This window comes from Olea europaea, chromosome 8, assembly GCF_002742605.1.
Source record: "Olea europaea var. sylvestris chromosome 8, O_europaea_v1, whole genome shotgun sequence".
Taxonomy (NCBI): domain Eukaryota; kingdom Viridiplantae; phylum Streptophyta; class Magnoliopsida; order Lamiales; family Oleaceae; genus Olea; species Olea europaea.
Window position 1 is genome coordinate 13,485,207 of NC_036244.1, and position 66,305 is coordinate 13,551,511.

Below are 66,305 nucleotides of genomic sequence, written 5' to 3' on the forward strand. Positions count from 1 at the left end.
ATAGAAATCACTAACGTAAATAAGCCCAGCACTCCAGAGAAGTTAAATGGATTTAGTACACAGATAATATTCAATGGACATTAAATGAATGTGCACAGTGTATTGATAGGAGGCTAGTATAATTTTCCTTTCATACGATGTCAAATCTTTTAGCATTTGGAGCATTATTTCTCCTTAGTAACTCTTGTCATCGCTCCAATTGTATACTATATAGTAGTATTCCTAAATTTAACTACTCTGCTATGGAAAGTGGAACTATTCTACTATTAAAGTTAACTTCTATTAATTTTCTAATCACCAAGCTCTACCGCGCTTTCCACTGGAAATTCACATTTCTAACCTTTTAACCAATAAATAATTCGCTACTAGAAGTCAATAAACAAAAATTTCATATATTCACAACATATAAGCCAAATTTCATAATCACGGACACATATATCTGTATCAGTTTATTTTGAAGGAGATCAGATGTATAAATCCCATAATTAATTTCTTTAGAAAGATTAATGAAAGGATACGGTAATAATAAGCTGTTGCAGAAAGCTGTCTGAATTCCACCCTCCGGCCAGCAACTTGGTCGCGGCCCATGTCCAGGCGACCAGGCGACTCTGACCAGAGCCTCAATTCAGTCCAAACAACACTTAATCTATCTGAATTGATTCCAGAAAAATCACCATTCGCGATCCCCAATTGACCCGGTTTGATTTCTTCAAATTCTGATGCTGTCACGTCAACCCATGGTGGCGGACTACGTGGGTCGACATCGTCGGTCTCTGCTGCACCTTGCCCAGCAACGGATCCAACCCAATTTCGTCCAGAACAAGTGGTGGTAATGGGTGTGAGAGAGAGGATACGCGAGAGAGTTAGAGAGATGGGAGAAACAGGAATGGGTGTGTTTCCTGTGTTTTGTAGAAATACCGGGTTTTGAATTCAAAACAATCATTTTTGACATTTTGAGTTTTTAGTACAATTTTTTTTTTTTTCAAAAATTTATTTTTGAAAATGGAAAAAAGAATGCGTTTTCTTTTGAAAAAAAAAAAAAAAAAAAAGCCCCTTAGCCACTAAAAAAAAAAAAAAAAAAAAAAAAAGCCCCTTAGCCACCGGGAATGACATATATTCCCAAATAAAAGTACCAAACAAACAAGGCCTAAGGCTTCTTTGTAAACATCGCTCACACTCACACTGCACTTCGGAGATTCCTATGTTTTTCGACAAAACTTATAAAACCATACCTTTGTGTGTAATTTTCTCGGTGACAATTTTAATCTTTTCTCATTTTTCTTCACCTGGGCACTCATTATGTCTGCCTCAGCTGCCGGATCGGCCATTGTTTCGTTAAACTCAGCCGGAATCTCCTCCAAGCCCCACCGGAAAATAGCCCATTTCCGGCAGTTATCTTCGCCAATAAAAGTCCCGCATTCTCTTAACTTGCAATGCAGATCCCCTAGCTTCTCTTCATCAGGTATCAGAAATATATGATTTCCGAACATTTTCTCTTCTATTAGTTATATCTATACGTTTCTGTATACTTTTTGTCTGTATTATGCTTTTGTAAGTAGTGTGCATGCACTTCTTTGATTTAATTATAAATATGAATTGGGGATTAGGAGATTTTTGATTAAAATAATGCAATCTTCAGCTTTTGTAGATTAATCAGCATTTTTGTTGAATACACGGCACCTAATAAATTTATTTTTAAATGCTTAAAATTTTAAATGAAATTGAATCAATGGCATGTTTGGAACGGTGGAAGAAAACAAAATTTAAATTTAAAATCTTGTCCACTGTAGTGGCCAATTCTGTATAGTTCTGTGCAGGAAATGTACCCTGACTGCTGATATTTTTAATTGAATGGTTTATATAAAGGCATAAAAGCCCACGTTGCGTCCATTGAGCAAGCAAATACTGAAGCAATGCCTAAAGTCGAAGCTCCGGTTGTTATTGTCACTGGAGCTTCCAGAGGAATTGGCAAAGCAATTGCTCTGTCTTTGGGAAAAGCTGGTTGTAAGGTTGGATTCTTTGCCTTGCTACTGATCTGGACATTTATTTAAGATAGTCGTTTATGCAAGTTCTGGTTAATTATGCATTCTAAATTGCAGGTTCTTGTTAATTATGCAAGGTCATCAAAGGAGGCGGAAGAAGTTTGCAAAGAGGTGAATGATTCCACTGACAATTATTAAAAGTATCGAAATTATCGGCAACATAAACATACTTTTTTCTGGATTGTTTTAAGTATCTATATTCATAGTTCTTTACTTCAAATAAATGTGTTAACCCATTCAGCTATATGCGACTTTGAAAGTTTCCATGGAAGGTCCATACTTTCTAATCAGTACAGTTGTTTGATTTCACAGTTGAAAGTTGCTAATCCTATGAGGATTCAACATTCCTTTGACACCCCTTCCCCCCCGAAACACGCACGCACGCACGCACAGAGAAGAATATGGGTTAAAGACAAAAATCAGCTGCCACCTGCAGCTACGTCAATCTATAGAATAACTTGTGTATAATTTTTGGCTAAGCTTAAAGTAAAATTTAAGTTACTTCTCCCTAACATATATCAAAGTTACTTCTTTTTTGACACTAGAGTTTGCTTTCATGGAATATAGGTCTTTAAAAACTTAGAAATTACTATGTTTGTTCAAGTCTTAGCCAATCATGCTCTGCGTCTTGGTTAGTTAAAATAGAAAGTGATTAGTGTCTACTATACCATTTCTTGCAGATCGAGACATATGGCGGACAGGCTCTTACTTTTGGTGGAGATGTTTCAAAAGAAGCAGATGTGGAAGCAATGATCAAAACTGTGAGCAAATTTTCCGGTTCTCTCAATCATCAGTTTATCTAGTATACATCAGTATGGTAATATTATGTTACGGGACATTTGCAGGCTGTCAATGCATGGGGAACATTGGATGTTTTGATTAACAATGCAGGTAATTGAAAGTTCAACCCCGATTCAGTGGTATTTTTATTTCGCACTCCATCATAATTTTTAGACGATTTGATATGGTTTCAGGTATTACTAGGGACGGTTTGTTGATGAGAATGAAGACATCTCAATGGAAGGAGGTTATTGATCTTAATCTTACCGGGGTGTTTCTATGCACACAGGTAGATTTCTTGAAGCTCCTATATGCATATTGGATTCTTAAATTCGTGTATAATGATCTGACATTATTATTCTACACAGGCAGCCGCCAAAATAATGATGAAGAAGAAAAAGGTATTCCCAAATCATATTTCTATATTTTTACAAAATAATTACATTAACTCGAGCATGTTTGGTAAAGTAGATTAGATGTACTCATACTAGAGGAAAAGGAGAAGTTTGAAAGTGTCCAGTGCAGTTTATCAAAGTGATCATAAAAAGAAGGTTGCTAAAGATTGATCAAAGTGAATCTGTGACCGAAGTTAATATAAAAGGCATTGAAAGTAGATGATTTCGGTTTTTTACCAATTTCAGGAATCGAATATAATTTTGGCGACTGATTGTGCAGGGAAGGATTATTAATATAGCATCAGTTGTTGGTTTAACTGGCAATATTGGGCAAGCCAATTATAGTGCTGCAAAAGCAGGAGTAATTGGATTTACGAAGACAGTTGCCAAAGAATATTCAAGTAGGAACATTAATGTAAGTTTCATGGAGTTGTTTATTTATCTTAGCAATATAAATATGCTAATCACAACTTACAATATCACGTGGAAGTTTTAAATTTAGTCGAGGTTCCGATTTATAGGTTAATGCTGTCGCTCCTGGATTCATTGCATCTGATATGACTGCTAAGCTCGGTGCAGACATTGAGAAAAAGATTTTGGAGATTGTTCCTTTGGGTGAGTTATTTATCTTGTGCAAATTTATTTATCTCCCACCCATCTTTGTGCCAAAAAGGGGGTTCTTCTAAACATAGTTTTGTTTTTATTTGCCCTTCCTCAAATATATTTCTAAAATGGTTCTCTAAAAATTCTCATAGAATCGAGAATGACTTTTTCATGTTTTACATGCCAGATCCATTTATGATCCTCCACTAGTTGGATTGATGGATAGTTTGATTGGAAACGAATGCATAATCCATTATTGTTAAGGATTAAACGAATAATATGTGCTATAAAGAGGAGTTGATAATGTGAAACAGAAAAAAAAAAAAAAAAGCAAGAAAAACACATGATTTTAGGTGGTTCACTCTCAATATGGGAGGTACATCCATCTGGTACTACTGCAGAATAAAGAGAATTACAATTTGTTTTGGACTCATGCCTTCTCTGTTTTTTCTCTACTGCCCTTTATATGGGAGGAAATTATTTGGGTAACCTAGTACATGTGTGAATTTCTCTAACTACCACTATATCACTTAAAAGATTTTGCGAAAAAGTGTACGGTATACTATTTCGAACATATTGGACGTGTTTGATTGTGATAATAACTAGATTGCTATTCTTAATCCAGGAAGGTATGGTCAACCAGAAGAAGTAGCTGGACTGGTTGAATTCTTAGCCCTCAATCCGGCAGCTGGTTACATCACTGGACAGGTTTCAAAAGCATCCTTTCTCCTTTTGATTTCATTTGTATCATAATGCACTTTGTCCAAAAGAACACTGGTTTTAAGGACGAGTGATTGTCCTTTTCCGACTCTTACTATCCAACCTAAGAACAAATAGCTAATGCGTTCCACTTAAAGAAGCTCTACAACTCCTCGAAAAAGTTTTTTGTGCAATCATTAGCCTCCTTATTACCTTATCTACTTTATTTGCTTGTGCAGGTACTCACCATTGATGGAGGCATGGTAATGTAAGAGGCTTGCATCGAACTGTTCTATACGCGAAACTACATTTCTCTCTCCAGACGACATGCACGTTCATCCTGACTCGCTTGCATGCCTTTTTACTGAATAATTATAAAGGATTAGTTGTGAACTTTGATGGTTTCTATTTGTTGAACTTCACTATATTAAGTTATAATTCTTCTTTTTCCAAATGCAAATCCATTTTGCAACGAGTTGTATACTTAAATGGATGTCAGCATTAGATGCAAGAATAATGATGTGTGATGAAGACAATACAATGTTCAATATTTTAAAACTTCTTGATTTTTTATTTTTTCCTTTTTAAGACATGTTTCTTGGGAGGATTGGATATACTTCTGGAATTTTTACTACATTGTAAATTAACTTTTGGATTTTAGTTATTAAAGTTTTATTTCTACAAAAGCCGAAAAACGACTCAGGTCGAGAATTCATTTAAAATTAATACATACAAGTTTGAGAAAACAAATTAAAGAATATGGACAAAGGTTAGATATGATTTCAAATTTAAAAAAAAAAAAGAAAAAAAAAAAGGGAGGTTTGCTCTTAAGATTTACGAGCCCAGTCAAGATATGAATGAAAAATAAATATAACAATTTGAAATAAATATAGGGCTAGACTTTACCTCAATTGCCAAAAGTAAAATATATATTGAAAAAATGCTGAAAGTTAACAAACAAAATTATTTGTGAGCCTGGTTGAGAGTTGTCAAGAAAAATGAAATTAATTTTTTTATCTGTTTTTTTCTTTTAAATAAAGATGTTCTTTGACAAACAGCTTCCATTTTCATATTCATCATACTAGGTACGTAAAATTGCGCAATATTTTAATTTCTTTTCATTTTCTCTAACCAGACAATTGACTTCGATGATTTTTATTTTATTTTTCTTGGTTTCTTGAGCAAGATGTGTTTTATACACACAAGATAACTGTTCTCATTTGATTGGGTTGATGGGTATCAGAATATTCTACTAGTACAAAACTATTTCTAATGCAGGAAAACAAGAAATTTTTTTTATCTTGCAGTTGCTGCTAATCCTCGCATTTTCTTATCCAAAATTGAAATCCGAAGACAGCCGCCAAATCCCAAAATTGGAAGACTTCTGGGTAATTATTCTTAGCAACTGTCTGAAAGTTAAATACGATTTCTTTCTGCTTTACTTATATTTTGTTCCTTCTTAGTTACAGATTTTCAATCATAGGGAAACCCTTTTGTTTCTTTGAAATCCAAGTTGCTGAGGTCAACCAAGAAGACATCTAGAGGGATCAGATTGGATCTCCTGTTTTCGAAGTGTGGATCGATCAATGAATCCAATTGTTCTGTGAAAAAGGATTCACGTAGTTGACTCTTGACTCCAAATTTATTCGAATCAAGGCTCGTTTGCATCTTGGGCTCCCATGGAAATCCCAAAACTCTATGATTCACATCTTCTTGTATTCACCTTTTTCTTCATCTTCATTTATTGCTTGGCATATTTCGTCATTTTGAAACATTGGAGTAAAAAGTATAGGGCTGAAGCTTCAAGTTGTGTCATGTCATTAGCCCATGGCACCCCTGCAGTTTTCTTAGCCCTTTTCTCTATACTAAAATCTCAAAAGAGTATAAGCTTAAACCAACTTAATTTTGCTTCCCCAAACACTGCCTTACAAAGCATGGTACTAGAATTTAGCACTGCTTATTTCTTGATGGACCTCTTCCACTATATTGTCCTAATTCCAGTTGATGTGCTTTTCATTGCACACCACCTAGCCACACTATATGTACTTTTGACTTGCAGATATGTTTTAGGACATGGGGCAGTGGCCATTCTTGGATTTCTTTTTCTTGCTGAGATTACAACATTATGCCAAAACACGTGGAGCCTAGCTAGATACAGAAAAGTCGACTCGAAAAAGGCTGCTAAAGTGTATGAATTCTTGTCACCCATTTTCTTTGCATACTATACTATGGTTAGAGGGATTCTTGGACCACTGTTCGCGTACAAGATTGGTGTGTTTTTTGCAAGTGGAATGGACGGTGATCTAATTCCTTTGTGGGCACGGATTTCTTGGATGGTTGTGACTGTTTGTACAATTGGGGCTAGCTTATTGTGGATAATGAATAAATGGTTAGCTTTGTATAGAGATAGAATCAAGAAAGAGGTGAAGAAAATCAGTTAACTTGTAGGAACTCAATGGAAATGAAAATATATTGTGAAGTAATAAATTTGGAAAATGTACTTGTTTATAGATTAGTAATGGAATTTTATCTTCGGTTGGCAATGTTATTTTGGGCAACCCTTAATCCCATTTCTTGATTAGTGCATGTCATCCTTGTGCTGGACATGCTAATCTTCTTTGTTTCATTTCAATGTTATTGGATATACTCGAAGGAATGGCAATTGGCAACCCTTAACCTTCTTAAAGAGAGACTTCGTTTTCCTGATATTATCGAGTGCTACTTACTCGACGCAGTGAAACGACTCTCGCGTTGTTTAGGGTGATGATTAGGATCTAAAGAAACTCAACTGATGTAATCCTTAGTCTCCATCTAATGACAAGAAAAATTGTGCATTTGCTTCTTGCTGCCTTCCTATTTGACAAAGCAGCACAATTCATTGTCAGCAAGTGGTATATCCCACAGAATTAGTTTTATTTTGTTTCGTAAATTGGCTGTTGTTGGAGGGATCTTATAATGGACCCTTAGCATATTCTCTACCAGACAAGATTAATAAACAAGACGTACAAGAATAGACAAGATTAAAAACACAAGTCGTCCAGTGTGTTTGACAGTTGAGTACGATTAAAAATCCAATCTATCAAACATGTCGTATGTGATGACATGGTATGGGAGCTCAAATTGAGAGAGTTGTAACAAATGTGCTCTAGAACTATGAATACCGTAATGCGTTCATATAAAGAAGACGGATATCATTTGTGGGATGATCTGTCCAAATCACATTAGCCTTAGTACTACATACCAAACATGTGCAATAGCAAATATTAATCCTTTATCTTGCAAGAAAAGTTCATCGATAGAATTTGGAGTTCTTGGCTAACTAAAAGATATTCATTAGTCCACCAATGGATGGCAGAATCATCAATAAAACACAAAGAATGAATCAGTGAAAATGATAATAGCAAATTGACCACATTATGCAAAAGAACATCTAATATCTTCGTCGAATTTGACAGTAGCCTTGACGAAGTAAACATTGATGTGTACAGTTCTCTATAGCAAGGCCTCGAGGGACTGAAACAGTTGAGATTTATCAAACTTAGGAGGACTGTGTTCACTCTATTTCCAATAATTCTCCATCAGGGGATCGATTCACAAGTGGGACTGCACCAATTGTATCATAATCCACATCTTTTTCTTTATTGGCAGATAATAGGAGATGACCAACACTATTCAGAAGAGGGACTCGAATCCAGCAGCAAATTTCACTTCGGTGGATATACTTGGAAGATTACTCTTCAAACCCTGTTCTTTCATTGTTTGGGAGGACGGATACACTTAAAAATTTCTGCCAAATTGATGTTTGGGCTGTTTTTGAACCCTGAACAGATTATGAATAATTCTGCAGGATAATTATTTCAAGTCTGTAGCATCTAATTTTCTATCATGCTTCCTTCGCCCACAAAGAAGAAACTTGAGAAACCTGGCAGCACATTTAGTAGAATCCAACTTCTTGTCACTGATTGAGCTAGACTTGGCATATGAATCGAAGCAATATAGTTCAACAGAGCATAAACCTACTCTGCTAGCTAAATCACAACTAGCATCCCATTCATCCTAAATTCCAGAACCTGCAGCAAGTGGAAAATTGAGTGATGCTCGTATGCAAGATGTAGAGCATGATTGGCTAAGCTTAAAAATTTTACGTATAAGAAGTAGCATGTTAGGCTAAGCTTAAAAGGGACGTAACAGTTACTCTCAAAAGTATGTATTTTGAACTTAACCAAACATGCTCCAGGTTAAATAAATATTTGGTCAAAATTGGATATGAGTTACTTATTTTGATAGTAAAGTAAGAGTTATTTTCTACATAAATTACATTTTTCAAGTAACATTAAGAAAAAAAGTAATTTATCCAAACAATTCAGCATTAGCATAATGGAGATTACCTTCATCTCTCCATCTTCAAGAGGATTTCATTTTCTTCATGAAGTCTCGGATCATCTCAGCTTCATCATACATATTCTTCTGTCTGATTTCATCCAAAAGCAAAGAACATGTTAGATATCTTGGTTTGATGTTTTGACGTGTCATATCTTTGAAAAGTTGATAGGCATGCTCGCATTTTTTGGTTTTGCATAGCCCATGGATCAAAAGGGTGTAAGTCGACAAGTCAAGACATAGATGATGCTTCTTCACAATATCGTCCAACAATTTTGTTATGTAATCACCCGTCTTCCCAGCTCCAAAATACAGCTTTAACAGTGGATAATACGATTGAACATCAGGTTTACAACACGACGCATTTTCTAAATTCTTGAGATACTGCAGTGCTTTTTGTTCTTGTCTATGATGACAAAACATAGCAATCATTGAATTATAAGTTGATGTATTTGGGCTCGTTTTATTCTTGGGCATTTCCTCCAACAAAACACGAGTAGCCTCCTTCACGCGACCAGCCCGGCCTAAAGAATGAATCAAGGCATTGTAAAACAGTGTATCGGGTTTACAACCAACCGATTTCATTCTTTCAGATATTTGCAAAGCTTCCTCAAACTCTCCTGACTTGGTCAAGGAATGCATAATAGTTGTGAAAGTAACAACATTAGGAGAACATCCTTGAGTTTTCATTTCATCAAGAAGTTCATAGACCTTATGGAAGTTGTATTGATTGCAATAGAATTGAATGATGGTCGAGTAGCTTATGACACATGGGCGACAACCATGTCCTTTCATCTCTTGAATTGTCCAATGTGCCTCCTCCACCCTCTTTATTTTGCACCAGCCATGTATAAAAATATTGAAAGTGTTTGCATTTGGTTGAATATGTGACTTCAGCTCCAAGAATATCGTGCGTGCTTGCTCCACTTTATGCTCTTTACAAAGGGTGTCAAGTAACAAGTTCATAGATTCTGTATTCTTTCCCAATCCAAATTTTCCCAACTCGTCGAATATCCTTACAGCATCTTTCCAATCTCCCGCACCAGCAAATCTCCTCATGATCTTTGCTATGGTATTAAGTGAGACGAGATTGCTCTCACGCATTTCCTCCACTAGTGCATTCACCTTTTCCATTTGCTTCATTTTTCCCAATATGTCCACCAATCTATCATACAATTCTGGTGAGGGTTTATAGTGAGGACATGCTTCTGCCCATCTAAAAACACCCAACGCAGACTTCCAATCATCTTTGAATCGATGAAGTAACCTATCAACAAAGCCATGAGTGATCTTTATGGTCTTACATGCAGAATCATGCACCAGAGACTTGAAAACTTCGTCCTCTGTATTTGCCTCACAAACTTTAGAAATGACAACATCAACATCGGACTTCCCATGAAGGTCCACGCATTCTTCTGCTTTAGCGGAAGATCTATTGCTCATGAAGTGGTCAGACTCGACACATACATGAAAAGGTGAAGTTGAAAAGGAATGAAAATAACTTGTGGAGACAACATGGGAAGTGTCATATGTCTTCGGTCGGAAAACGAAAAAGTTGATTTTTGCAAGATTTCTGACAGGCAAGAACATAAGGGTAGTGGAATCGCTTCAAGATTTTGTCCTGCAAATGAAATTTAATCACCGAACAATCCACTTTACTTGCATCCATTAAAAAAATAAACATAAACACCAGTTAACCTTCCCAAAAAAATAAAAATGAAATAAAATAAAATAAAATTGCTCAATACAAATAAATATAACAAAACTAATCAGATTCCAATCTCTTAAAGTAACTATTTCTAATTATTCCCAATTCGAAACAATAAACAGAAATTTAGCTAAAACTGAACTGAAATTGCAGTTTATTAATTGCCCCAATTGGATTTTGGTCCGGTGTATTTCATCAATTACAGTTGAGGGAACCACAACAAAAACTCAAGAGAGGTATCGTCAAGAAAAACAATTGATAATGGTAACTCATGATATCCAGGTTGTGTTGAAATTAAATCATTCACAACAATCAGATCAAATACCTTCCAAGTTTGGTGCTTGTAGAAATTACTGCAACAGAACACGTCTCTTGGCTTAATCGAGATTCACAGTAAATTGTTCCCCATTTTTAGTGCAGGGAAAAACCTATAAATGGGCTTGTGCAGATTGATCTAATGGGCCGACCAAGTATAAAGTAGGATATATTAGGCCCAATACTCTGTTAAATTTAAATTGACTTTTAAAGATGAATTAATTTACATGTACAAAGTTTGTTTACAAAGTTAGTTTCGATGGTAAATGTAGGCAAAATCTAGGCCATTAATTTGAAAATGAATATACACAAATATTAGATGAAAATACAATATTTTAATTTTAAATAATATTATTATGAAATTCAATTAATTATATATCAAAATCCTAGTATTTATTTCTTTCCTCCTCAATCCATTCTCTCTCTACTCTACCCTATCTCTTCTTCTCTCTACCTCATCATCGTTGCCCAATGCCTAGACATCAAAGCAGCACTACATGAGGCTGTGCACCATTGTCAACGAGACTTCTCTATGCAGTGTCGCGTGAACAAGCAATTCGCAAGGTCAAGGAGGCTTCTTTGCTGCAATGCAGCCCAAAGCTGCATTATAGAGAAGTCGGGCATCGAGGTGTCTCATGCAGTAAGAAATTTTAACTAGAAATATATGTTAAATTAGCACTAGACGGTAGGTATTTTTAATCTACATTTTTTGTTTGACCAAGTATTATATAATAGTCCCCAATTCATTTCTATTTATTTATAATTTAATCACATTATAGTCACCAATCAGACCTGTAGCACATTTAAAACCTTATAGATCTTAAATTCTCATTCCATGACAAACTGATAGTATTCTAGTATTTTTATTTTTATTTTATTATTATTTTTTTAATAACGGCCAAAATTATTTTGCACCGCAGCAAAGGCTATACGATTTGAAATATATGCTTTCTATGTAGGTTAAATTTTTAATCATTGCTAGAGCATCTTCAAAAAATACTTTAAACATGAAATATTCTCTATTTTAAAGAAAATCATGCTCTTAAATTGACATTTTAATTTAGAGAGTGAGTGTGACTCTCTATAATCAAATGCATTCCAACTCATTCAACATTTTAACTTGAGGAGCAAAACTCCATAATTAAATGCATTCAAAATATTTTAATTTTTAATGTAGAAAAATAATAAAATAATCTAGAGATCAGCTAGATAAAATAAAATATAGAGAAAATAATAAATATTTTTTGGGAGTAGTAAAATTAATTGTTAAATATAAAGAGCTTGTTAAAGTATTTCAAAATTTCAACTCTCTAAACTTATACATACTCTCCAAATGATAAAATATGTTCTTTAAAAATAGAAAATTTCTTGAAGATGTACTTGTCATGTTTGGTCTTGCTAGAATACCTTATTTTGGTTACTCCACAAATCTTCTTTGGTTTGCTACCATCAACTTTCTATTGATTTAATGCCCAAAAAATTCAGTTCATCTCTACTTGATCTAATCTTAGATTTAGTATTTCAAATCTTATATGTATAGAGAAGTATATATTTATCCAAAATACATGCAATAAAATTTTTGTATACGGCGCAATCATTTTAATTAAAAAAATTGGACCAAATTATCAGTTAAGAGAATAATATATTTAAAATCACATCGATTCTATTCTAAAACTGTTCTAGAAATGAGAGTTGAAGGTGGATTTCCTCGTCCAGATTAAGATTGCTACAATGTTTGTTAGTATAACATTACAAGATAATTTTAACAATTTATTTTGTTAATTTTATCACATTTTTATTGAACACAAAAAGGAAATTGTTCACAAAGAAAGAAAGTTTATTCTCTTAATTTTCATATAAACCCCGAAGGGAAAATCTGTTAACAATGATCCAAACATAAAATGAGCAAAATTTGAACAGTGGCTGTAGCCATGCTACTTATTCTAGAATTCAACTGAACAAAGCGCAACGGAGAACAAAGGGATTGTAACACGACGGGAAGCCTCAAGCTTGAACAGAAGCCATGTGAACAATCAAATCAATCACACGAGAACTGCAATAACAACAAATATTCATTGTGTCAAGCTCATGAATCCACCATTTTTGGTCCGAAAATGATAAGAACATGAGAGGGAATATAAAAGGAAAAGAGAGATTGAGTTTACCTGTAACCCCATTCATTGTCATACCACGAAACGAGCTTCACAAATTTCTTGTTAAGAGCAATCCCAGCCTTGGCATCGAAAATGCTTGACCTGCCCAAGGAAAAGAATGCATCGAATGATAATCATCTTATAAACTGATTCGATACACCAAAAAGGTCCTTAAAATTAAGGGTTACTCACCGGCTATCACCCACAAAGTCGGTGGAGACAACGTCGTCTTCGGTGTAACCTAAGATACCCTTGAGGTTTGTCTCCGACTCCTCCCTGAGAAAAACCAAGAATGAAATTTAGGGGTAACTCAAAAAGTATGTAAATATAACTGGGAAAAGATTAGAATGTTCGCTAACTTGATGGCAGCTTTGATCTCCTCGTAAGTGGCCTCTTTATCTAGCCTGACAGTGAGGTCCACCACAGAAACATCGACTGTCGGAACTCGGATGGACATCCCGGTCAACTTTCCATTTAGGGCAGGAAGCACTTTACCAACAGCCTAAAAATTTGCATAGCAAATCAGACAAGCAAAGGTAACAAAATCTATCAAACCGGCACTGTTTCCTTGGAATTACTAGCAATGGGTAGATTGTCCATATTAGACTTCAATATTTAAGTACCTTGGCAGCACCAGTGCTGCTGGGAATGATGTTGAATGAGGCAGCTCTTCCACCTCTCCAGTCCTTGTTTGATGGACCATCGACTGTCTTTTGAGTAGCTAAGTTATCACAATAACAAAAAAATTGTCAACATCTGTACTCACGACTTACATTTTCTATCACACATAATCGAGCACGAGCAACCACTCACCAGTAATGGAGTGAACGGTCGTCATGAGGCCCTCAACGATACCAAACCTATCATTAATGACCTGCCAGAATTTAAATTTTCAACCAACACGATAACCTTAGCAGGGATGATAAATCAGATTAAGATAGTTAATAGAGACTAAAATAAAGAGTAAAGCTGAAAAACCTTGGCCAGTGTAGCAAGGCAATTGGTGGTGCAACTTGCATTAGAGACAATATTCAGATCAGGCTTGTATTCCTTCTCATTCACACCAACGACAAACATGGGAGCGTCTTTGCTCGGAGCAGAAATGACGACTTTCTTAGCACCACCCTGGTATTGTTCGATCAACACAAAGCACAATCAGTTAATTAAAAGCACGAACTTCAAAATTCTAAAAGCTCGAGCTTGTAGATCCACAGCGGAATGACACAAGTACAGCAACTAAAAGAAGAAAAAGTCATTAGGCTAAGCTAAAACATTTGTTTCAGTACAAAAATTGAATAGATAAAACACATCTGCACCCCAACAATTGTTAGTATTTCAGGAATTTATACAAAAAAATGGCTTCTCAATGTAACCAGATAATCAGCACAACAGGTACAAAGACAAAATTAACAAGACGTAGAAATGTCTAAATAGCTAAAACAAACTCTGATGGTAATGCAATTGAAACATAAACTTAATTACGAATATTTCATTAGTGCAAGTTTGTTACACATTCGATAAGACTAATGAATAAAACTGGACTGTATATTCACAAGATTTAGCTTCTTTTTTTCAGTTAATACTAACTAATACTATCCAATCATCTCTACCAGACATATCATAGAAGATAGATCAGTAAAAGACCTTCAAGTGGGCAGCAGCCTTATCCTTGTCTGTGAAAACTCCAGTAGACTCAACCACAAACTCGGCACCAGTTTCGGCCCACGGAATTTCCTCAGGGTTCCTAAATTTACCAATCATTAGAAAATGAATTCTAATAATTTTTCTTAGTTTTCAAGAATTTACACAGAAAAAATTAAAATCCAACCTAAACCCAAAAACTTTAACTGGACTATCACCAAAAAGAAGCGTCTTTTCATCCTTGACCTTCACCTCACTGTGCTTCCAGTGCCCGTGCACACTGTCATACTTAAACATATATCTCTGCACAATTTTTTAGTCAGATTAATCAGAAAAGTAGAGAACATTCATGTACATTAAGGTAGGTAGAAACAATACCATATAATCAGTGGTGATGAATGGATCATTAACAGCAACAAGTTCTACATCATCCCTCTGCAGAGCAACTCTTGCAACCAAACGACCAATCCTTCCAAATCCTGATTATAATTTCATTTTTTTCATAAAAAATTCAACTTTAACAACAATTTTCAAAACCCATTTCAAGAAAGATCCAAAAATGATAATTAAAAAAAAACAAAAATTATTTACCGAAACAATGCACAATCAAGAAAATAGGAAGTTTAGCCGTGCTTAGAAGCTGATGTTGTTGAAAACAATCAGTTTTTTAAGCAAAAAAAAGAACATTGCTGATGAACTGAACAAAATCAAGAAAAAAAAAAATTTACCATTGATTCCAATCTTGATCTTCCCCATTTGTCTTAGAAAGAGAGTGCAACTGTGTTGAACTTTTGAGAGAGTTGGTGTGGAGAAAAGTAGGTGATTTTGAGGATTGTTTATAGGCAGGTGATTATGAAACCAGCAGGATTAATACGCGGCTTTTATACTTTTTCTTGACTTGGAGAAAAAGAAAAGAGAATTTCAGACAATAAAATTATTCTTAATGCAGTTGTTTTTTTCAAGAATTCTGGATGAGTACACTGATTTTGTCTTTCTGGGGAATCATGAAAACTATTTATCATTGGAAATATCTTTAGTACGTAAAATACTTTCTAGATATTTTAAGACTGTCGAGAACGTTCAATTTCGTTGAAAAGTACTTTTTCATATATTCATTGCGATACATCTACGTAAGTCAAAAAAAATTAAAATTAAAATTAAAATTAAAATAGACTTTTAACTTTTGAAGTAAGCCGAAAATGCAAAACGATCAATTTTGTTAATTCTCATGTTTCTGTTTTATTTAATTCTCATGTTTTATTTAATTCAACGTAATAAAGAAGCAAACCATAATTAATTATTCTTACCCTTTCAACAATCATAGTTTTATTCTAGTAAAATATTTGATTAGTGGGTGGGTGCAAATTGTGTTTGGAATATTCGAGGAACAATTCAAAGGATCCTATGTTGATAGATCGAATTATGGAAAAATGAAAATGCTGACCTTTAAGTCAATCTTTTACAGATTGATTGAGGTACCAATGGGAAGTTTCTCTCTCTCTCTCTCTCTATATCTCTCTTTTTTATTGATGAGATTTTAATTCAATCAAATCTCATCATATAATCTGTTGATAATTAAATTTATAAATTATAAGTTGGAAATTTTCTTTTATTAATTATTATTACTCTTTCAACAACAAAAATTATGAACATTCTGAAGTTTTATTTGCATTAAAATTACGGTAAGCTACACAAAAATTTTTTAGCATTGCGTTTGATTCTAAAATATTTTATATAAAGAAGTGGTATTTTCATTGATAGACGAATAAGTACTTCTAGTAATATTTCACAATTGATATATTCAGGCCTCGTTTGGGAGGAATTTTGAGAATTGATTTTTTGACCGTTAGAAGAAAAGTGGGTTGACCAGTAAGAGAAGAAGTCAAAAATTACGGCTAGAATAGTAAAATAACGGTCAAAAAATTAATTTTTTGGGTAAAAATCCCTCCCAAACAAGTTGTCAATTGTATAATAGAATGTTAATGAAGTAGAAAAAGAAGATAAAATTCAACTTAATTTATTGAGTTAATATGGTAATTAGATAATTAAAAAATTAAATTGTTGATTTATCTTTCTCTTCTATAACGTGTTGTACTGGAATTGTGAACATAGAAGTTTCTTTAAACTGTCATAATTATTTAATTGTCCTTTTAAATTAAAATGAAAATAGGAAAAAAGAGAAGAAAGAAGAAGAAGAAGAAGAACAAGAAGAAAAGGGAATAATATTTATGGAAGGTGAAGTTTTGAATGTTGATTGATGAGTAATTGAATTCTGACCCGGAACTTCATTTTACGCAGGACCCGCGACCTCTTTGAAAGTAATGCCCAACTTTTCCTTCTTCTAGATATATTTTTGGCCTTTTCTAACCGATTGTATGGTAACTCTTCTGGCTTTTTCATGCAATCTTAGACCAAGCCTTGTAATCTTCTTTCAAAATTCTTCTTTTCTCGTACTTATTTTTAATCGCACATTCTCACAATAAAATATTATTTTCATAAATTCAATTTTTTTCTATTTGTAACCACACATTCTCTAAAAAATTTATTAAATCATTCAAAAACTCATTCTTTCCAAGAAATGATTGCCAACCATGGATTCACCATTTAGAGGTGTAACAGAGGATTGGGTCATTTAAAAATAAGACGAGTCAATTCTTCGTTAATTTAGAGTTTGTTCAGTAAGATTTTTTTTTTCCTCTTTTATTTAACTTATAGTGAAAGAGTTCTTTGAAAACCGTTATCTTATGGCAGCTTTCTCTAAAATCTCTTGTAGGTATATAAAGAATTTTTATAAAATTATCTTAAACCATAGTTATCGGACCTGACCCGATCATTGACCAGGAAAAATCATCAGGTCATTGGGTCAATGGTTCAACCGGAGGTTAGTGGTTAAACTAGTGGGTCGATATTAATTCTTAATTATGATTAAAAATATTTTTTAAAATAAAAAGACAGTATATATGTTATTTTATATCATTACAGTTAAACTAAATAAATATATTTGGCTCACATTACTTCTTGCAATTCTCCATCTACCATGGTGGTCAAGACTTCAATCTTTTAACAAGGTAATGCGGGTTCAATTCTTACTTCATGCAACTTTGATATAAATTTTGTCAGGTACCAATTTCACAAAAATCGGTTCACATGTGAACCGATTTTTGGTTCACCTAAACTTGCTCGATTTATGACATATATGAACCAATTTGGATGGTTCTTGTCTGATTTGATTGTAAATGGACCAAATTGTGATAATCGGATCGGATCAGTGTCTGATTCACCGGTTTTCAGGCTGAACCGATCGGTCCGATCCGATTTTAATAACTATGTCTTAAACAATTTCTTAATATTAGATGTAATTTTTATCTTGAGGGAATTACACCTAAACCCATTTTTGAAGTTTACATTTCATTAATCAAATTTTATATTTGTTCTTTCATAAATCATGTATAGCCTATTCACCCCACCAATCTCACTCCTTAACCCTAATTCATTTTCTATCCAAACAAAAAGTTACAGAAACTTACCCAGCACCTTTCACATTCTCCGACGTTTTTCTCACTTCTCCAACATTGCAATGCAATGCAATGCTGCAAGTAAAGTAAAGCTATTGCTACCGCGTAAGGGCCTCTTCGCACTATTATAAGAATCGACGAGCCATCCTGCTCCTCTAATTTGCTTTCGAATTGCCTTGTGCAGCGGCGATGGGCACCTTTGTGCATCATAACGATGCCTCGTTGCCATTGCTACAGTAGAGTGCGTTGTTGCTTAGCCGTGCTATCCTCCGATTTGCCCAATTGCTGCATCGTTGTTTAGATATAGTTTCTAGGGTGGATTTTGTTGGTGGTTTGTAAATGGTGGTGGTTGTTTATAGTTTGCAAAATGGTGGTGAGGCGTGACATTTAGGAAGTGCTGATGGTGATAGAGTGAAGTGGGGTGGGATAGGATGAAAATCATTAATAATAAATTATTTGGGTGATTGTAACTAATAAAATAGATAATTTGTAATTAATAATTAAGACCTGATCGATAAAATGGGTGATTTGAGACCAATAAATAATGTGATATAAAAAATGTATCATTACGATTAAATTTGTAATTGTGATTTACAATTTGTGTTCTTGTGATTTTGATCTTATGCGATTTGTGATTTTAATTATAATTGTGTGTTATTGTGATATTGACCTGTTATCAGATAGTTATAAATGTAATCACCTGATTTTTTGAAACTTTTTTACAGGTTTCTTATTTTTCAGAAATTTTGCCAAATGAGCCCTTAGTTTAACCCAACATAGAATGAGACTTGGTCTCTATTTGATTCATCTAAACAACTTGATAAAAATTTAAATTAAACTCAAATAATTAATTTTAGTTACGCATTTCATGAAGTTTTAACCCAATTTTTATCAACTTCTCTTGACTTTTTTGTTTATTTTTTCAAAACTATACACAAAAAATATGGGCAAATTACAAAAATATTCTTAAAATTAGAGGTCCTTTGAAAAATTATATGAACAATATTTTGGAACTAAAATACTGCGTAAAATTAAGTGACATTCACTTTTTTATTTGTCACTTTTTAAAGTTAAATGATACTTTTTATTAAAAAGTGATAAACAACTTTTATTAAAAAGTGATGTTTGTCACTCAAAAAGTGACAGAAAAATGACTAACATTAAAAAAAGTGACAAAATTTAAAAGAAAAGTGATAAAGATTCAAAAAATGACAGTAAGTCAAAAAAGAAAAAAAAAAAGAAAGTGACACATCACGTCCCTCCTTTTTTTGGTTCATCGCAAAGCATTTTTAAATCAATTCATCAACAAAACACAATCAAAACGTCGAGCATCTATAAATCAATTCATCACCACTGTCATCTACCGAAAATTGGTTAAGTGTTAAAACCAAAATATGGAAAAAGTGACGTTCGTGTCAATTTTGGTCAAATATTCGGATTTGATCCAATTGTCAAAACCCAAATGTAAATAGACGTTTGTTCTACTCGTTGAGTAGATCACGTGGTATATTTGAAATCTCAAAATGAATTCTAGGTAAATGAGAAATTGCTATCCAAAGTTGGAAGAAAAATAGAGGAAAAACTGACATGATTTTTTGATTAACTTTTGTCACCTACCTACTGCTCAAGCACGAACATATTAAAAAAGGGCTATGCTTAGTGTACATAATTTTGTGTACACTCCCCATACTCATGTGAGTGTAAGGACACCATTATGTACATAAAATTATGCACAAGTAGCTTTATCCATTAACAAAAGTGACAAATACTATTTAAAAAATTGACAAACATAAAAAATGTAGCAAAAATAAAATAAAAAATAAAAAAATTGACAAACACGAGTCTCCCCCTCTCGACCATATCCGAGAAGAAGTGTTATCTAGACCTTCTCCTCCAAATCTCCATAAAGGATTGCATTATTGACATCAAGCTGATGGAGATGTCAATTACGGCCTGCAGCAATTGCCAAAACACAACGGACAGTCACAAGTTTGGCTACAAGGATAAAAGTGTCATGATAATCAAGGCCTTTAACTTGGGTGTAACCCTTAGCCACCAATCAAGCTTTATACCTTTTAATGGAACCATATGTATGAAGTTTGGTTTTTAATACCCACTTACAACCAATAAATGTCTTGCAAGGAGGAAGAGTAGTGAGACACCAAGTGTGAGTTTTAAGTGCTTGAATCTTAGATTGCATATAATCACACTATTCGCTAAAATACTACATGTCGCAAGCGCATGGGTCGCGTTCAAGTAATAAAGTGGACTTTTAAGTCCAGATTTTCGATCCCTCGAGGAATGTATACTTTCGATTATATAACTTTAATTAATTTAATTCTAACAATAGAAATAAACACAAACAATTAAAAATATGGTTTTTAAATATGGAAATTAACTAAAATTTACAAATTAAGAAAATATGAAAATCTTGGGAATTTTCGAAAGCAAACGTGATTGGAATTCTTGGTTTCATTTAACCGTCGCTTAATTAATTTCTTCATGAGCCAATTACCAAATTACTCATTTCCTACGTTAGACCTGACCTTCCAATTTTAGTTAATTATCTCTCTCGAGCGAAATTAATCATAATTGATTGGTTTAACCTATTATATCTATATGTCGATTAAAATCAAACAACTGCATTAAATATTTGTGAAAATAGCTCAATTGGTCACCTGGGGTTAGCAGTATATCTTTATCTTCTACACAAACCTAGGATTTCTACTATTTGCTCTAAAATGCACAATATTCTCTCGAATGATGTACAATTCACTAAACATAATCATTTATTGGTCACATAAATGAAAATGCAATAAAAATCATAGTAGAAACACATAGAAATAAATAATTTAACATTAAAGAGCAAATATCAAAATTAATTAAAAGCTAGGTTAAACTAATATTATAAATCCCAACACAAATATTTAGCCCATGTTAAATATATGATAAAAAGGAGAATGTTTTATACAATACATTGCAAGTTTGACAAAATAATAGAGAAAATACAAGGTATAGATAAAACCCCTTTTTGAGCTTGCTCTTGATTTCTCCAAAACCTTGCCAAATCCTTAATAATATCTCATTGTGCTCTAAATTGTGCCTCTAAAATACCAAGGAAAAGAAAAGAAAAGGAAGAGAAAAGAAAGAAGAATAGAAAGAAAGAAAATGGAGGAGGAAGAAGACCTAACCCCCAAAACCAAGAATTCCCTAGAAAATGACCAAAAATCCGTATTTAAATAGCCAAAATCGCGTCAAGTGAAATTGTGAAAGAAGTCCCAAAATTTATGCGAAATAGGCAAAATTCGCCCAGCTGGAAAGCAGCGCGCAAGCGCGGACATTCATCCCGCGTACGCATCGTGAAACCTTTTGGTCTCAGTAAATCAAAAAGGGTCTTCCGCGAGCGCACCATTTCTTCATTTCTTTTTCTCCATTTAATTGCACACAAGGCTCCTCAACTTTGATTATACACAATCTAGTTCTCAAAATTTGAATTTCATATCACTTTTGCCCTCCAAAATTGCAACTTTAGGTCCCCAACTTTTGGTACTTGTGCACTTTGGTCCCCAACTTCACATTTTTGTGCGCTTTTGGACATTTTCACTTCCTTTTGCCTTGTTCTCTTCCCTTGGGTGATTTTTGGCCTACAAAAGCAAATATTACATAATTGTGAGTAGAATTCCATTCATTTAATCAATAAATAACATATTTAGATATTAAATAAGTGCATAAAAACACACTTATCACACACTAATGGGAATGCTTTGCAACCTGAGAATATCAAGTAAGATCAGGGGATTGGGATATAGAGCATATAAAAAGGCAAAATGATCAACATAAAATTTATGATAAGAAACAAAGTGAGAGAGAGGGTGAGCGGTACCTGAAACTGTAACCGGAGTGGTGGAGTGTGCAACAGAAGAAGACGATGGAAAAGTAGGACAAACGTAGTCAGCAAGGCGACCAGGACGATGAATAGTGCGATAGGGACGAGTAGAAGGTGGAGGTAGAATGGGCTCTGCAGGAGATGGAGTTGATGGTAAGGAAATGGGATGGGGAGAGGTAAGACAAGGGACGATGAAGGTGAACGGGGTATTAATTTGAAGGAAAAAATGCTCGATAAAGGTATCGTCCCAAGAGATTATAATCTTCGTGCTCTCCAACTCATAAACTCTGTATGCACATGAGTTAGGAAATATCCTAAAAAAACACAAGGACGAGTGCGAGGTCGAAACTTATCACGATGGGCAGAGATGGTATGAGCATAACAAAGATGACCAAAGACACACAGGTAGTCATAACGGGGTGCATGTTGATAAAGGCGCTCAAAAAAGGAAATATTATGTAAGAAGGAGGATGGGTGTGGTTGATGAGATATGTAGCAATGAGAACACAATCTCCCCAAAAGGTGAAGGGAAGGTGAGCTTGAAAACGTAAATATCGAGCCACATTTAGGATAAGTTGATGCTTATGTTCAACAACCCCATTCTGTTGAGGTGTCTCCAAGCAAGTGCGTTCACGGTGAGTATCTCGTTCAGAAAAAAATCTCGAGTAGCAGTAGCAAAGAATTCTTGACCATTATCAGTGTGGATGTGTCGTATGTTGGAATTGAATTGAGTATGAATAGGGATGTCAAAAAAGTTCGGTGGCTCGGGCGGCCCGTTGTTGCCCAAGCCGGCCCGACTCGTGGCTCGGACCAACCGAGCCAAAGCTCGGGCCGAGCCCCAAAAAGGGGCAATGGCCCGAGCCCGGGCCGGTCCGTGGATTGATGGGCCGGTCCGTTTAATTTAAAACAAAAAATAAAAAATAATAAAAAATAGGCTGCCGGCAGCTTTAAGCTGCCTGTTGGCAGCAGATTTGCTGCCAGTTCGACAGTAGTCTAGCTGCCAACAGGCATCTTTATAATTAAAGCTGCCTGTTGGGCAGCAATTAGGAGAAAAAAAATTAAAAAAAAAAAGACATCAAAACACGAGCTGGCTCGGCTCGGCTCGGTAATGCCAGAGCCAAAAGCTCGGCTCGAGCTTTATTTTTTTTTGAGTCGAGTCGGCTCGGCTCGGGCCCAAAAAAGCCCGTATTGAAAAAGCTCGAGCCGAGCACAAGCCGGAAGTTTCGGCTCGGCTCGTTTACACCCCTAAGTATGAACCATAGTAAAAAAATTTCGGAGGCATGTTGAAGTTTCGAATTTGAAACGCATTAGATACAACCATGTGATTCGAGTGTATTCATCAGCAATTGTCAAAAAATAATGTGCACCCAAAAAAAAAAGTAGCGTGATAGTCATCCCAAATGTCATAAACAATACGTTCAAAAGGCATCGAACTCTTATTCCTAATTAATTGAAAAGGCAATTAAGTATGTTTTCCATGAGTACATGTGTCACAATGATTATTGATTTGAGAATGAGAAATAAAATGAGGAACAATATGGGGAAGAGATGACCTAAACGTTGATACCATGTGTCAAAAGAGATTTTATTTGACGATCGGAGAGTAGTCACTAGAATATGCTTGAAGTAGTACAGTCCATTGCCCTCATCACCCACTGTCCTACTCCAGTCAGCTTCCTCGTGTTTAGGTCTTGAAAGGTACAAAAAGTGGGAAAAAACGAGAACCTAATTTAGAGACTTTTTACTTGACTGACAGATAACAAATTAAATTGAAAATCTGAAATAGATAAAACGTTTAAAAGTGTGAGATTGGGTGATAAATTAATATCACCCGAATTGGACACGTTGGCGTAAGAACCTGTGAGAAGACAAACAAAAAGAGGCCAAGTGGTATTATCGAAAATATTTAAATGGAAGGTGGTGATATGGTGTGTTGCACCACTATCAATTACCCAGGACTTTGAATTTAAAGAGGAACCAGAGAGAGAATTGTTGGGGGTTTGAGAAGCTCCATTAACTGGGTATACTGCTCAGTGGTGAGACCAGGAACGGGGCAGCTCATGGTGGAAGACGCAGAGCCGATTGAAATTTGGTGCGCTGCCAGTGTTGAGATTTCCAGTCCTCTACGTTTTTCCTTTGATGGCCACCATTCTGGGTAACTAATAATCTCAAAACACTTCGCTCGAGGGTGTCCTGGTCTGCCACAAGTTTCGCATAGTGGTGTCCCAGCTAGCCAGACACAACGTGAGCATGAGGCTTGCTGTGATGTCGATGAGCGGGCCAGTAGGGCTGAAATTTTTGATCGAGAGGCAGGCAATTGAACTAGGCTTTGGTGAAGAATGGCATAGCAACGCCCAATTGAAGGAAAAGGATCTGTGGCCAACATTTGGAACCAAAATTGTTGGTAGCTATCGTTCAAGCCCATGAGGAACTAGTAGACTTAGTTTGAATCATGAACTTCGGAGAGGGCTTTGACCGCACTGCAAATATATGGCGTCGTGAGCTGGAGTGAAGATAGTCATCCTAGATTTCCTTTAATTTTATGTAATAGGTTGGATGGATTGTTGTATACTAGATTGACGTTGGCCAATTCGTGTTTCAATCGAAAGATTTTGGTTAGGTTACTCTGCTGAAATTGGGTTTCCAGTTCGACACATAAATCGTTAGGTGTTGCACAATAGAGGAGACTTCTAGTGAGAGATCGATCAATGAAATGCAGGAGCAACGACATTACGATATTACAACATCGATCCCAAAGAAGTGCAGTCGCTGTATCTATGGCTGGACATTTAATGGTGCTAAGATAGAAACCCAACATGTTTTTGGCATTCAAGGCACATGTTATGGATTGTCGCCAGCAGGGTAATTGTTCCCCATTGAGGACTGCATCAACAAGGAATTGGTTGGGCTATTCATATAAGTGTAGAAAATAAGATGAAGAGGCATCTGGAAGGGACTTGGTGGCATCCGGTACAGGAGTAACGGCAAAGTCATCCATAGCATAGGTATGAAATTTTGTTTAACTTAGGAGCTCTGATACCATGTTATGATTGATATGTGAATGAAATAATTTCATTAATCGAGCATTCAGTACATTGGTGTATATATACATGTAGAATCCACCGTGTAAGGATGTAAACTAATTTAGGACAAAATAATTTCTAAAAGAAATAATTTCTATAATTATGGAAAGAACTTTATGATCATGGTTAATATTATTTCCCTTTTTTCTCTCTCTTAAACTCTCCCTTAAACTAAACAACAAGGACACTAAGTCCAACACATACGTGTCGACTCACTTCCCTATGCCCACAACTAAGAATCTTGGCCTCCTTTTAACTTCGTTGGTTTTGTTAGACTAGGAAGGATTGTAGTGAATGAGATTAGTGATGTGATATGAAGTAATGAAGATTGTAAGAAGAAACAAGATTTAAAAGTGAAGAAATAAAAAAAGAGAGTTAATTGTAGAAGCACGACGTTTTATTAATCGACAATATGGAGGAAAATACAAGAACTCAGCAATTCTTGCTTGAACAAAACTGAAAGAGAAGACTTCTATTTATAAATACATGACATAGCATAAAGATGTAAATAATGTGGAATAAGGAAATAATATATTTCCATAAAAATCACATGAAATATAAGGAACAAATTTTCCCACATGAAAATAAGGAAACAATTTATTTCAAAAAACAAAAATCCACCCTAATTTGGGTCACAAATCCAACAATCTTCACATTGACCCAAATACTAGTGCAACATACGAAATTCTAAAATTTCAAATCTGTCTACAACGAAATAGCCAATCTCCTCAACACAGTAACCAAAACTTTTCGAACCAAACCCTCGTCCTCTACAAGGCGTCCATAAGCGATACATGAACCCAAATCCTGGGTTTCCAAAATTCCACTAAGGAATTACTGTTAACCAAATAAAGTTGAAGCACACTCTGTACCAAAAACCATACCACATGCTGGATCAGAAGGCATCTTGCTAGAACTTTTATCTTCAACGTCTCCAAAAGCATCACAGACATTATTAACATCATGGTACCTACGTTCCATGGGTCCAACCCTAGCAAATGAACACAGTGTATCCGCTAAAATTGTTTGCAAAGCGAAATCACCAATGCTCTCCTCAGCAGTGTTCTTAACCAACTCAGAGCTCGCCATAAGAGGTACTGTACCAAATTGTATATCCACCACGATACTGAACTTGTCCAAATATCTCTTAATTGGTTTTGCGCTCCCCTACAAGATGTACAACTGAGACATTCTCCGTCCTTCGAGTACAATCCAGACACCCTTTCAGACCTTTAAGACTCCACTTTCACCAGAGAATTTATACCCTTTTGCATCTAGAGCATTAAACGAGATGAGATTCCTTTTCAGGTTTGGAACATGTTGAACCTGATCAATTGTTCTGACTGTCCCATCCCGCAACCTAAATCTGATTCGATCGTTCCCAACAATACGACAAGACTAGTTGTTTTCCATTACAACTCCACCTTATTGAATAGCATCATATGTCTGAATAAAATTTCTAGAACACATATAATACGAACATGCTGAATCGAGAATCCACTCCTCGTCAGACCTAGATTCCACGTTAGATACCACGGTCAACATCACATCTTCGCCGTCTAAAAAATCCTCAACTGCATTTGTTTTGTCTGAAGTCAAAGGTTGTGCTCCACAATTTGTGGCTAAATCACCTTTAGCCTACAACTTATCACAATCCCTCTGAATATGTCCCTTACGTCTGCAGTAGAAGCAAAACAAATTGCTGTTATTCTTCGATCTACCCATCCGTCGACCACCATGAGATACAAGAGCTTTCCCATCTCTCGATATAACTCCAACCAAATGCTTCAATTCTCCTTCAAGTACAAAGCATTATAGACGTCGTCTATAGTCAAAATATTTCGACTATACAAAATGGTGTCTCGAAACAATGCATAAGAGCCAGGTAGTGAACATAATGGGATCAAGAGTATATCATCTTCATCGTACTTAACTTCCAACGTCTCCAAATCTGTGACAATTTCCTTGAACACGGCAATATGGTCTTCCAACGACCCTCATTCCGCCATGCGATGGGAGTACAACTTCTACTTTAGAGCCAGTTTATCGGTAAGACTCTTGATCATACATCAGTTTCAACCACAAAGCAGCGATATTTTCTCCTTCAAGACATCCTATAGAATATTGTTGGATAGATGAAAATGAATCAACGACAAAGCCTTCTGATCCCTTTGTTGTCCAATTAGTTGACATCTTCTCAAAGCCGAGTAACCCATCGTCTAAATCCAACTGTGCCACAATAGCCCTCATCTTTACTTACCACAAAGAAAACCTTGTATTGCAATCCAACAGCGGAATGTCATACTTCATGGTAGTCGTCTCTGAAAAAACCTCAACCAATCCTCAGAAGAAAAACCAAATTCTGATACCACTTATTGGACCCTGAAGGATTGTAGCAAATGAGATTAATTACGTGATATAAAGTAATGAAGATCGCAAGAAGAAATAAGATTTAAAAGTAAAGAAATTAACAAAGAGAGTTAATCGCAGAAGCACACCGTTTTATAAATCAACAATATGGAGAGAAATACAAACACTCAGCGATTCTTGCTTGAACAAAACTGAAAGAGAATACAACTATTTATAGGTACATGTCATAGTATAAAGATAGAAATAATGTGAAATAAGGAAATAATATATTTCTATAAAAATCACGTGAAATATAAGAAAATAAATTTTTCCACATGAAAATAAGAAAACAATTTATTTTTTTTTAAAAAAATCCATCTTAATTTGGGTCAACAACCCAACAGGTTTTATCCTCAAGAAAACTGTTCATTTGCGTCTGAGGTTTGATAATGAAAATTTCATATTCATGATTCAATTCTATCCATTTCCGAAAATCCCATCATTGGAAGATTCTATAGGTTGTTATACAATCTGGTTTAAGGTTTGTGTCTATCTTAAAAATTTGTGGGATTGATAATTTTTCAGCTTGATGAAACTCTACATTTGGTAGTTTTAATTGTCTGTCATTTTAATATGCTTAGTGGGTTCTTAAATTTCTGTTCTTTTTGTTAATTACTTTACTAGGAAGAAGATGAATTCAAGTAGCCTTTTTTTCTTGCTTTTCCTTTAGTTGCTCATCTCACTGAAATTTTTAAACTCAAGTCTGTAGATGATAACTGGCAACCGAGAAATGACCAATGCTTGTGTTTCGAAATTTGGTGGCATATCCATAAAGCAGTACGTCCATTTCCCACTCGAAGGAAGTATGCAATTGTGTGCGTAAAAACGTTTTCAACGTATACTTCGCCTTTTGTGCATTCATCCGTACCTCTCAACTATCCTGTATCGTTTTTGGTGTTGAGCGGCCGACTCACAGCATCAGATGCTACCCAACGCTCTGATGAATGGTTTGCTCTTTGCAAGGATAAACTGACGGCGAGCACTTTCAGAACCGTGTTGTGATTTTGGAAAGGCAATCGTGGATATGAACTCTGTTACGAGAAAGTATTTGCAGAAGACGTAAAATTTGAAGCCTCTGCAAAGAGTGCCATCGAATGGAGAGGTACAAAAGCATCACGGGTGGGGTCGTGATGTGAGTTCGTTAGGTTTTGTCGTCCGTTCAGTGGAAAGGTTAGATTGGCTCGGCGGTTCTCCAGACGGGCTACTTGGATCCTTTCCCGGAGGCGAAATTCTTGAAGTGGACTTTCAAAAAGGGAAGCCTGAGACGGGGGTGCCATTGTACTATGTCATTCTATTACATGCCTCAAGTTCAGGGCCAGATGGAGATAATGAACAGAGACCAGATGGAAGCACCATATTTCTCTTGATCAATTGGCTCCTGTTTCAAGCATTCATTTGTGTTATTCTATATTAATTCTGGATCCTCATAAATTATGATAAGCAAATGTTAAATCATTTTACAAAGAATCATGCTTGTACAATTTCTTTTACAATCCATGAGTCAGCAAACATCACATCCATTTATTTGAAAAAGTATTTTTAAAATCAATTGTCAAGATTTTTTCAACACATGTTGTGAATCAAGTTGTGCATTGCGGCTTTATTCTTTTACAAACAATGATTTGAAAAAGTATTTTTAAAATCAATTGTCAAGATTTTTTCAACACTTGTTGTCAATCAAGTTGTACATTGCGGCTTTATTCTTTTACAAACAATGATTTGGTAATCTACTAGGATATGTTATGACATATCTGATTTCTTGTCTCCAGTGGGCACGATAAAAAAATTTCTGAAACAATCTACATTTAGAGAACCTTACTTGTAGTTCTCTGAAACAGTTTCACATTTAGAGAACCATATTTACGATTCTCCTTGTCATATCAACAGTATTAAGTTATTATCCAAACCAAGTGATCAATTATGTACATATACAATAGACTAGGACACTAATGTGCAGCTCATAAAATGTTGCAAAGATGCGGACATAGTTATCAACGAGAGTACTAAAAAACTTTAAAAGGCTTTTTGCAGCTACTGGGCTAAACGTAAAGAGGCCTACCTGCTTCATATGAAACCAGACACAAAGAACTACATCTACAAGCATCTCAACGGCCAGAACTATATCACACAAAAACAAACGCTTTTATTCAACAATATTTGTCTGGTACGATAAGAGGTTAATAGCAGCAGACGATGAATATGAGAATTAGGGCGTACATCACTATATCATCGATTTACATTCAGAATAGAATAGAAGATTATTGAACCGCAAAATCCACACAGACTGCAAAGAAACTACCATCTGCATTAGCAAATAAGGAGTCCTATAGTCCAGATCAAACCACAAGTGCAGATTACATCTCAGATCCTGCAGCTTAGTCGGGAGCCTCCCTAGCAATCAGACCACAAGTGCAGATTACATCTCGGATTCTTTGAGCTGTTGGCTCCACTTGTACCAACTCAACGAGTGATCTGCAATTGGAAGATCAAGTGGCTGCCCTCCAGAATTATACTCGTCACACGTTCCGCCTCCCGAGTTCCAAGAATCAGATCATTTGGCTTTCAGGGGCACAATCAGCTGGAGGAAGAAACACCATATATATACTTCACGCAAGCAGAGATTTTTTCCTACTTCATCCTTTTCTTTTCTTTTTTTTCTCTTTTCTAGATTTTTTTTTTTTTTTGGATGGTTTCTTTTTTTAAGCATTTTTCTTTCTTTTAACGCCACCCGCCACCCGCCACCCCCCTCTCCTCGGCAGCTCTTTCTGTGAACTCCTACACACTCGTGGGCTCAGAACAACACCAAAAGCAGTTCACCTGAAAGCTTAATCAACCAGGACAACTATCCCAGTAAGTGCACTCTATAGTGGAGGCAAATATTCATTAAAATAAGCATTATTAACCCATAAAATCCCCTACCCATGAAGACAGAAGTTAGGCTCGTGTAGAGCTCCATCCTTGGGGGTATCAACCTTCTCGTCCAGCCCATCTTGGTACTTATTCAGCTGCTTGAAACAATCCGAGCAAAGCAATTCCAGACAGAATGTTTCTTCATATTCCATGTCATTAATACACCTGCCACACTGAGCACACCTCACTATACAGAGTGTGCATGCCCTGCAGGCTTTGGTAGCTTGATCTTTAACCTGACAACCTGCGGCTGGACAATCATAAACCAACCTCAGTTTCTCACATCTTGGGCATGTTTCAATATCAATTGCACGGTCATCATCACATGGAAGATAAAAGCTTCCTCTACTATAGAAATGTGGCCTGTGATTATTTTCGAGCTTGTGGCTATCATAACCAAGTAACAACCTCAGCTCTTCAAAATGTTCATATGTCACGCCATATATCCCACCAATTCTCAGGCTCTTTATACCTGGGACAGCTATATTAGAGTTATATGCCTTCAGATTATTCAGTATGCCTTCAATGGTGAGCCTTGTACAACCAGGAACAGACAGCTGCATTAAAAAATAATAATAATAATTAAACTTGAAACCTTAAAGATTAGCAAATAAAAAATCACTGCAAATTGAATCTTCACTTCAAAGTAGAGATGTCATTACAGATTTTAGCTACTGCTAAAGAATAGTGAATCCCACACCAGGTTGCTTCAGGAGAATGACTAAGTGCCTGTTTGAGACCATTTTTGGCTAAGAATGCATTTTGGAATAGTAAATTGATAAAAATTTTGCGTTTACATGTAATATTATTTTATTGAAGAATGTGTGATTAAAAAGACAGAAATAGAAAAATGTATCTTGGAAATAATGGGGATCAATCAAGGACTAAATGTCCCACATTCAAAATCCAACCAAGAGCTTTGAACATGGCAAAATCATCACCATAAAGTTATCATATCTATCATCAGTGAAAATGAGAATTCAAATCCAATTATGAAATACCTACCTAACATTCATGTAGTTTACAAGTTGCCACTATCAATATGAAGGTATGCATATTGGTTTCAAATGGAACGCTAAAATTTGGCTATTGAAAATAGTTTATTTTTTTTACCTATTTCTATAAGACTATACCCTCCATAGCTTTAAACTCTGAAAGGTGAGCCTAGTAAAATGTAATGATAAATCTTTTTCCCTTAAATGACCTAGATTTTTCGAAGTATTTACATCTACCTTCTCTTTTTCTCACTTTTTAAAAATATAACCTAGATTTTAATGAGAGCGACACAAGTCCTGGAGGGCTAAGAGTTGAAAAGGAGGACATAGTAACGACAAATATACTTTTAAAATGATATGCTCTTATAATAATATTCTAGAAACGGACATCAGTGTCAGACACAATTCTATGCCCTAGTCCCAGATAAACAAAAACTCAAGTATTAACTATAGGGTCTAACAGAGACTCAATAGAAGGGTCCACGTAGCATGGTAACGGGAAAAAAACCATCACTTTATCAGCATTCCTTACGATATATGGTTCACAATCTTAAGAAGCATACTCTAGCCTGACACATTCTCCTCTGAACAACCTTTACATTCCAAGTTAACAAGTTGTCCCCGCAGTAGTTATTAACATGGACAATTATGCCAAAGTGACGAATATGACTCTACTCTAGCAAATGGTTAAATATGCATGTGCATGCCAGATGTATCAAGAGAAATGACATTAGCTCGAGACATTTAAAGAAGAAAGTGATGATATTAACTCGGATTCATAAATTCCCTTCACATCTAATCATGTGCAATTGTAGCCATTATATCAACCAACGCTTATTAAAAATTGCAGAAAAAACTATTTGATATTCTGTATACTGCTTTAAGTGATGGGTTTCCCTGTCCAAAGAGTTCAACACGTGTTATAACTTTTAATGTTAGTTTGCTGTCCCCATTTAATATAATAAATTAATGATCACCAAATGGTGACGACAATGGCATACCAGGCCCGAAAACCAAAATACTCACCAACAGATACTATACACATGTTTTCAAGAACAAATATCCGTGCACTTACAAACAAAAACACATCAATACAGAATTTTACCAAAAGAAGGCTTTGGTATTAGTAAGGCATGTTACACGTGTTGCCAACATAAAAGAACTTAATATGCATGCTCATTAACCAAGTTCCAACTTATTACAAGGCCAAAATCTAACTAAAACGAATTACTAAATATAAGATCAATAAAATCAGCAGGTTGAGTTACTGACCTTAGTCAATCGTGGATTGGCTGCAAGTATCCGCCTCAAACCATCATCAGTGATCCTTGGACACTCCACCAGGCTCAGGCATTGCAGGTTTCCTTGAGCCCTGCTAACCAATTGCACGAGCACATCATCCGTGACCCTCTCATTAAGTGGTCGATCAATGTGGATACTCATCCACAATAAGGGATCACCTTTAACTGTGGAACAGAAGGACTTGCATACCCTTTGAACAGATAGAAGGTCTTTCACTCCCAGATAACTAAAAGCAAAGGTCAAAGCTTCATGGGGTGTTCCTTCATCCTTGACACAGTTCACAGCACAATCAACTACCCCACCAAACTGAAGTTCAGAACTGCTACGAGCACCCTCACTGCTGAGGCCAACAATGTCCCTCATATTGTGGGCCAGTAGAAACCCAAGTTCATATTGGGCTAAGGCACCTCCCATTTCTCTCCCATCTCTACACAGATTCGCCACTGCGCCCTCAACTTCCCCTCCAAACTGAAGTTCAGAACTGCTACTAGCCCCCTCATTGCTGTGGCCCTCGATGTCCCTCATATTGTGGGCCAGCAGAAACTCAAGCTCATATTGGGATAAAGCACCACCCATTTCTCTCTCCTCCCTATATACACGAGCCTGATTGCCAGCATTCAATTTCTCATCAAATTGAATGCTGTCAGTAAAAGTATGGATACTCTCATCTGGTTTCTCATAAACCTGAAGATTGCTAGGAAAATATTGGGTACCCACATTCAGTTTCTCATCAAATTGAGCATTGTTTGAAAAAGCATTATTCCAAATCAAATTCCATCCTGCGAACAAACCATAATCTTCATTATTGTTGTTCCTCATGTATCCTTGATAATCAAACTCCAAGTCCTCGAGCCATCCCGTGATCGCAGTGAAGGTAGTTTCTATATCCATCCCAAACGGGTCAGACGGCAAAAGGTCAACAATGTCCTTGGCCGTTGACTCCGTTGAGCTGCATAGATCAACTCTATCCCCGCCACAGTTAAAATTCCACTCCTCAGCTTCTCCTTGGCACGTACAGCAAGCCTTTGAGTAACCTTCCCCATTCTTATCAGGAACATCCTCGGCAAGATACCCATTCAAAATCCTCATGGGCGATACCAAATTGTCTTCTGAAATATGTGCCGGAATAATTGGCCGTTGTGAATAGTTCAATGCCATCTCAATATCTCTATAGAAAACCCTAGGTTTCAGATCATTCTCCTTTCGTTATATACCCGAGGAAATTAAATGGAAAAAGAAGAAACGGGCTCTAACTAAAAACGATTATTTTTTTTCCTTCAATTCTTTAGACTTCATCCGTGGGTTATGCCGTTAACATAGAAGTTCGGAACAAGAAAACCCTCAATTTTCAATGTCAAACTAAAAAAAGCACCAAAAATTTCACAGAGATTTTCTCATAAGATCCCTGATTATATTTTTGTCCCAGCTAGGGTATCAAATCAATGAATGAAATGGAACTATTCTTATGTACAATTAGAATAAAAGAATTCTAGGGTGATAACCAAAAAGAGAAATACGTAAAAAGGGTTATCTAACCTAGGGTTTGAAAGATAATAGAATTTTCCAATCACTTAGCAGAAAAGCTTATACATATTGAAAAATTATATCTTTTCACAAATAATAAACAGGAAAAGAGAGAAACGACCTAGATTTCGCTGTAAACACCAAACCCAGAGATTTTTGCCGGTGAACAACACACAACCCAATCGACAGATGAGACAATTAAGCGTTCAAAGTCGGCATTTAAATTGAAAAATAAACATGATGAAAGTTTCTGCCGATCAAGTACAAAGCTTCGAGGAAAGGAAAAACAGGGGAAAATAGATTTCTTTTCAGAGGGGAAAAGAAAGAGAAAATGGGGGAGGGAATTGGTGAAGGGAAATTCCGTCCAATTTAGAGTATAATTGCTGTGGCGAGGGGAAGGAAATCTTACACGTGTGAGGAGGTAAAATGATTTTCCCCTGCGTTTGAGGTGAAAATTTGTGGTTAAAAAGAAAAAGGAATAAGGAGAGGAAAACCTCTACTCTAGGGTTACCTTCTTTCTAGCGTTTGGGGTAAAATTAGAGGTGGCTCGTGTTTTGCGTGTTATTAGATAGGATTAGATGGCACAACGATGTATTAAGACCTCGTTTGATTTTCATTTTTTTGGTCATAAAAATAAAAAATATGATTGTTATTCATCACATTAAATCATCATATTTGACTTTCTATCTCTTGTGTGGGTTTCATAACGATTATATTTTTCATTCTCATTCTTATAAAAATGGGAACCAAACGGGCTCTAATTTGATCCTTCTCAAAAAGGCAATTTGAATTCGGTCCCATTATTATTTGTCATTGACACATGATCAATCTTTCATTGAAATGACTAATTATATGTGATGCATAACGTTGATAGTTGATTCAATTAAGAAAAAAACTTGACAAATGTGACCCTTTTTGTTTCTAAGAAAGGTTCTATGAGTAATGGACATTGACCCGACTCTTGTATGGATGTGCAAGAAGAGGTGTTTTTAAATGTGTACGGAGATGGTTTTATTTGCAGTAATGAATTCTTTTTCGTAATAACCATTTGGCACATGGGACAAATAGCTATAGTATGAAATCCACCTTTATTACCATTGCTGAAGGGAAAAACGCAATCTTTATGTACTTTTATGAAGCTAGATTTTAAGTGATTGACTAATTTATGTAGCATAACTAATTTGCAAATCAAGAAGACAAAAGTAGAGTCTTCTAACTTGGCTTGGGTTTAGAAATTTGAATCAGATATGTTTTCCATAAGAGATAAGCTACCATTTTTATACAGATTTAGCCCCCATTTGTTTTCCATTCTTTCCCCATTTAAATGAAAAATATTACCGTTATTTATCACATCACACTACCAAATTTGAATTTCTATTTCTTGTGTGGGGCCCGTAACAATTATATTTTTTGTTATCATTTTTACAAAAATTGGAAACAAACGAAGCCTTAGTCATGGTATTGTTGGGGATTGATTGCATTGGATGGTGAAAACACAATTTTACATAGGGTAAATAATAAATTTTTAGAGGGATTTAATTATTTCTACTAATAAGTTAACTTTTTGAACCCTGAAACTCAACTAAGTATTATCATAGTTAGGTCCCAAATTTAGTTGTGCAGATGCATAAGATGAACCCCAAATATAGTCGAAAGAACTTATGAAGATTTGAACCCCACTTATATGCAATGGCTGAAGAATTTGCAATTGGCTCTCAAAGTCAGTTGTACTTACATGAAGTGGGGGCCATTGACGAAATCAAAGAGTTGAATCTTGACGGAGTCCAGGCTTGAAGGAGAGAAGTATAAATAATCACTTGACGGGGTTGAAATGCTATGATACTTCATTAAAAATGTGAATAAAATTTAGAGTAGGTTTGGGCCCCATTTTTTGGAATGTAGTTTGGAATAGTAAATTGATAAAGAATGTGTCGTTAAAAAATAAGAAAAAAATTTAAATTTTCGTGTAATATTATTTTATTGAAAAATATGTAATTTAAAAGAAGAGAGAAAAAATATATTTAAAAAAAAAAATGGGGATCAAATAGGGGCATTAAACGAGGTAGACTTGTGGTGAATGGTAGATTTATAAAGAATCATATTATTCCTAATAAATTAACTTTTTGAATGGAATTTTAAATTTTCAACTTATTGAATTGTTACAATAATTACTTTTTAAAATTTGACGATCTACTTACTGCATGAACTATTGGCTGGGAAACTGGCGAACAATGTTTCCATGGGATTGAAAATTTTGGTAAAAGCAACAAAATTGCACATTAGTCCCCCCAAAAAAAAATCTTGCCCCATAAAAAACAAAAAAGTTGTCTTTTACTTATAATTTTTTATTTGGTACCTCGATTTAAGGCATTTGATTTTTTCAATCAAAAAATTGTTCTCAATTTCTATTATAACAAAATAGATAAGTCTATGTAAACCTCGTAACTTTTCAAACTTTATGGACATGCAGAAGAGAAATGTTATTCCCACTTGGACCAAGACAACTTTTATGAGTAAGAAAAAGTAGGTAAATTTTATCGACAGTGATTAAACTAGAGTAGGTTATTAAACTTTAATCTGTCTTAAGTGACTGAGTGAGTTACTGAACTTCTATTTCACTCTGCTAGGTGTAGATTAAAATCAAAATTTTAATAAATTTGGACAAAAGTTGATCAAATGTATTGTTGAAAAGTTGTTAATCCCATTAAATATATTATTTATGTGAATTATTAACTTCTGAATTGAATTTTTTAATAGATTTTATAATTCCTTATTTTGTCACGTATTGTCCCCAAACTTGACATAAATAACTTAGTTGACAATCATAAATCTACCACACAATCGCGTTAGAAATAAATATGGTAAAATGAGAGTTATAGTAATGGCGGTAGATTAAAGGATTAACATGCAAATTTTGTACTTTAGCACTTATATGATGTAATGTTATGATCACTTGACATATATAATTTAGCAATTATAATGAAAGATCAATTATGATATGACTACCAATTAAACAATTTTGCAACTTGATATTAAAGTAAGGTCTAGTGACCAAATTTGTAACAAATTTGAAATTCCCAATTATAATATATTAAATTTTAGTGATTCAGTTGGAATTTTGCTAAAATTTTAAGGACCGCATATGAAATTTGTCCAAGAAAATTTTTCCCAAGTTAACCAAACTAAAACAAAAATACTAATAAAAAAATTCAAAAAAAAAAAATTTAGAAAAAAATGAGTTCAGAACAGCCGCTTTGATTGTTGCCTTTGTATATTTTTGTCTTCACATCTCCTTTCTCAACTCAATTCTTCTACAGCAAGTAATTTCCAACGCCCCTTACTTATGTTCTGCTGGCTTTCTATTTTTGCGGAAAGCTTTCTTTTTCATTCCCCTTTATTATTATTATTATTATTATAGTTGAATAATCGATCATTTTCTTTTTGTGGGTTTCACAGGTGGCTTTACAATAATGGGGTTTTGAGTTTCAAGTCAAAAGATTCAAACTTTATGCTTTGATTTTGGTGAAAAGTGGGGTATTTCGACATGGGCACGATGAAGCACACGGATTTTGATTGAATTATTAGTGGGATTCTTGGGTTTCTGTATACGGGGTGTTCCTTTGTAGAAATCTTCTTGATTGCCACTGTTTTCTTTTATGGATAAATGAGCCTTTGACCTCTTCTTTGAGAAGGATAAAGCTAGTGGAAGTTTATTGTTTTCCTCCAAGAGGATTGACAGAGATTCAAATTCTTGGTGAGTTCAAAGCATTCATCTTTTGCAACTTTAATTATCTCATTTTGATGATTTTTACATATTGGTCTGTAGGCTGATGTTGTAAGAAATAGAGGTTGTCTTGGCAGACTTTGATAAGATTTGCATATTCTTTGAATTTGATATCATCTTCTGAGAGATTTTGAGGGGTGAATTTGGTGATTTAAATAAAATATGATCAAACAGATACTTAGTAAGATTCCTAAGAAGAATATGAAATCGGCTAGTGACTCGAGCTCCTCTTCAAATTCTTCTAATTCAAAGAGAAGTGAAGGAGGAAGTAAAAGATTGAGTAGTGAGGTTGATGGGGTTATTTCAGCCCCTTTTTCTGCTATGAGCATTGGGAATAATTCAGAAGGTAACTTTCTTCGAGATAAGAATTTTATGGTAAATGGAAATTTAGTTTCTGCTTCATTCGAAGCATTGCCAAGTTTTAGGGATGTTCCCAGTTCTGAGAAGCAGAATTTGTTTATAAAAAAACTGAAGATTTGTTGCATTCAATTCGACTTCACTGATCCCACAAGGAACCTTAAAGAAAAAGAGATCAAACGACAGACATTGTTAGAGATTGTGGAATATTTAACTTCTGCAAATGTGAAAATCTCGGAAACCATAATGCAAGAAGTTATCAAGATGGTGTCAGCTAATATATTTAGGGAAATTACTCAGCCACAGGAGAACAAGTTTGTAGATGGTGTCGATTTGGAAGAGGAAGGTCCTACAATGGATCCGGCATGGACTCATTTGCAAATTGTGTATGAATTTTTGCTAAGGTTCATTGCATTACCAGAAACTGATGCAAAGATAGCTAAAAAATACCTTGATCATTTCTTTGTCCTCAAACTGCTCGATCTTTTTGACTCTGAAGATCCCCGAGAGAGGGAATACTTGAAAACCATATTACATCGCATCTATGGGAAGTTTATGGTACATCGACCCTTTATCCGAAATGCTATCAACAACATATTTTATTGTTTTATTTTTGAGAACGAAAAGCATTATGGCATTGCTGAATTTCTTGAGGTGCTTGGGAGTATAATTAATGGATTTGCTTTGCCACTGAAAGAAGAACATAAACTCTTTTTAGTACGGACATTAATTCCCCTGCACAAACCCAAAAATTTGTCAGTGTACCACCAGCAGCTATCTTATTGTGTTACACAATTTTTAGAGAAAGACTGCAAGATTGCTGATACTGTTGTACGGGGACTTTTAAAGTACTGGCCAGTTACTAATAGCTTGAAGGAAGTCTTGTTTCTTAATGAGCTGGAGGAAGTTTTAGAAGTGACCCAGCCACCAGAATTCCAACTATGCATTGTTCCGTTGTTTCGTCAAATTTCTCATTGCTTGAACAGTTTGCACTTTCAGGTATTACTTATTTCTGTCTTTGCTCTTGTTTATTTTCTCTATCTGTCTTTGAATAATCATTAATCTCTTGTAATAAATATTAGCATACCAAGACACTAAGCATATGATCATCCATTATTTCTATCATATGCTTGTTATAATTATTCTATAATTCAACCATTGAAATTCCTCTTGGATGGAACTCAATCCCAGAACGATCCTCATTCAATTAAAGAAATACATAATGTTCTTAATAAGGGGCCTTGACTAACCTCTACTCAACTTCACTAGTCTGTTTGGCATTGATCTTTTTGTTGTAGGCATATCCTCGAGCTTCATGTTGTATTCCACCTTGTTGTTCTGAAGTATAGGTTTATTCGATTTTTCTCCTAATTCTCACATTAGGTGATTGGACTTCTTGCAGTATTGTTGTGTTCTGATTATTCTTTTTGTTTTGAGGGATATAACAAGAGGCCCTGATCACTTCAAAAAAATGAATTTTTATTTTTATTTTTATTTTATTTTTTATATTTTTGGGTATCTGAAGACACGAGAGTTGTAAACATTTGGGTTCTTCCACAATTTAATGGCTATTTAGGAATAGATGAATATGGTGATGCATTGTGTTCAATCACATGCTTTTAGGATGATGGGTGCAGTGGAAGATTCTGTATGGTCCATTTCTATTGGTTATGGTTGATGGTGCCTATTGCCATGGTTTCCATCATTTTAAGTTGAGGGTCAAATGAGGGGTGTATCTGAGCACTAAGCTATTATAGGCATGGTTAAAGGTAAGTGCATGTGAGGTTTGTATGTTGGTTCTAGTATAACATTGAAAATAAAAATTGTATTGGTGATAGCGGCAATGCCTCAGATGCAGACGCGATAATGTACAATTATCATATTCATATTTTGCTACAGATAATTACATCCCAAGTACCTATTTGTGCATTATATCCTTATCTTAATGTTTCCTAATCTCTGTGTCCATAATTCCTGCTCTGTAGAAAATATCTTTTTCATGGTAGGAGTACAAGTGACTTGTTAGTTCAAAACTACTTATCTCTGTATGTAATTTCACTCCTTTTTTATTTCTCTGAATACCTGAGTAGTAATCCATATAATGCTCTTTATGCATTGTGGGGTGAAAGGACGCAAACTGGAGTGAACTTAGTTAGCAGAGGTGCATTTGGCATTTTGGTGCAAAAGACTGACATTCGCATACTTGAAACGTCAGTTCTCAGTTTAAGTATTTCACTGCATCAATATGCAAATGTTTCCAAAATGAGCATCCCTTAAAAAAAATGGAAAAATAGGAAAGAGAAAAGAACTATTCATTCCCTTGCGAAAAGGAGTGTGATCTTTGATTTATTAGTGCTGTGACACATATGTCAAAAACCTTGTGTGCAATTCGAATGAAATCTACTTTTCAACTTCGAATTATTGATTGATCACACCTCTTGAGCTTTAAAACGATTTTACCAAGGTTAGCTGGGGAGAATGACATAATACCTAGGATGTGGGAGGCGTTGGTAGAGAGGCCATCTGGAGATTGTGTGAATTGTATTGGCTTGCATGTTGCTGGCAATGTTAAGCACTGAACCACGCTGTATGCAGAGAATAGATGGTTCCGTGCATCATATTTCATTACCTTGGGAGTAGATTTCCTAGCATAATTATGAGTATTGACGGAGAGATGTTTGGCATAGATACTTCAATTAGGGTGACATATTCGTGTCCGACATGTGTCGGATACCGACACTCCTCAGTCATTTTCCTCTTTATGAGAAATATTATATATTTTTAATTCAAAGTTATTATTAAATAATAACTAAGTACTTATATTTAAAATGTTTAAACAAGAAAAATTAATATCAAGCATAAAATAAATTTATACTATACAAATGAAGACTTTTAAAAGAATTTAATCAAGGTGTCGATGTTGTGTCGTGTCAATATTTTTTTGAAAAATTACGTGTTGACGTGTCCCACACAACAAATTTTAAAGAATTTAATCAACACATCTATGACATGTCAAGTTAGCAGAGGCGAATCCAGGAGCTCGATGAGCACGGGCAGTCGTTGACCGTCCACCGACAATGGCCGCTATAAAAATCAAATATATCTATTATTATATTACCGTTAAATTTAATTATAACATTCATCAAATGCCAAAGTGGTAAGGCATTTCAAAATTTTACAGAGGAGCGCGGTTGGAATCTTTCCCATTGCACCAGTTGTTCAAATCTTTTCAAAACATATATATTTATGTTATGCTGATTGTTAATACCCACCAAATGCCATAGTAATTAAACTTTTGTCAATTCCAAAGGAGACCATAGTTCAAATATTTTCCCCATTGCATTGGTTTTAATAACAATATTTCAAAATGATAAAAAAATATTAAACTAAAATAATTAAATTAATGATTGTTCTTGTAAAGAGTGGAATACTTTACCTCTGGCTTACAAAACGAATCCCTTACCAACTGAGCTACAAGAGTTAATTTGAAACCAATGAAATTACCAGATATATATCCAAAAAAATATACATTGACACCAACAAAAAATAATGCTAGTGGATCTAGCACGGGCAGTTGCAGGTTTTTGCCGGGTGCTGGATTCGCCACTGCATGTTAGTGCTTATTTGAAAAATTACGTGTTGGTGTGTGTTTGTTTCGATGTATCATAGATGAATAGTGCCTTTGAACTGTAAAATGAAACGCAATTTTTTTACACGCTGCTTAATAGGAGCTTCCTATTTGTAATTGTTCTGTCCCAATTTATAAGATAGGTTTTATTCTATGTTTGGTGAGAAAATTTGGAATCTTTAAAGTCTTACCCCCTTTTTTTGGTTAAAGACATTCAGGTCGAGATAAGGGCTCTGGGACCTGACTCAAAAATGAATGTGGGGTATGGCATCGTCCCCAAGTATTTAATATTGAAAGAGTTCACGTAGAGGGATATGGGCTTACCTCTACAGAATTACAAAGAAACAATGAGTAATTTATTTGCAATCTAATCGTTCATCCTGCTATGCCCTGGGCCTTTTGTTCTTCTAACGTAAAAGGTGGCTGCCATTCGTCATGGCCCCGGAAAACAGGAATCCGCTGGACATCTCAGCGGCAGGATTTGATACCCGCATCTGATCGAAGTTCAATTTTAGTGCCCCCTAACATAAAGGAGGGCTTTTTCTAGGGGGGCGCTTAGTGCAAGACATTGCTTAGGACGAACGGGTCACACGACTGACGTTACAAAAGCTTACAGGAAATAGACCGGAAATTTTGTATTCTCACTTGGTATTACATATTATGTGGAAAATTTGGGTTTGAGAACGTTGTAGTTTGTACTCTTCTCTAATCCCTTCAGTTTGAATTTTATTGGGGTTTGTGTTCGAATTCTTTGCACTCTTAATGTTTCCTCTTTTAGTAATTAGTGAAGTTCTGATATCTATGTCATTGGGTTTAATCATGTTGGTGAAGCGCCCAACAACATAAATTCTTTGTGTTCTTTCATATTTATTTGGAAATGTCTGTGTGTATAGGACTGTACACTTACAGCCCCCTCATGTGAGGGGGCTGCTGCTGTACACCAAGCACTGCTCTATTTATTTTGCCTAAATCTCAATTTTGGTCTGCCGCGTAACAAGTAGTATCAAAGTCAAGGTGGAGTCCAGGGGTACTTTCTGTTATGGCAGCAAAAATGCCAAATTGAGAAATTTGATGCGAAGCCGTGGGGGAGATGTTTGAAAATTTGCTTCTGAGGAAACGCTCGAAGAAAATTCCTGTTTTGAAGGCTTCGAACTATTTAAAGTCTGGAGATTTGTTGATTATTGCCTCTGAATTGGAATCCCACAGTGAAAGTGAAATGAAAGGTCCCCATTTGTGCTCCTGCAAATATGAGTTTTTTCTTTGTATTTGATATTTTTCCGCCATTCATCAAACCTTTAAATCTCTCACTTGATGCTGCTTTTTGTGAGTTTTGGCTTACCAGAGCTTAAGTTAATTTGAGAGACTGATGCTTGTTTTAATCTCAGGTTGCAGAGAGAGCTTTGTTCCTGTGGAACAACGATCATATAGAGAACCTAATCAAACAAAATCGTGAAGTTATACTGCCTATTATTTTCGCTGCTCTGGAGCAAAATGCTAGACACCACTGGAATCAGTCCGTCCACAGTTTGACACTTAATGTGCGCAAGATCTTTTACGATCTCGACCCTGATCTATTTGAGGAGTCCTTGCTCAAGTTTCAGGAAGATGAATCAAAGGAAGGCGAACTCAAAGAGAGACATGAAGCCACATGGAAATGCCTTGAAGAACTTGCTGCTGAAAGAGCTGCAAGTAATGAAGCTGTGCTTGTTTCTTAGAGACAAGCGAGACTTCATTTTTTTCTCTATTTATTTACGTTCGAAAGGATGATTATTTTGTTTCTCGTTTTCATTTCCCTTCTCCCTCTTTTTTCCATCTCGAACAGGAGCTATGGCTGCTGGCATCACATTTTATTCTTTAGACAGGTCTTATAATTTCAGTTCCATGGATTAGCAAATGAGCTTTTCAAAGATTGTTGTTGATTCATATATAATAGGTGTAACTTTATAAAGGAGCAAGTCGGTCCCCAGTCTCTCTTTATAGTTGCACATTCAGTCTCTACCGACGCAAACCATTCAATTTTCGATAAATTGTCAAATATATATATATACGCGTGTGGATGTGTGTGAAATCATGCGAGGGTTGAACTTGAGTAGGCTACATATTGTTTAGAATTTCTTCAAGTTGAATAAAGAATATGTTGATATGATCGAACAATTTTAATGGTTGTGAAAGCTTTATATATATTCAAGTTCGTGTAGTTAAAGCTAATAAATACTATATTGGAACGTTTATTATCGTACATAATAACATTAATAAACAAAAACAAGTAAAAATTTGATCTCTTTTGCAAAATTGTAAACAACAATTGTTTCCTTGTATAAAACAATAGATACATGTATATATTCTTCAAATTTTCCATATTATTCTTCTTCAAGTTAATATAAGCCTTCACTCCATCGAATGAAAATGAAACAAACAAATATATTTTATTAATTTTCTGAAAATAAAATACAAAAATGTATGGTTTTATGAGCATATTTCAATCTAGGTTGCATCGAAATGGGGGAAACAAAACCGGGTTGGAACCCTATTAGCAGAACGGAATAAGTTAGAAGCTTAGGGTGCAATTGGTTTAGTTTTCCATTTTCTATATTCGGTTTCAAAACGATTTTTAATTTTCCTTGAAAACAACGCGTTTTGGGAATTTATAATTGAAAACTTTCAAAACGATAAAAAGTCGTTTTCCGCATTTTCGAAAACGGAAAATGATTCGAAAACGTCAAATCAACCGCAGCCTTAGAGCCCGTATTAATTTTATTTTATTATTTTTTTGGGTAAAATTTCTAATTTTTTTCACGCAAAGTTTCCCAAAAGTTTTCATATAGTTTTCAAAACATTTTCGAAGAGTTTTGGTTACCGAAAGAAACACGTGCATCCTAGATTCTGAGTTCTAACAATATAAGCCTGAATTCTTCACCTGACGGCACATCCATAAACATCGTTGAACGTAAAGCTGGATGATGCCATCCATACAGGCTTTCCCCATCCAAAATCAGCTTCATATAATGGAAACCTGAAAAAACTTGTGAAATTAAGAGTGAAAACCTCACCTCTGGTGGACTGGGCAGCTCTTTCTTTGATGAAAAATTCTTGCAAATAATCCGAATTTATACTTTTAATTGCTTCCCTTAACTTTTTCCACATTCCACCACCCCATAACCCTCTCTTGCACGTTCATCTTCCGCGGATGGAAAAGTTATTGCAAGCCTCGAATAATTTTCAGACAATGCTCATAGGTTTACTGCGTGTAGTGTAGATTTTGTTGTAACCATATTTGCCCTCGTTTGAGCCCAATTATTCGGTAAAAATAAATTTTGGAATAGTTTTTTTTTTCTTTTTTTTTTTTTGAGAATGTATGATTGAAAAGTTAGAAAAAAATTTAGTAAAATTTTAGATTTGCGTGTAAAATTATATTATGAATAGAATATGGTATTGAAAATAAGTTTGGAGAAAAATAAACAAGGACTTATTTACTTGATCAGCTGAAGCAATAGATGACATCGAAATGAAAGTTGAGGTTTCGAGAGTGCCTTGACCATCTTGGGGTAATTTTGAGAATGGCAGGAAAATTCTTCCTATTTTTCACAAATACCTCTTTTGTTAAAAGTACTATATTGTCCTTACTATGGTTATTTACAAGATATATCATTTATCTTTAAGGACTTGTCAATCAGGACTTATATCTATATTTTTCAATCCTTTGAACACCTTTAAATATTCTCTATATCTTGATAGTTCTTCAAAGATTATAGGTTGTCATTTCTTAGTTATATATCCTCGAACTAAATCTTCTGAAATTTCTTCTTATATATTTTTATGTTTAGTTATAATATCTTCTACTTTTCTTATTTCTTTATAAGTTTTTACAGAATCAAATCCTATATTATTTTTACAACTATAATCTATATATCTATATATTTCTTCAATTTTTTCTTTACCAACAGGAAATATATCATCCGATTTTTCATCTAATTTAAATAAAAACGAAACATCTTTTTCATCTAAAAATAAAATAAAATAATTATCACCATTAACAGTGGAAGTGGATGCTTGTGAATTGTACATCAAAATAATTAAAACATGAGCATGTAAAAACAAGTAAATAACTTACAGTAATCAAGTGAAAATAAACAGGTTTTCCCTCCAGCATGCTCTTATAGATGCTTTGCATGTACTTAATCAATCTTCTGAATCAAGTAAAGATTTAAAATATTTTTGAAATCATTTGGGTCCACAATTGCTTCCGCAAAAGGCTTTTCAATTAAGGTTGCACTTCTCATTCTAGAGAACTAGCCGTGTTTCCACAGACGTTATCTCACAGTATCCAGAGTCTCTGTTTTCACCTCTATCCAAACTCTTTTCAGAATCAAGTTCCTACTTGGAACGAAATTTTAAAAGATAACTCACATACAAGGTGCTACAAATTTTTGTTAGAAAATTGCCTTTTTTCCCCAAACCATTCTTCAAATACGGGTACTTTGGCATGGCTAACATCCATTCAAAATCAAAATTTTGAAAATCTTTTAAAATCTCTATCTGTACTGCCGAGAAATCATGAGAAACTTAACGAAATCCTTTTATGTAAGCTTTGTTGAACATAACAAACTTTACTTTAATATTCATAAATTGAAATTGTACATGCTTACAAACTATATTTACACACCTTTGGTATTCACCTTATGAAGTTTAGAACTCCATAAGTGATTACCTTATTACACGCTTTCCTATCTTCAAGCTATCTAATATTTTTCTGAATACAAGTGGTGTATACAGATTACAAAAAATTTCTCTCAGATGTGTTTAAGAGATAAGTTATTTCGAGATATATTCCTCCTTCCTTCATGCCCCCTTTTATAGGAGATTTTGGAATCTTATCTTGGACATGTGTTTTCCACCTTTCTTTGTTGGGTAGCTAGGCCATCTTATCTCCACCGAATTCTTCATTGTCTTCTTGTTGGGTGGACCACTTCTTTTGAAATTAGATGCCTTATCTTTTGAGTTTGTCTGCCACTTGTAACTATTGGTGAGGAGTAGTCACAATTATAGAGACTTTTCTTGTATTATCTTCTGTCTTCTAGTGGCCACAGTTTTTCTTTAATAAATTTCTTTATTAAAGTAGTGATAAAGAGCTACTTTAGTCACCATCACTTTTCCATTTTTGAATCAAAAAATTCTGCAGGGAATTCTTCATCATTAAGGGATGTCTGACTCATATCTTCAACTACACAGTATTCACAATGGTGATCACTGCAATTCCAAAGTAATTTGCATAATTCTTTAGCCATATCCTCTGATCCGTGCACTTGATTGGATATAATTGCAGATAATAAATGATCGAGATAACAAATATCTTCTTCTTTTGTATCCATTCTTGTATTGGAATAAATAATATGATCTTCAGATGGATAAACCCATATTTTTTCTTTCTCAGTAATTATCTGAGTTACATGTTCAAATATCTCTTTATACCCTTTTGCTCGTCTGTAGGGCATCATATTTAGAATATCTTGATATCCATTTTTAACAACCTTTTGATTGGTTGGTAAAAAATGTTGATTTGTGATTCCCATTTTGATCACATGGAAAGATGGATGCATATATTCAAGAATAGGATCCCACTCCATGGTTGCTGAATGGAATCTGATATATATATTTGTTGTTTTAACAACTTCAGTATATCTTTTAACAGCTTTCCTAATGTTGGCTGGAAGTTGAGCTATCTCTTTGAGATCTTTGTTAGGATATATACAAAGTATATTTCCTATCTCAAAGCAATTTCGAACTCAGTTGGCTGGTACTCCTGGATAAAAATTTATCTTGTTATATTTTAAATAGTGGAGAGTCTTCATCCACTTTCCAATCTCCAGATACCAATCTGATAAAATATTGAAAATAACAATAAAGAGTGTTACTTCTTCATGGTTATTTTTTCTGGAAATTTTTGCTTCATGGCATATCTTGACAATATCTTTTGGATCTATCCTTTCAATAGAAAGTTTAGATTGAGTTTGGCTCTGTGAAGAACTACCTTTTCTTTTGATATCTTGGATATTTTTATTACCAGTAATAGGTTTGAGTATTCCCTGTGAAGGGGTTCCTATTACCTTCTTTTCTTTCCCTTTATCCTCGGGGAGAGCGCTAGTATTCACAAGTCCCTGCGAAGGGATACTAGTCTTGGTACAAGTAACTTCTGCCTCAAGGGCTATATTTTTGCCTCGAAGGCTATCTTGGATATTTTGAATTTGGGTTTCCAAATAGGAAACTTTTATCTCAAGTATTTGGACTTTTGTCCTTAGATGTTCTAGCTCCATCCCTGCTAAGATAATCAGGAAGAAAGTTAGCTTTTCCTTTAATATATTCAATATCAAATTTGAAGTATGAGAACCAAATTTGTATTCTAATAATATATCTATTGGTAATAGATGGATCAACATTATTTTTCAAAAATGCTTTAACTTGAGTATGGTCAGTTCTAATCAAGAACTTCTTTGGTAGTAAATAATCTTCATATTTTTGAACTCCTCTTTTTACAGCAATGAGTTCTTTTCTGTTCGTCTCATATCTTGTTTCAACTTCTTTGAATGTTCCTGATGTATATCCTGCAAGTATTTCGGGGCAAGAACAGTCTTTTTCACATTTATATTTTTTATGATTCTTTTTAATCTTTAACACTGCTCCCCAATAATAATCTGAAGCATCAGTTTCCAGGATAAAGAAATCTCATTCTTGTGGTATTACGAGTTTGGGCAATACCTTTAGTTCTTCTTTAACTTTCCTTATATTTTCAGAATCTTGTTTTTCCCAAGACCACATTATATTTTTTCTTATCTTTGGAAGAAAATAATTTTTTAATTTGGCACAATTTTCAATGAATCCTTCAGCATAATTTAATATACCAAGGAAGCTTTGTAATTATTTTTTATCTTTGATTTTTTCAGGAAATTCTTGAAGTTTTTCTCCAATGTGAGATTGCAATTGCAATTCTCCTTCTTTTATAAATAATTCTAAAAATTCTATCTCTGTTCTAGCTATCTCAACTTTCTTTTAAGAAAGTGTAATACCATGTTTTTTCATAATATAACAAAATTTCTCAAGATATTCAATATGTTCATCAATATTATTTGAATGAATAAGTAAATCATCTACATATGCAATACAGAAATGAGTAATAGGTTTTATTACCTCATCCATTCTTCTTTGAAATATCTGTGAAGCATTTTTCAGCCCAAATGACATTACATTCCATTCGTATTGTCCTAAAGGATTGGGGGTACTAAATGCAGTTAGTGGTTTACTTTCTTCTGTAAGCATGATTTGCCAAAACCCTGACTTACAATCAAATTTTGAAAATATCTTTTTGTTCTGTACTTGTTTAATAAGGGTATCCTTATTTGGCAAGTAGTATCCATCAAATTTAGTAACTTCATTTAATTTCTTGTAGTTTATTACCATTCTGGCTTTCCCTCTTTTTATCTCACTATGTTTTCTAACCATAAAGGCTGGGCTGCCATGTGAGCTTTTACTAGGTCTAATCAGTCTGGCTTCTAGCAATTCTTTTATCTGGTTTTTAAATTCTTTTTGATCATCAACACTATATTTTATAGGTTTGACTCTTACTATAGTGTCTGGATTAATCAATTCTATCTTTACCTTTACTTTGTCTGTATTCCATTTTTCTAATGGATTTTCAGAATATATTTCAGAAATTTCTTTTTTCAATTTTTTCAACCTATTTTCTGTTGTCATTTTTAAGACTGTAACTGGTTTAAATTTTTCTGTACTCCAACATCCACCACGCTGGGTTGAGGAACTCTGATGGTTTATATCCCTATATGCAATTGTAACAGCTTTATTTATTTTTGGTGTAAATATTTTATGTGCACAAGGTGTTGTGAACATATACTTATCAATATATTGTATAAATGGTGCATATTTTAATAGGAAATTTTGTCCTAATAAAATATTACATCCAATTGTAGTTGACATATATATTGTATCAACAAATATTTCTCTAAATGAAATTAGAAAAGGTACTTGCGTAGCATACTTGCTATATATTACCTTATTTCCACCTGCTGTTGTAGCAGTGATTATCTTCTTTGAATTGTATTTCCAGTATTCAGATGGTAGTACATTTGGTAAGCATAAGCTTATTGTACTTCCTGTATCTAAGTAAGCATGAAATTTAATTCTACAATAACTTTTTATATTGAGTGTAATTTCAATATATGGACTCATGAGATTATAACTTATTACTCTTTCCATGATGACAATGATTTCATATTTTCATCTATTCTTGGTATAATAATTGGGTTATCATCAACTGTTATTTTTAAATATCCTTGACAAATTTTATAAGGACTATATTTCTCAAGAAAGTTCATTCCTAGTAGAACAGGTGAACGATCTACTTCATATAACTCATCTTTGTATAAAATTATTTCTTTAATATATTCTTTATGATCCTCTCCTACAAGTATAAGAGGGAATTTAACATATTTTCTTATTTCAAGATTATTTTCCAAATAATCCTTAAATATATATGGTTCTGGTATTTCAAAGTCTATTAAATGATTAACAAATTTGGCATTTACAGCATTTACATGACTTTTATCTGCTCTAGTATCTATGAGGACAAGGAGATTCTTCTTAAATCCTTCTTGGTTTACATATCTTGTCTTAATGTAATATTATGAACTTGATGGTTCAGCAATACTTAAATTCTTAAGTCTACTTATCCTAGAGTCTTGTCTAGAAGGAAATCTTGCAATAAGATTGTTTCCTTCTAAGTTAACACTATTTATTCTTATTAATTTTCCTTCAGAATTAATTTCTTTTGCTTGTTTATGAAAATCAAGCATTATTTGTTCTGGTATCGTTACTTCATGTTCTTGGTATTTTCTAGGAGGTATATATCGTGCTAATTCTTCAAAATCTTTATGTATAATAATATTATCAGTTATCTTTCTTAGATTATTATGATGGCTAGTACTAAAAGCAAAAATTGATTTTATACTTATACTAATAGCCCTTACTTCTTCGTAACATTTTTAGGTTTCCAATTCTATAGTATAGATTGAAACTTTGATCAATATTTTCATCATTTAATGATATCGCATAATTTGGTTTTACTGTAAATATTATCTTTTGATAGATTAAGTTTCCTACAACTGTTCCTAACAGAGTATCTATAGGATCTTGTAAGATTCTATTGTCCATACAATAGATTTCTATTGGTATATTCATATCTTCTCTAAAGAATCCTTTTACCATTATCTGGACTCCTCCTAATTTAATACATTTCAATTTATTTCTTATATTTTCTGGGATTTTGGATAATTTTTGTTTTACCCATTCTTTTGTAATTATAGGAATTCTTGCTTTTCCTATAGTTTCTTCTATATTGATAGACATTTCTTTATAATTCATACTTACAACTGTTTTATTTACTCTTGGTAAAATTCCTAAGAATTCTTGATGGAATACATCTTTTTCTTGTAAATCTAATATCTTTTTAGTGATTCCTGCATATTTTTTAATATCAAAAATAATTTCCTGATTAATACCTTCTATAGAATCTTCGGCTTCTTCAGTTGTTTCAATTTCTATTTATGATTGTTGTATCTCCTGATTCATATATACTATCTCATCATAATCTTCTTTTGATGAGGATGTATCTAATTCATAAATGTTACTGCATTCACTACTTAAGTCTTCAAAATATTTAATTGGTTCTATATCACTATCTTCTTGAATTTTTTTATAAATCCTAAGAGTTTTTATATTTTGTCTATCTTTCTTTTTAGGACATTGAGGGGCAATGTGTCCTTCTTCATTACAAATAAAATATCTACATTTTTTAATGTTTCTTGGTTTAGATTTCCTATTCCAATTTCTTTTCTTGAAATATTTTTTATGTGGTTTAAAATTCCTTTTATTGAATTTTTTATAATTTTTGAATTTTCTTTTGTATTTCTTATATGGTTTATATTTCTTCTTATGGCATCCAAATTGTTCAATTTGGCCATTATCTTTATAACAACATAATAAATTCTTTCTTATTTTATAAGCCTTCTTATTTTCTAGTGCTTCTCTGCACCACATACCTATCATTCTTCTTGTAAATTCAATTCTACTTCCAAGACTATCTATTTTAATTCATTTCTCTTCTCCTAGTGGTAGTAATTTCTCATATTCTTTTAATAGCTTAATTCCCCATGGGAATGGTAACTTTGTAAAATAAGATCTTAATATAGGTTTATTTTCTTGATAATCTCCTTGATTAAGTATATAATATAATTCTTCAAATTTACATGTATATCTTTCTAACTCACACGTATCACATATCTTTAGATTTTCCATTGCTAACATTCCTTGATTATATTCATCTTGTTTCCTTTCTTTTTCATTAGAAGTATACCTATCTCCTAAGAATTCTGTTCTTAAGATTTTTTCAAATCTTTTTAATATCTCCTGTATATTTTGTTTATTTAGAGTATTTCTATTATTTAATACCTCAATTCTATTTGTTCCATATTTTATCCTTCCTTTAATAGTTTTTGGTAATTTTCTCCACCATTCAGAAACAATTCCTCTGAATGTATATTCTATAAATTCAAAAGTTGTATATGTTTCCCATTTATTAAATTGTATTGCTAAATCTGTACTTTTCATCCATGTTTCAATAGCCTTATTTTTATCTACACAGTCTAAATCTAACCATACTCCCGTTGTGTGGATTGGTTCATTATAGGATTTCATTAGATTTATTTCTTTTATGGATTGTTTTCTTACATTTTCAGTGTACATTTTTTGTGTTTTTCTATATTGGTTAATACCATCCTTAAGTGATATTGTAGTACCATAAGGATAATCTTGTTCTTCATCACTACTAAATTCAACTTTTATATCCTGACTTGAAGATGGATTAGTATTCATTTTTATATTTTCCATTTTTTCAGTTAATTTTTCTAACTGTTTTTTATATTCTTCATACTCTTCTCCTGTAAATTCTAAAAATTTTGTTTTATTTCTTCTACATCTGTTATCATATATTGTTTTTCTTCATATTTTTTCCCTTTATTATTTTCTTTTTGTGTTATCTTAAAATCTTGAGGTGGATTAATTATAATCTTATCTTTTCCCTTAAAACTTTTATCTAAAAGAGCGTTTCCTACTTGTAGATTATGTTCTAGATTTTCTAGTTTTTTATGTATATCTCCAAAATTTTCATTTGTGGTATTTTTAGGCAAATAAGGATAACTAGGTTTTTTATGTTTTTCAACTTTTTTAAAAAATTCTTCAATTATATTTTCTTCATCTACTATATTCATCATAATTTTTGGTTCGTAACATGGCTCTGATACCATTTCGTCAGAGTGTGCAGCGGAGGGGTTAATATTTTTGAGCCAATTAAAATCTTTATAAATATCTAAAATGTCACAATAAAATTTATAAAATTTACTATTTTTTATTAATACTTTTTCTTTAATGATTTTATTTAATTCTTTAATTCTTCTTCTCAGATTAAGAATTAATTTATATATATCATTTTCTGTTTTGGTTGTATTATTATCTATAGAAACATTTTTATTTTTTAATTTTGGATCTAAATATTCTGTAAAGAATCCTTTCAGTTCTTCTTCTAAATAATTTAATTCACTTTCTGTTGCATTTCTTAGCTCAATAAAATTTTCTATAATATTTGGGTTTAAATTAATTAAAGATTTTTGGTCTATATTTTCTTGAGGACCTATTTGAAGGTTTATTTACATTGTAGTGGCTTTGATTGCAATTTTTCTATAAAGGGTATTTTTAGAAAGATGATTGTTTGAAGACTATTTTTCAAATATTTTCATTTTTTAGTCTATTTTCAAAAACCTTCCTTTTATTTAGACTGTTTGGATGTATTTTCCGACTATCTTGGGGGTGCATTAGATATAAACAATCTGTTGAAAACATAATTTAAATAAATAAGTTATTTTAGGATGATTTATACTTATTAGAGTAAGAATGCAATAAAAAGGAAATTTCAATTTGAATAGAATTCCAATTCACAGAATTCTGCCATAATAGATACCTGTGTGGGCCCCATATATGTAAAAAAGACAAAAAATATCACCCACTTACAACCACTGTGAGTTGTTTGAAAAAATTTTGTGACTTTCCTTTCTGTAAATGCAGCACGGCTCTAATAAAAATGTTGACAAAGTTTAAACTGTTTAATACAATTAAAATATTATATTTTTATTTAATAGTGACACTATTAGAGGTTCCCGTTCTATGAACGGTTTCTTTCCGTTCTCTTTGAGTTCCGTGGCGTTATGTAAATATAATTATCCACACTAGAATTTTGTCCATTTTAGATTAAAATACAAATACGTCAACGGCATAAATTGCTGAGAATAATCTTGTGTCTAATGTAAATGATCAATAGTACACACAAGACGACTGCATCGTAATATTTTCTAGCCGATTGGCTGGGGTTGATGGTGGAAACATTTTCTTGAGATATAATTATAAAATTTCAGAAGTTTTTTTGTTAATTTTTTTTCTCATTTTTATTATTTTCCTGTGTTTTTCATTTATTATAATCAAAATTATGTGCATATTGATTTTTTGCCAATCAAAATTTTGACATTATTTGACAAAAAGGACTGAATTCGCACCATAATCATAGGTTGAGGAGGCCAGTCTCAAGAAAAACGAATAGGGACTGATTGCACACTGATGCCATAGGCTGAGGACTATTCGCACAAAAAACCTTTTTCATTTTTATTTTAGTTTTAATACTGTTTATGCAGTTTACTGCTTCAAATTGTGGATAGGATTCGCTAACGACCCAAAGCCAGCCTTAGCCACTACTCCCGAGTACCAATTCCACCAAGAACTTCACAAAAACAGAAATTTACAGTAAAAATGGAGGTGGGTATGTCTTTGAATTCAATGGTAAGACTGCCCTTATCAAATTCAAGAACATTTGAAGATTCACGTATAAGACACTCGCTTTGTTCGACGAGAACGACGACGTCCCGGAAGATGAACGGCCACAAGGAACGGCGAGCGATGGTAGTTGAAGCGAAGGGGAAGAAAGGAATGGCGGCTAGACAGTACCAGCGTACGCCGCCGCCGTCTTTACCCAAGATTGAAGATGATGGAAATCCTAAATTTGTTATCTTCATCCGCATGGCGAATGTTAGCTCACTTCATTCCCTCTATGTCTATCACACACAGACTGTTGGGGATTAAATTTGAAAAATAAATGTGTTAATTATCTAAAATGCAGTATTTAGCAGAGGTGGTTCAATGTATTATTAGAAATTTAGATTTTGTGGTCAGTTGTTTAAGAAAATTGCGTAGAATTGTGCACGTGTGAGGCTTTTGATAGAGAATAAATACATCTTTAGACGAGGTGATTTATTGCAAGTTCATGTTTTCAGTCACCTATTTATGAAAATTGAGAAAAATTGTGCTCGTGTAACGTGTCAAGCATTTGCTAGAGAATAATTGTGTCTTTTAGATTAGGTAGTTCAACATGTAAACAAGTGCAGCTCTTGCACAGACAAAGACAATCAAAATGTAACGGAGGCTAACATTTTCAAAAGTCCTTTTTTCTTTATATATATAGGTTTGCATATCTTTGGTGGTCTTGTCATTTGTTAAGCTTAGAAATTTAGCTCCAACACAAAAGAAATTTGATGGTTCTATGTAAAAATTGATGGATTATCTTTTGGCAAATTATGATAACTTCCAGCTCTATTATGTGCTGATTAACGTTGTAAAAAGAAATCAAAAGAGAATAGTGTAATGCATGGACTAGGTTTTAGCGGGATGATTATAAAAGAGTGTTTCTTACTTTAGTGTATTAGATTATCTTACCATTATATGTTCTATACACCATCTGAATGTAACATTAAGAGTATGTTTGGTACGTTGAACTCGAGAGGACTTGGCAATGTAAAAGATTTTGTCTTCTTTTGCTTTGGTAATGCTATCTAATAGTGAATACTTCACCTAACCAAATGAGTTGTAATTGTTTAGAGTGTTTTATCATTTATGTTCTCACACTTTTTTATAGTAACATTAGTTTGACTCTTTGGAATTGGTGGTGATTCATGAAAATTTAAATGCATGTTTGGAAAGTGATTAGATTGTTATTTAAGTAATTATAAGCTCTAGTCCCAAGGAATGTATGGATAATAAGTGGATAATATTTGTGGATTCTACAAAATGTGAGGATAAAAAGTATTTTTGGCTCCAGCTTTTTAAATTATGATCATTTCCCAAACATACTCTATAGAGTAAGATAATTGATTTATATTGATTACTGGGAGTGTGTTAACTACATATATATGTAGGTTAACGGTTAGTAAAGTTTCTGTGACCCGAGCTTTGAATTTTTATAAGCTTTCGTTTGGCATCTGGAAATGTGAAGTTCACTTTCTGGTTATGGACAGGTTTACCTTTGGTACCCACTTAATCTTATAACTGGTGGGACAACTGCAAAACTCATGGTTGCTGCAAAAGACAATTTTCTGGGAAAATATATTTACAAAGATACACTAGCTAGGAATATTGCAGCAGTTATTTACAGAGTAAGTCTTTCATCCTTGATATTCTTGACATTCATACGTTTGATTTGGAGCTTTGTTAGTAACTTAGTACGAAATAAAGATAATAAGAAGGGACAGGGTTTTATATCCATTATTTGTCCTTTGATCCTCTAACATAGAAATTGTGTCTCCTTTTACTTTTATCAGCTCTTCAACAATCTTACTCACTAAGGAAATGTCGAAACTGTCATCTCCTTGATGATTTTTTCCCCTTTTTTGTGCTTTTACTTTTTCTTCCCTCATCTGTTGAAAGATCAGATCAAAGTCCATTTCAATTATAAAGTTGTACGAAGATTGATTTTATTGGAGTAAGGGATGAAAGTTGAACGTAGATAACACTATATTGAAGGATTATTTGTGCACAGGAGTCATGTTAACTTTAGTTCAGTTCCACAACAATAGGGAGATGTGAGAGTCTTGAAGGGTGATATATCTTACTGACCTTGAATTCCAAAATAGATGTGCTCTTCGATGCTCGGACTTTTCAAAATTGTTGAAGTACCCGTGTCGGATACGACACGACATGGGTATGAGTATGAGATATATGTCGGATCCTCCAAGTTTCAATCGAACACTTCGCCTTTTTTGCTTCTTTTTCCTTTTCCTTTTCTTTTCCGTTTCTACTCTATAAACCCAACACCACCTCCGAGAGGATGGAGAAATGCGACGGCTCTAGATTTTCTCTTCTTCTTCTTTCTTTTTTCTTTCCCTTTGGTTCCCTTATTCCTTCTTTCCCTCTCAGTATCAGTAATTTAGGGTTTTGCGTGTATAAAATGAAAATGGGTTCTATATAATGCTACTTAATGTTCCACTAAATCCAAATGGCAATCAAGTCCCTCATTTTCTATTTTATATAACATTTAATAATTAACTTCCTATAATTGAAAATTAAACCCCAAAATTCTATTTTATTCGTCTTAACCTCTTATTCAATACTCATTTCCTTCTTTGTGAAAAATTGATTTTGTTCTATTCAAAATGACATCTTGGGTTAGTAAAAAAAAAATAAATAAAGCTTGAAAGGCATACCCACATATCCGTATTTGAAATTTAGATTCTTTTTAACCATGTCCCCGTATCCTAAATTTTAGAAAATAAATGATCCGACACTTAGATACTTACTCGTACTTGAGTCCGAGCATCATAGGATGTGCTCTATAGAGCTTGAGAAGCATTAAAAATAGAAACATGGCATTGCATTAAGAAGTGTTAAAAATGGAAGCATTTTGGCATTTTATATATTAATCCACATCAATTGCTACCTTCAAAAATATAGAATATGAATCCATAGGCCAAATAGCTGTGTAAAAATAGTTTCATTTGTGTAGATCATCATTGAAATTGGAGGCAGTTTCTTTATAAAATATGTATCCTCGTGCTTCGGTTTGTAAATGTGAACTACATCATTTTGAATTTGCTAATACTGAAACAGGATGAGAAGCAGATACAAAAGATGGCACAGAAACAGTTTCGTCCATTGCGGACAGCTACAGAGTTTAGATACGGCTACAAACTTATTGTAAAGTTCCTGTTCTCTACTTTACATACCATGATTTCAATTGCATATTCCTACAATTTTCCATAAATTGCGATAATTCTTCAAGACTTCTGATGATGTCAAATTTTGTCTAGTTCCTCTTCTAACCTGTTTCTGTTAGGATCACATCACTGTTTTTAGATGTAAGCCATATATATTCTCGTTCTTATCTTATCCATTCTTATATGGCCACACATTGGTTTCCACTAGCCTCCTCCATCCCTCGGGATTCCCTTGTTGTCGATCCCATATTCCAGTTGCTTCTAGATTAGAATCATCATTTCTACTTGCACTTCTACTTTCATCCAGTCCCTTTGACAAAGATTCCGTGTAGGACATTGTTCTTGTTGTTGTACAAATTCAAAGAGAGGACTCCATTCTTTATATGGTGTGTTAATCTAATCCTACAGAGTACATCCTCCGGAAAGCTTCCTTCCTTGTTAGTAGGCAAACCGAATATTCTAAATAGGTTTTTCTCTATCCTTAAATTCCAAGATAAGTATACAATCCCCATGTACTTCACACAAGACCCTAAACTTCTAACCTTAAACTCTCCTATACCTCGTTCGCTCTAGGTCTCGTATACATTCCACACCATCTTATTATCACTGTCTATATTCCATTTTTTCCTTCCGACAGATGTTCGTTCGTATAATTTACCCGTTTTTCACCCTACAAGTTCCACCATCTTGTTCTATCAACTTGAACCTCTATGATTTGTCTTTTACATTTCTATTAAATCATGCCAAGGATTAATTTCCTATGTTTCTTAGTTAAGCTCTTAAAAAATTTTCCTTACAACCCATTCTTACGATCTTTGCACAAAGAACCTTATGAAAAGTTTAATCAATATAATCACATTCCTACTATTATTGTGATAGAATTTCAAAATGCAGATGTGTTACTGCATCTCAGTTTTGTAAATTTCTACGTTTAACATGCAGGAAGGCAACAATATAAGAGCTGCACTTAACACCACAGATGTTATTGAGGTAATAGTTGATTATTAGCTATGTTGCTAATCCTTTCAATCGTAATGAGATTGTAATTTTAATCATCTCTGGGTGGGGAAAAGTACATTGACTTGGAATATTGAATCCAAATTGGTTAATGTTAAGATATATAATGAATAATTGATTGCAACCAAATTTTATTTTATTTTATTTTTTTTCCAGCTCCCAACACAGGATGAACTCAAAACTGTTCTTGATAAAGTGAAGGACTTCTTTGGAGATGCTAAGGAATCTTTCGGGAAGCTGACATCCTTAAATGCTGAAACTGAATCCTCAGTGGAAGATGGTAAAGAAAAATCCACTTGAGTTGTTAACAACATAAAATCTCTGATGCTCGGACTCTTCGAAATAGTTGGAGTACCCGTGTTGGACACGACATGACATGGGTATGGGTATGGAATATGTGTCGGATCCTTCAAATTTCAATCGGACACTTTGCCCTTTTTTCTTCTTCTTTTTTTTTTTTTTTTTTTTTTTTTTTTTTTTTTAAAAATTCTTTTCCTTTTTTTCCCGTTTCTACTCTCTATAAATCTAATGCCGCACTTCGAGGGGATGGAAAAAGGCGACGGCGCTAGGTTTTTTCTCCTCCTTTCTTTTTCTTTCACTTTTCTTCTTTTTTCCCCTTCTTTCCCCCTCTGTATTAATGGTTTTGGGTTTTGTGTGTATAAAATAAAAATGGGTTCCATATGGTGTTAACTTGTGCTCCACTAAGTCCAAATTGCAATCAAATCCCCTCATTTTAGATTTTATATAACATCTATTAATTTACTTCTCATAATTAAAAATTAAACCCAAATTTTTTTTGTCTTAACCCCTTATTCAATACATATTTCCTTCTTTGTGAACAATTATCTTGGTCTATTCAAAATAACATATTGGGTTAGTAAAAAAAAAAATTGAAGCTTGAAAGACGTACTCACGTACTTGTGTCAGAAATTTGGACTCTTTTTAATCAAGTCCACATATCCTACATTTTAAAAAATTAAAAGTCCAACACTTAAATATACACCCGTACCCGAGTCCGAGCATCATAGCATAAAATGAAGCAAATTCACATGGATCATCAAGTTAATTTTATCATTTTATATTCATCTTTAAAGTTCACTAAATTAAATCTATCATTAGGGTGAAAAGTTGTAGGTGGTCTACTGATGAAAAAGGCTGAACAGGTGAGGCAATATGTATAGCACATCACAGCAGGCAGAGGGAATTATTCCCTGCATATTCACTGACTAACAATCGCAGTCGGTTCTGTACTTCAAAGTCTATTGACAATTTTTGTTCATAGATATTCATTTAGGAAACGTTATATATGTTTTCCTCTAGACGCCAACCGTGTTCATCTATTGAAGACTGAAGTTTGCATGTTATATATTCAGATTCAGAAGAGGAAAACTCGTTTGCAGAGAAATATTTGAATTGGTTTTTTTCATATATTCAGTTTAGCTAGGAAATATATGGCTGCACTCCCTTTAGTTTGTGCATGTAGGGGAATTAAATTGTGCTTTTTTCATTTCATTTTTGTTGATATGAGAAAGATATCTTGAATAGGGAGCACCATATTGTTAGGTTGGTGAGATCTTGATGGGAAGACCAACTAATGAGGCCAAAATCTGGAGGCATTCATTATAGACACTTGACGCTATAATGAACAATATTTTAGCTTCTTTTCATTAATTTGGGTGCAGGTGTGAATTTTGGTTAGCAAAGTTGGTCAATATGAAGTTGAAGGCTCTATTAGTGTTAGGCTAGCTAGAAAGACGAAATGCTGAAAGAAGACCCCAGAAGGTGGCTGAATATCGAGAACGAAGTATAATTTTAAGGAAATAAAGAAGAAAAATGGCCCGGTAAGCTTGGGCTATGCCAATGACTCACTCATCCCTACACTCTTGCCAGTCAATTTTAGAAGGCAAACTTTGTTAAGAGAAGTAATCTATAAGTCTTTATATGTTAATTTTATTTAAGCATACCAATCTTAAAATTCGGACGGAGACGGTCCGGGTCATTGTGGAGTTAGCTACTTTAAGAGGGGCTTTTATTGATGAAGAAAGATCAATTTAATTTTGTAGTTAAACATGTATTCGACACCTACATGGATAGAAGAGTGGATGGATTTTTAAGTGATCCAAATTAGGTTTGTTTCCAAGTTAAGCTTTTTCTAATAAATTATTTCATGTGTACAGAGAACGAAGTCACAGAATGTTTACAAGGCTCTCACATGGGGATGGGTCCCATGTAAATATTTTATTGTCAAAAATAAACCACCCACCTTCTGTTTTGTCTTCTCTATAGGACTTCTGTGAATTTCTTGCCTGTCCATGTAGTCTACTCCTTTTCTAATAGAGAGCCAATTGATCACTCGCTATTTTGTAAGCTGTGAATTACGAGTTGTTGGAAGAATTTTGTGAATAGTGACGCCGAAATAAGTATAATGATGGTGACAAAGCCGAGGCAAGAGTTGGACTCTTTGTCCTTAAGTCGAATTTGTCCCGCAACGGTGCCTACGGATTTCGACAATCGACTCCCAAGATACAACGGCTACACTTGTGTTTGTAGCACTCCAAAACACAAGTACAACGAACCAAATGTAGGCTTATGTACTCCACAGATGAAATGAAAGAAAATCAAAATAAATGAAATGATTTTGATTTTGGATAGAAGAGAGGATGAGAGACGTTTTTGCATATCAAACTGTGAGGAATATGACACCCAAAGGATCCTATTTATAGACCATGAAGGGGTGTGGACGAAAGGCCAAACCATGCACCCTTTCCAAACAATGCACCTTTATGAAAATGTGTCTATTCACTAATGGTTGAGGCCTTTTTCGTAATTTCTCATTCATCCGATATTGGTTTTTGAAATGCCAAATATACCCTTCAATACATGCAGAGAAATCAATACATACAGGTTGATCCCCGTTTGTGCGCCCCGAAGCGGCGAAGTGGCAAACAATTTTGCCTAAACGGATTGAGTCGAGCTTTTGAGTATTTGGCCGAATTCGATACGAACTTTAATCGATTTTCAATTTTCAATTTATTTAACCAATATCCAACACGAGTTGCAATCTACTATTTATCTAGTTAGGTAGATTTGTCATTGGTCTTATTTTGGAGGGCGTTTCTTTAATGCAGGGTTTGGGACAAAACACAAAAGTAGGAAACACCATTTGTCCACTCTAAAGAATAGTTAGTATTAAAAAAAAGTTGAATCATTCCATTTGGACATTAAATTATCTAAACAATTATAAGCACTTTTCATGGGTTCTTAAATTATAATCATACTTTATCCCATAATCCTTTAGTGATGTAATAAAATATAAAGACGAAGTTGTCTACATACGTGGACTGCAAAACGAGACTTCATTACCCATTGAATTAGAATATTAACAAGAATCATATAATGATTTGATTCACGAACATTCACACAAAAGAGTTGTATTAATATAGCTTTTCCATAACTATAATGACAAATTCAAACATTAAAATAAGAAAATAAAACTAAGGGAATAACGAGTTGTCCCCCATTAAGGCAGCTGTCTTCCCTTTTACTTTAGCAAAAATCAACTGGAGCAGACATTGTGGACATCTATATATTATATAAATATATATACATACGAGGAAAATTGCATTATTGGTTCGCAACTTACTTAGTCTTGATCTTTAAGGCCGAGCAAATTTTGTGTTTGTGAGTACGATAAAACGAACTATTTCTGATCGAAAAAAATGTCATACGACTCTTCGATCCTAAATTTAGACTGATTCCTAAGATTTGAAGTGGGGCATCTTCTACGAGGATCATGGGATAATTTAACGAAGACTTGAATAATTTTCATGGTCGAAAATTGATCGTGCAACTATAAATGTTTTAACCAACTTAGTGCATTGAGGGACTAAAACTGTGCATTTTTTCCCCGAACATTTATACATGCACATATATATTTTTATTTGATCTGTAAAATGAGCTGGAAGAATCTTTGCTTTCACATATAAACACATTTTTGGATGCTGCTTTAATACTTTTAAACTTCTTTCTGCAGTGCTTTAACTGCATTTTGGTTTGAACCGGTGTGCAATCATGGGAAGACAACCTTGCTGTGAAAAGGAAGGACTAAAACGCGGTCCGTGGACGATCGAAGAAGATCATAAACTCATGAATTTCATCCTCAACAATGGAATACAATGTTGGCGACTCGTTCCGAAACTTGCAGGTAAGAAAATAGTCTCATAGTTACCCATTTATGAAATTATGCACATCTCCGGTATATGATGAAAAAATGAATTTTGCATGCACATGAGGAGAGTTTTAAATTGATAATTCAAATAAATTAGTTCATGGTTTCTCTGATTGCTAAAGGTTTTAGAGGAGGCAGTTCAACAGTATTGCGTGTTTACACGTGAAAAACTGACTTTCTCGATGATTAAGTAGTATGTTTTGTGACGATGAAAGGTTTGAGGAGATGCGGAAAGAGTTGTAGACTAAGGTGGATTAATTACTTGAGGCCGGACCTCAAGCGAGGGGCATTGACAGAAGCGGAGGAAGACATGATCATCGAGCTCCATTCTCGACTAGGAAACAGGTAACATCATGATCATCCTAAAACAATTAACTTACAATAAATGATTTCTTGATCTTTTTAGAAATTTCTAAGACAATTAATATATATGATCATTAGCAGGTGGTCTAAGATAGCCTCACATTTTCCTGGACGAACTGATAATGAAATAAAAAACTATTGGAATACAAGGATCAAGAAGAAATTAAGACTCCTGGGGTTGGATCCAGTGACTCACAAGCCTGTCGATGAAACTGAAAATTCTGCAGCAGAAAATGAGGAAATTTATCAGCATATTATATCCAAAGAAAAAGAGACAGATTATCAGACAGAAGGAGCAGCAAAATCTGGCTTTAATGAGATGAAAAATATTTCCATTTTCGATGTGCCGAAAGAAAATTCAGAAATGGGATCAATTTTGTCGAAAACTACCGATGAATCTTCGGTGAACTTTTCTGCGATAATAGACGGTCATGATCAATTCGAAGATCCTTTCCAGAATTGGATAGCCAGTCCCTTACAATGGGATGTTTTTAGCAATTTAGAAGAAAATTTTCCTTGAAAAAGGAAAACATGTTAATAGCTTGTCATTCATATATGTACATGAATGTTTCTGACTTCCATAATTTGGATACATGTTGTGTTACCTTTTTTGAGTTACATAGATGGCTGGATTTCTCATTTTTAAATGTTTTATCTTTTGATTTTATTTACAAATATTAGACCACACTTTTATTGATCGCTAAAGAAGGCATAAAAGGATTGTTCTTTCCAAATAAGGATAGACAAACATGTATGGTCGACTTTAAATTTATCAAAAATAAATTTTATTTGTTGAAGTACATGAGCATACATGCATCATAAATGGAACATGAGATATTGACGTTTATTTATGTGCGCTAAAGGCGACTTTCTATTAACAAAAATAATATGTATCGTGGTGGTTGACATAATTTAGCCCTTTTTTGAGGTCATTATTTTGAATAAATTATATTTTGAATAGTATTTTTTGAAAAATGTGTGATTAAAAGTAGGAAAAAATTTTGAATTTAAATGTAAAATATTTTATTGTATGAATGTATAGTTGAAAATAAGTGAAAATTAAATAATTTTATTTTAAAGAGAGACGAACAATGGCTTAATTTGCACGCTCATTATTGTATGAAGTCAATGAAAAATCCAAAAAGAAAAAGAGAACTAATAATATTTTTTCTTTGCATTATTTATAGAAATAAGAAATTTGAACATGAACAAGTAAAACAAAGGAAAACTAAAATTTAATAGAACTTCTAAATTAGGGTTGCCAATACGACACCGTTTCTTTCGTACTGTAACCCCCAAATTCAGGTAGGAATTTCTTATCCGTAACAAAGAGTTTCTGGACTTCTCCAGAAAAACGAAAAAAAAAAAAAAAAAATTATAAAATTTTTCGCAGCTTAATATCTTCACCCCTTCCAGAATTCTCCAATCTCTCCTTTAAAATCATGATTCCCACATTTCTTCTTGCGTCAGGAAATTGCAGAATACTGGAAATTGTGGAGAAAAATATTGTTTGGTTTAAGCCTAAGAAAATTCAAGAAAAATGTTGTCAAATTTTGCTCTTTCTCAACCCATTTCATCTCAAAAGGCGTTCATCAATCCAAATCCTTTGAATTCAAGATTTTCCCCATTTTTGAATCGTAGTTCTGTTAGAAATTCCCATAACAGATTTAAGGCAGTAGTAGCTGAAGGCAGAGAAAATCTTGATCAATTGCAGAAAGTTAGCAAGCAGCAGCCGAGAAAAAGATCAGCCCCAGTTGCCCCTATAGGTTGGACTCATAAATCTTTCCTCTTGTTAATTGATTTCTTTGAGTCGAGGCCAGCTCCCTTATGCGTAGTTTATTTTCAGTATAGGTTTTATATGTTAACACGCTTCTAGATGGTAGCTTGTTCGAGCGTACCAATATTGAAATTCATGTGCTCATTTGAGTTTTAATCAGATCAAATTATTTGTTTAAACTTAACAAGCTCACGTCAAGTCTATAGTACCATCTTAAAACGTCAACATTATTTAGAGTAATCTAAGCGCATATATGTTGGTTTGTATTTCAATTTTTAACCAATGATGAGTCCGTTTTGATGAAAAGGTGAAATAATAAGGAGTCTCTACATCGTATGGATAAATATCTGGCATTGAATGTCTCATGAGTGAATGAGTACATCTGGCATTCCATCTCATGAGCTTATAAGCACATTGAGCATTCTTTCTTAACAAGTCTGTTTTAATGATGTGGTGGATATGTAATGAGTCTTTACATTTCGTAGATGATTATGAAATGACCACTTTTGAGTTGAGTCTGTCTCACGAGTCTCTCCAAGCATTCTCTTTTCTTGGGTCATTTTTGAATGACGAGATTTAGAGGCAGGCTTAAAATTAATAGTTTCTGTAACTGCTTTTGAGTCAACTCTATTTTTGACGCAAGACTCAGAAGTAGTCGTT

At 34.1% G+C, this 66,305-nt stretch overlaps 9 protein-coding genes, 1 long non-coding RNA gene and 1 pseudogene across 17 annotated transcripts in view; 7 read left to right on the forward strand and 4 right to left on the reverse strand.

Moving 5' to 3' along the window:
• Positions 1-957, reverse strand: part of LOC111398862 — a 2,310-nt gene extending 1,353 nt beyond the window's left edge. Inside the window, exon 1 of the long non-coding RNA XR_002703433.1 lies at positions 519-957. This is a non-coding gene — a long non-coding RNA (uncharacterized LOC111398862). The remainder of the gene's footprint in view (positions 1-518) is intronic.
• Positions 958-1,164: 207 nt separating this feature from the next.
• Positions 1,165-5,083, forward strand: LOC111398863 (3-oxoacyl-[acyl-carrier-protein] reductase 4-like). Its single transcript, XM_023026001.1, has 11 exons — positions 1,165-1,462; positions 1,867-2,009; positions 2,100-2,153; positions 2,723-2,803; positions 2,888-2,933; positions 3,017-3,111; positions 3,191-3,223; positions 3,498-3,632; positions 3,739-3,832; positions 4,446-4,528; positions 4,759-5,083. Exons 1-11 carry the CDS (start codon positions 1,300-1,302, stop codon positions 4,789-4,791), a joined length of 960 nt encoding a protein of 319 aa, XP_022881769.1. The 5' UTR covers positions 1,165-1,299; the 3' UTR covers positions 4,792-5,083.
• Positions 5,084-5,490: 407 nt separating this feature from the next.
• LOC111398864 (TLC domain-containing protein At5g14285-like) lies at positions 5,491-7,145 on the forward strand. Of its 2 annotated transcripts, none has more exons than XM_023026002.1 (2): positions 5,491-5,907; positions 5,983-7,145. In XM_023026002.1, exon 2 carries the CDS (start codon positions 6,199-6,201, stop codon positions 6,958-6,960), a length of 762 nt encoding a protein of 253 aa, XP_022881770.1. In that variant the 5' UTR covers positions 5,491-5,907; positions 5,983-6,198; the 3' UTR covers positions 6,961-7,145. The 2 variants fall into 2 exon arrangements, with proteins under 2 accessions (XP_022881770.1, XP_022881772.1); XM_023026004.1 differs by having other exon boundaries at positions 5,989-7,145.
• A 650-nt stretch (positions 7,146-7,795) lies between these two features.
• LOC111398865 (pentatricopeptide repeat-containing protein At3g04130, mitochondrial) lies at positions 7,796-11,019 on the reverse strand. 2 transcript variants are annotated; one of them, XM_023026005.1, is made up of 3 exons: positions 10,933-11,019; positions 8,908-10,520; positions 7,796-8,589 (listed from the first exon to the last, which is right to left on the reverse strand). In XM_023026005.1, the coding sequence occupies exon 2, from the start codon at positions 10,487-10,489 to the stop codon at positions 8,924-8,926; it is 1,566 nt and encodes a 521-aa protein (XP_022881773.1). In that variant the 5' UTR covers positions 10,490-10,520; positions 10,933-11,019; the 3' UTR covers positions 7,796-8,589; positions 8,908-8,923. The 2 variants fall into 2 exon arrangements, with proteins under 2 accessions (XP_022881773.1, XP_022881774.1); XM_023026006.1 differs by lacking the exon at positions 10,933-11,019 and having other exon boundaries at positions 8,908-10,566.
• Positions 11,020-12,738: 1,719 nt separating this feature from the next.
• On the reverse strand, positions 12,739-15,717 carry LOC111398866 (glyceraldehyde-3-phosphate dehydrogenase, cytosolic-like). The gene is made up of 11 exons (XM_023026007.1): positions 15,445-15,717; positions 15,095-15,195; positions 14,904-15,019; positions 14,720-14,819; positions 14,054-14,200; positions 13,889-13,949; positions 13,699-13,796; positions 13,435-13,577; positions 13,268-13,351; positions 13,088-13,177; positions 12,739-12,975 (listed from the first exon to the last, which is right to left on the reverse strand). Exons 1-11 carry the CDS (start codon positions 15,470-15,472, stop codon positions 12,927-12,929), a joined length of 1,017 nt encoding a protein of 338 aa, XP_022881775.1. The 5' UTR covers positions 15,473-15,717; the 3' UTR covers positions 12,739-12,926.
• A 12,622-nt stretch (positions 15,718-28,339) lies between these two features.
• LOC111398310 lies at positions 28,340-28,976 on the forward strand (annotated as a pseudogene).
• A 752-nt stretch (positions 28,977-29,728) lies between these two features.
• Positions 29,729-34,745, reverse strand: LOC111398867 (F-box protein SKIP14-like). Of its 2 annotated transcripts, none has more exons than XM_023026009.1 (3): positions 32,787-34,745; positions 30,529-31,076; positions 29,729-30,426 (listed from the first exon to the last, which is right to left on the reverse strand). In XM_023026009.1, exons 1-3 carry the CDS (start codon positions 33,972-33,974, stop codon positions 30,423-30,425), a joined length of 1,740 nt encoding a protein of 579 aa, XP_022881777.1. In that variant the 5' UTR covers positions 33,975-34,745; the 3' UTR covers positions 29,729-30,422. The 2 variants fall into 2 exon arrangements, with proteins under 2 accessions (XP_022881777.1, XP_022881776.1); XM_023026008.1 differs by having other exon boundaries at positions 29,729-30,433.
• Positions 34,746-37,563: 2,818 nt separating this feature from the next.
• Positions 37,564-44,082, forward strand: LOC111398868 (serine/threonine protein phosphatase 2A 57 kDa regulatory subunit B' theta isoform-like). Of its 2 annotated transcripts, XM_023026011.1 has the most exons (4): positions 37,564-37,660; positions 37,797-38,094; positions 38,167-39,480; positions 43,495-44,082. In XM_023026011.1, the coding sequence occupies exons 3-4, from the start codon at positions 38,287-38,289 to the stop codon at positions 43,822-43,824; spliced, it is 1,524 nt and encodes a 507-aa protein (XP_022881779.1). In that variant the 5' UTR covers positions 37,564-37,660; positions 37,797-38,094; positions 38,167-38,286; the 3' UTR covers positions 43,825-44,082. The 2 variants fall into 2 exon arrangements, with proteins under 2 accessions (XP_022881779.1, XP_022881778.1); XM_023026010.1 differs by having other exon boundaries at positions 37,797-39,480.
• Positions 44,083-54,931: 10,849 nt separating this feature from the next.
• On the forward strand, positions 54,932-60,703 carry LOC111398869 (protein HHL1, chloroplastic). Of its 3 annotated transcripts, none has more exons than XM_023026015.1 (6): positions 54,932-55,303; positions 56,566-56,703; positions 58,154-58,240; positions 59,203-59,250; positions 59,434-59,557; positions 60,397-60,703. In XM_023026015.1, the coding sequence occupies exons 1-6, from the start codon at positions 55,028-55,030 to the stop codon at positions 60,399-60,401; spliced, it is 678 nt and encodes a 225-aa protein (XP_022881783.1). In that variant the 5' UTR covers positions 54,932-55,027; the 3' UTR covers positions 60,402-60,703. The 3 variants fall into 3 exon arrangements, with proteins under 3 accessions (XP_022881783.1, XP_022881781.1, XP_022881782.1); XM_023026013.1 differs by having other exon boundaries at positions 60,406-60,703; XM_023026014.1 differs by lacking the exon at positions 60,397-60,703 and having other exon boundaries at positions 59,434-60,246.
• A 2,517-nt stretch (positions 60,704-63,220) lies between these two features.
• LOC111399257 (transcription factor MYB20-like) lies at positions 63,221-64,515 on the forward strand. 2 transcript variants are annotated; one of them, XM_023026527.1, is made up of 3 exons: positions 63,221-63,481; positions 63,721-63,850; positions 63,947-64,515. In XM_023026527.1, the coding sequence occupies exons 1-3, from the start codon at positions 63,349-63,351 to the stop codon at positions 64,386-64,388; spliced, it is 705 nt and encodes a 234-aa protein (XP_022882295.1). In that variant the 5' UTR covers positions 63,221-63,348; the 3' UTR covers positions 64,389-64,515. The 2 variants fall into 2 exon arrangements, with proteins under 2 accessions (XP_022882295.1, XP_022882296.1); XM_023026528.1 differs by having other exon boundaries at positions 63,950-64,515.
• Positions 64,516-65,254: 739 nt separating this feature from the next.
• Positions 65,255-66,305, forward strand: part of LOC111398870 (small heat shock protein, chloroplastic-like) — a 3,483-nt gene continuing 2,432 nt past the window's right edge. Inside the window, exon 1 of the mRNA XM_023026016.1 lies at positions 65,255-65,634. Within this exon, the coding sequence (XP_022881784.1) occupies positions 65,409-65,634 (226 nt within the window). The 5' untranslated portion in view covers positions 65,255-65,408. The remainder of the gene's footprint in view (positions 65,635-66,305) is intronic.

What these genes read in the sequence shown, in the direction of transcription:
- LOC111398865 (XM_023026005.1), bottom strand. Translation starts at nt 10,489, where the DNA reads ATGTTCTTGCCTGTCAGAAATCTTGCAAAAATCAACTTTTTCGTTTTC.
- LOC111398864 (XM_023026002.1), top strand. Translation starts at nt 6,199, where the DNA reads ATGGAAATCCCAAAACTCTATGATTCACATCTTCTTGTATTCACCTTT.
- LOC111398868 (XM_023026010.1), top strand. Translation starts at nt 38,287, where the DNA reads ATGATCAAACAGATACTTAGTAAGATTCCTAAGAAGAATATGAAATCG. An exon ending in TGAACAGTTTGCACTTTCAG is followed by an intron (nt 39,481 to 43,494) that starts GTATTACTTATT and finishes TTTTAATCTCAG; the next exon opens with GTTGCAGAGAGAGCTTTGTT.
- LOC111399257 (XM_023026527.1), top strand. Translation starts at nt 63,349, where the DNA reads ATGGGAAGACAACCTTGCTGTGAAAAGGAAGGACTAAAACGCGGTCCG. An exon ending in ACTCGTTCCGAAACTTGCAG is followed by an intron (nt 63,482 to 63,720) that starts GTAAGAAAATAG and finishes TGACGATGAAAG; the next exon opens with GTTTGAGGAGATGCGGAAAG. An exon ending in CATTCTCGACTAGGAAACAG is followed by an intron (nt 63,851 to 63,946) that starts GTAACATCATGA and finishes TATGATCATTAG; the next exon opens with CAGGTGGTCTAAGATAGCCT.
- LOC111398867 (XM_023026008.1), bottom strand. Translation starts at nt 33,974, where the DNA reads ATGGCATTGAACTATTCACAACGGCCAATTATTCCGGCACATATTTCA. An exon ending in CCAATCCACGATTGACTAAG is followed by an intron (nt 31,077 to 32,786) that starts GTCAGTAACTCA and finishes TTTTTAATGCAG; the next exon opens with CTGTCTGTTCCTGGTTGTAC. An exon ending in CCTAACTTCTGTCTTCATGG is followed by an intron (nt 30,434 to 30,528) that starts GTAGGGGATTTT and finishes TGGTTGATTAAG; the next exon opens with CTTTCAGGTGAACTGCTTTT.
- LOC111398869 (XM_023026013.1), top strand. Translation starts at nt 55,028, where the DNA reads ATGGAGGTGGGTATGTCTTTGAATTCAATGGTAAGACTGCCCTTATCA. An exon ending in GATACGGCTACAAACTTATT is followed by an intron (nt 58,241 to 59,202) that starts GTAAAGTTCCTG and finishes TTTAACATGCAG; the next exon opens with GAAGGCAACAATATAAGAGC. An exon ending in TGAATCCTCAGTGGAAGATG is followed by an intron (nt 59,558 to 60,405) that starts GTAAAGAAAAAT and finishes TAGGGTGAAAAG; the next exon opens with TTGTAGGTGGTCTACTGATG.
- LOC111398866 (XM_023026007.1), bottom strand. Translation starts at nt 15,472, where the DNA reads ATGGGGAAGATCAAGATTGGAATCAATG. An exon ending in GATCAAGATTGGAATCAATG is followed by an intron (nt 15,196 to 15,444) that starts GTAAATTTTTTT and finishes AATTATAATCAG; the next exon opens with GATTTGGAAGGATTGGTCGT. An exon ending in GTTAAAGTTTTTGGGTTTAG is followed by an intron (nt 14,820 to 14,903) that starts GTTGGATTTTAA and finishes TGGTAAATTTAG; the next exon opens with GAACCCTGAGGAAATTCCGT.
- LOC111398863 (XM_023026001.1), top strand. Translation starts at nt 1,300, where the DNA reads ATGTCTGCCTCAGCTGCCGGATCGGCCATTGTTTCGTTAAACTCAGCC. An exon ending in ATTCAAGTAGGAACATTAAT is followed by an intron (nt 3,633 to 3,738) that starts GTAAGTTTCATG and finishes TCCGATTTATAG; the next exon opens with GTTAATGCTGTCGCTCCTGG. An exon ending in CTGGTTACATCACTGGACAG is followed by an intron (nt 4,529 to 4,758) that starts GTTTCAAAAGCA and finishes TTGCTTGTGCAG; the next exon opens with GTACTCACCATTGATGGAGG.